We start from the raw sequence: 72,089 nt of genomic DNA, 5'->3' as shown, positions 1-72,089 counted from the left end.
TCAAAACCTCGACACATTCGAGTTTTCTAGGAAGAAAGCTTCAGAAACCTGAGAAAACATGATATTTCTTTCTGTAAACATGACATTGGATGCATTTGCCGAACAGTAAGATTGTGCTTTTCGCCAAAACCACTTTCACGGTGATTTTTTGGTTAAATTTCACCTGAAATCCACAACAATTTGTCAAGATACTACTGGATGAAAACAAAACTATCTGGTGATTTTTAGCTATCTCAATCCCAGATCTTGCTACAGCCTCTGTGTGTGTTTGTGTTTTCTGGACATTCTCTATGGACTTTACAGTTTTGAATGCATTTTAGCCTGTAAGTTTTTGTTTTCAGCTGGCAAACGCTAATTGATTCCACCTGGAGTCAAATCCTCCACACATTTGAGTTTTCTAGGAAGAAAACTTCAGAAACCTGAGAAAACATGGTATTTCTTTCTGTAAACATGACATTGGATGCATTTGCCAAACAGGAAGATTGTGCTTTTCTCCAAAACCACTTTCACGGTGATTTTTGGTTAAATTTCATGCAAAATGGACAACAGTTTGTCCAGATACTCCTGGATGAAAACAAAACTATCTGGTATGTTGTGGCTATCTCAGTCCCAGATCTAGCTACAGCCTCTGTGTGTGTTTGTGTTCTGGACATTCTCTATGGACTTTACGGTTTTGCATGCATTATAGCATGTAAGTTTTAGTTTTCAGCTGGCAAACGCTAATTGGTTCCACCTGGAGTCAAAACCTCCACACATTCGAGTTTTCTAGGAAGAAAGCTTCAGAAACCTGAGAAAACATGATATTTGTATCTGTAAACATGACATTGGATGCATTTTCCGAACAGGAAGATTGTGCTTTTCTCCAAAACCACTTTCACGGTGATTTTTTGGTTAAATTTCACTTCAAAACTACAACAATTGTCCAGATACTCCTGGATGAAAACAAAACTATCTGGTGATCTTTAGCTCTCTCAATCCCAGATCTTGCTACAGCCTCTGTGTGTGTTTGTGTTTTCTGGACATTCTCTATGGACTTTACGGTTTTGAATGCATTTTAGCATGTAAGTTTTTGTTTTCAGCTGGCAAACGCTAATTGGTTCCACCTGGAGTCAAATCCTCCACACATTCGAGTTTTCTAGGAAGAAAACTCCATAAACCTGAGAAAACATGATATTTGTATTTGTAAACATGACATTGGATTCATTTTCTGAGCAGGAATATTGTGCTTTTCTCCAAAACTACTTTCACGGTGATTTTTCGGTTAAATTTCCCCCGGATACTACAACAATTGTCCAGATACTCCTGGATGAAAACAAAACTATCTGGTGATTTTTAGCTATCTCAATCCCAGATCTTGCTACAGCCTCTGTGTGTGTTTGTGTTTTCTGGACATTCTCTATGGACTTTACGGTTTTGAATGCATTTTAGTATGTACATTTTTGTATTCAGCTGGCAAACGCTAATTGGTTCCACCTGGAGTCAAATCCTCCACACATTCGAGTTTTCTAGGAAGAAATCTCCAGAAACCTGAGAAACCATGATATTTCTTTCTGTAAACATGACATTGGATACATTTCCCAAACAGGAAGATTGTGCTTTTCTCCAAAACCACTTTCACGGTGATTTTTTGGTTAAATTTTACCTGAATACTACAACATTTTGTCCAGATACTCCTGGATGAAAACAAAACTATCTGGTGATTTTTAGCTATCTGAATCCCAGATCTTGCTACAGCCTCTGTGTGTGTTTGTGTTTTCTGGACATTCTTAATGGACTTTAAGGTTTTGAATGCATTTTAGCAGGACACTTTTTGTTTTCTGCTGGCAAACGCTAATTGGTTCCACCTGGAGTCAAATACTCCACACATTCGAGTTTTCTAGGAATAAAGCTCCAGAAACCTGAGAAAACATGATATTTGTATTTGTAAACATGACATTCGATTCACTTGTTGAAAAGAAAGATTGTGCTTTTCTCCAAAACCACTTTCACGGTGATTTTTCGGTTAAATTTCACTTCAAAACTACAACGATTTGTCCAGATAATCCTGGTTGAAAACAAAACTATCTGGTGATTTTTAGCTATCTCAATTCCAGATCTTGCTACAGCCTCTGTGTGTGTTTGTGTTTTCTGGACATTCTCTATGGACTTTAAGGTTTTGAATGCATTTTAGCAGGACCCTTTTTGTTTTCTGCTGGCTAACGCTAACTGGTTCCCCCTGGATTCAAATCCTCCACACATTCGAGTTTTCTAGGAAGAAAGCTTCAGAAACCTGAGAAAACATGGTATTTCTTTCTGAAAACATGACATTGGATGCATTTGCCAAACAGGAATATTGTGCTTTTCTCCAAAACCACTTTCACGGTGATTTTTGGTTAAATTTAACGCAAAATCGACAACAATTTGTCCAGATACTCCTGGATGAAAACAAAACTATCTGGTGTGTTGTGGCTATCTCAATCCCAGATCTTGCTACAGCCTCTGTGTGTGTTTCTGTTTTCTGGACATTCTCAATGGACTTTAAGGTTTTGAATGCATTTTAGCAGGACACTTTTTTGTTTTCTGCTGGCAAACGCTAATTGGTTCCACCTGGAGTCAAATACTCCATACATTGGGGTTTTCTAGGAAGAAAGCTGCAGAAACCTGAGAAAACATGATATTTGTATTTGTAAACATGACATTGGATTCATTTTCTGAACAGGAAGATTGTGCTTTTCTCCAAAACCACTTTCATGGTGATTTTTTGGTTAAATTTCACTTCAAAACAACAACAATTGTCCAGGTACTACTGGATGAAAACAAAACTATCTGGTGATCTATAGCTATCTCAATCCCAGATCTTGCTACAGCCTCTGTGTGTGTTTGTGTTTTCTAGACATTCTCAATGGAATTTAAGGTTTTGAATGCATTTTAGCAGGACCCTTTTTGTTTTCTGCTGGCAAACGCTAATTGGTTCCACCTGGAGTCAAATCCTCCACACATTCGAGTTTTCTAGGAAGAAAGCTTCAGAAACCTGAGAAAACATGATATTTGTATTTGTAAACATGACATTGGATTCATTGGCTGAACAGAAAGATTGTGCTTTGCTCCAAAACCACTTTCATGGTGATTTTTTGGTTAAATTTCACCCGGATACTACAACATTTTGTCCAGATACTCTGGATGAAAACAAAACTATCTGGTGACTTTTAGCTATCTCAATCCTAGATAGTGTTATAACCTCTGTGTTGGTTTGTGTTTTCTGGACATTCTCTATGGACTTTACGGTTTTGAATGCATTTAACATGTAAGTTTTTATTATCACCTGCCAATCGCCAATTGGTTCCACCTGGAGTCAAATCCTCCACACATTCGAGTTTTCTAGGAAGGAAACTTCAGAAACCTGAGAAAACATCATATTTGTTTCTGTAAAGATGACATTGGATGCATATGCTGAACAGGAATATTGTGCTTTTCTCCAAAACCACTTTCACGGTGATTTTTTGGTTAAATTTCACTTCAAAACTACAACAATTTGTCCAGATACTCCTGGATGAAAACAATACTATCTGGTGATTTGTAGCTATATCAATCCCAGATCCTGCTACAGCCTCTGTGTGTGTTTGTGTTTTCTGGACATTCTCTATGGACTTTACGGTTTTGAATGCATTTTAGCATGTAAGTTTTTGTTTTCAGCTGTAAAACGCTAATTGGTTCCACCTGGAGTCAAATCCTCCACACATTCGAGTTTTCTAGGAAGAAAGCTTCAGAAACCTGAGAAAACATGGTATTTCTTTCTGTAAACATGACATTGGATGCATTTGCCAAACAGGAAGATTGTGCTTTTCTCCAAAACCACTTTCACGGTAATTTTTGGTTAAATTTCACGCAAAATCGACAACAATTTGTCCAGATACTCCTGGATGAAAACAAAACTATCTGGTATGTTGTGGCTATCTCAATCCCAGATCTTGCTACAGCCTCTGTGTGTGTTTCTGTTTTCTGGACATTCTCAATGGACTTTAAGGTTTTGAATGCATTTTAGCAGGACACTTTTTGTTTTCTGCTGGCAAACGCTAATTGGTTCCACCTGGAGTCAAATACTCCACACATTGGGGTTTTCTAGGAAGAAAGCTGCAGAAACCTGAGAAAACATGATATTTGTATTTGTAAACATGACATTGGATTCATTTTCTGAACAGGAAGATTGTGCTTTTCTCCAAAACCACTTTCACGGTGATTTTTCGGTTAAATTTCACCCTGATACTACAACATTTTGTCCAGATACTCTGGATGAAAACAAAACTATCTGGTGAATTTTAGGTATCTCAATCCCAGATTTTGCTATAGCCTCTGTGTTGGTTTGTGTTTTCTGGACATTCTCTATGGACTTTACGGTTTTGAATGCATTTTAGTATGTACCTTTTTGTTTTCAGCTGGCAAACGCTAATTGGTTCCACCTGGAGTCAAATCCTCCACACATTCGAGTTTTCTAGGAAGAAAGCTTCAGAAACCTGAGAAAACATGATATTTGTGTTTGTAAACATGACATTGGATGCATTTTCTGAACAGGAAGATTGTGCTTTTCTCCAAAACCACTTTCACGGTGATTTTTGGTTAAATTTCACCCGAAATCCACAAGAATTTGTCCAGATACTCCTGGATGAAAACAAAACTATCTGGTGTGTTGTGGCTATCTCAATCCCAGATCTTGCTACAGCCTCTGTGTGTGTTTGTGTTTTCTGGACATTCTCTATGGACTTTACGGTTTTGAATGCATTTTAGCATGTAAGTTTTAGTTTTCTGCTGGAAAACGTAAGTGGTTCCACCTGGAGTCAAATGCTCCACACATTCGAGTTTTCTAGGAAGAAAGCTCCATAAACCTGAGAAAACATGATATTTGTATTTGTAAACATGACATTGGATGCATTTGCCAAACAGGAAAATTGTGCTTTTCTCTACAACCACTTTCACGGTGATTTTTGCTTAAATTTCACTTCAAAACTACAACAATTTGTCCAGATACTCTTGGATAAAAACAAAACTATCCGGTGATTTGTAGCTATCTCAATCCCAGATCTTGCTACAGCCTCTGTGTGTGTTTGTGTTTTCTGGACATTCTCAATGGACTTTAAGGTTTTGAATGCATTTTAGCAGGACACTTTTTGTTTTCTGCTGGCAAACGCTAATTGGTTCCACCTGGAGTCAAATACTCCACACATTCGAGTTTTCAAGGAAGAAAGCTTCATTAACCTGAGAAAACATGATATTTCATTCTGTAAACATGACATTGGATGCATTTGCCAAACAGGAAGATTGTGCTTTTCTCCAAAACCACTTTCACGGTGATTTTTGGTTAAATTTCACTCAAAATCCACAACAATTTATCCAGATACTCCTGGATGAAAACAAAACTATCTGGTGTGTTGTGGCTATCTCAATCCCAGATCTTGCTACAGCCTCTGTGTGTGTTTGTGTTTTCTGGACATTCTCTATGGACTTTACAGTTTTGAATGCATTTTAGCATGTATGTTTTAGTTTTCTGCTGGCAAACGCTAATTGGTTCCACCTGGAATCAAATCCTCCACACATTCGAGTTTTCTAGGAAGAAAGCTCCAGAAACCTGAGAAAACATGATATTTGTATTTGTAAACATGACATTCGATTCACTTGTTGAAAAGAAAGATTGTGCTTTTCTCCAAAACCACTTTCACGGTGATGTTTCGGTTAAATTTCACTTCAAAACTACAACAATTTGTCCAGATACTCCTGGATGAAAACAATACTATCTGGTGATTTGTAGCTATATCAATCCCAGATCCTGCTACAGCCTCTGTGTGTGTTTGTGTTTTCTGGACATTCTCTATGGACTTTACGGTTTTACATGCATTTTAGCAGGACCCTTTTTGTTTTCTGCTGGCTAACGCTAACTGGTTCCACCTGGATTCAAATCCTCCACACATTCGAGTTTTCTAGGAAGAAAGCTGCAGAAACCTGAGAAAACATGGTATTTCTTTCTGAAAACATGACATTGGATGCACTTGCCAAACAGGAATATTGTGCTTTTCTCCAAAACCACTTTCACGGCGATTTTTGGTTAAATTTCACGCAAAATCCACAACAGTTTATCGAGATACTCCTGGATGAAAACAAAACTATCTGGTGATTTGTAGCTATCTCAATCCCAGATCTTGCTACAGCCTCTGTGTGTGTTTGTGTTTTCTGGACATTCTCTATGGACTTTACGGTTTTGAATGCATTTTAGCATGTAAGTTTTTGTTTTCAGCTGTAAAACGCTAATTGGTTCCACCTGGAGTCAAATCCTCCACACATTCGAGTTTTCTAGGAAGAAAGCTTCAGAAACCTGAGAAAACATGGTATTTCTTTCTGTAAACATGACATTGGATGCATTTGCCAAACAGGAAGATTGTGCTTTTCTCCAAAACCACTTTCACGGTAATTTTTGGTTAAATTTCACGCAAAATCGACAACAATTTGTCCAGATACTCCTGGATGAAAACAAAACTATCTGGTATGTTGTGGCTATCTCAATCCCAGATCTTGCTACAGCCTCTGTGTGTGTTTGTGTTTTCTGGACATTCTCAATGGACTTTAAGGTTTTGAATGCATTTTAGCAGGACCCTTTTTGTTTTCTGCTGGCAAACGCTAATTGGTTCCACCTGGAGTCAAATACTCCACACATTGGGGTTTTCTAGGAAGAAAGCTGCAGAAACCTGAGAAAACATGATATTTGTATTTGTAAACATGACATTGGATGCATTTTCTGAACAGGAAGATTGTGCTTTTCTCCAAAACCACTTTCATGGTGATTTTTTGGTTAAATTTAACTTCAAAACAACAACAATTGTCCAGGTACTACTGGATGAAAACAAAACTATCTGGTGATCTATAGCTATCTCAATCCCAGATCTTGCTACAGCCTCTGTGTGTGTTTGTGTTTTCTGGACATTCTCTATGGACTTTACGGTTTTGAATGCATTTTAGCATGTAAGTTTTTGTTTTCAGCTGTAAAACGCTAATTGGTTCCACCTGGAGTCAAATCCTCCACACATTCGAGTTTTCTAGGAAGAAAGCTTCAGAAACCTGAGAAAACATGATATTTGTATTTGTAAACATGACATTGGATTCATTTGCTGAACAGAAAGATTGTGCTTTTCTACAAAACCACTTTCACGGTGATTTTTCGGTTAAATTTCACCCTGACACTACAACATTTTGTCCAGATACTCTGGATGAAAACAAAACTATCTGGTGACTTTTAGGTATCTCAATCCCAGATTTTGCTATAGCCTCTGTGTTGGTTTGTGTTTTCTGGACATTCTCTATGGACTTTACGGTTTTGAATGCATTTTAGTATGTACCTTTTTGTTTTCAGCTGGCAAACGCTAATTGGTTCCACCTGGAGTCAAATCCTCCACACATTCGAGTTTTCTAGGAAGAAAGCTTCAGAAACCTGAGAAAACATGATATTTGTGTTTGTAAACATGACATTGGATGCATTTTCTGAACAGGAAGATTGTGCTTTTCTCCAAAACCACTTTCACGGTGATTTTTGGTTAAATTTCACCCGAAATCCACAAGAATTTGTCCAGATACTCCTGGATGAAAACAAAACTATCTGGTGTGTTGTGGCTATCTCAATCCCAGATCTTGCTACAGCCTCTGTGTGTGTTTGTGTTTTCTGGACATTCTCTATGGACTTTACGGTTTTGAATGCATTTTAGCATGTAAGTTTTAGTTTTCTGCTGGAAAACGTAAGTGGTTCCACCTGGAGTCAAATGCTCCACACATTCGAGTTTTCTAGGAAGAAAGCTCCATAAACCTGAGAAAACATGATATTTGTATTTGTAAACATGACATTGGATGCATTTGCCAAACAGGAAAATTGTGCTTTTCTCTACAACCACTTTCACGGTGATTTTTGCTTAAATTTCACTTCAAAACTACAACAATTTGTCCAGATACTCTTGGATAAAAACAAAACTATCCGGTGATTTGTAGCTATCTCAATCCCAGATCTTGCTACAGCCTCTGTGTGTGTTTGTGTTTTCTGGACATTCTCAATGGACTTTAAGGTTTTGAATGCATTTTAGCAGGACACTTTTTGTTTTCTGCTGGCAAACGCTAATTGGTTCCACCTGGAGTCAAATACTCCACACATTCGAGTTTTCAAGGAAGAAAGCTTCATTAACCTGAGAAAACATGATATTTCATTCTGTAAACATGACATTGGATGCATTTGCCAAACAGGAAGATTGTGCTTTTCTCCAAAACCACTTTCACGGTGATTTTTGGTTAAATTTCACTCAAAATCCACAACAATTTATCCAGATACTCCTGGATGAAAACAAAACTATCTGGTGTGTTGTGGCTATCTCAATCCCAGATCTTGCTACAGCCTCTGTGTGTGTTTGTGTTTTCTGGACATTCTCTATGGACTTTACAGTTTTGAATGCATTTTAGCATGTATGTTTTAGTTTTCTGCTGGCAAACGCTAATTGGTTCCACCTGGAATCAAATCCTCCACACATTCGAGTTTTCTAGGAAGAAAGCTCCAGAAACCTGAGAAAACATGATATTTGTATTTGTAAACATGACATTCGATTCACTTGTTGAAAAGAAAGATTGTGCTTTTCTCCAAAACCACTTTCACGGTGATTTTTCGGTTAAATTTCACTTCAAAACTACAACAATTTGTCCAGATACTCCTGGATGAAAACAATACTATCTGGTGATTTGTAGCTATATCAATCCCAGATCCTGCTACAGCCTCTGTGTGTGTTTGTGTTTTCTGGACATTCTCTATGGACTTTACGGTTTTACATGCATTTTAGCAGGACCCTTTTTGTTTTCTGCTGGCTAACGCTAACTGGTTCCACCTGGATTCAAATCCTCCACACATTCGAGTTTTCTAGGAAGAAAGCTGCAGAAACCTGAGAAAACATGGTATTTCTTTCTGAAAACATGACATTGGATGCACTTGCCAAACAGGAATATTGTGCTTTTCTCCAAAACCACTTTCACGGCGATTTTTGGTTAAATTTCACGCAAAATCCACAACAGTTTATCGAGATACTCCTGGATGAAAACAAAACTATCTGGTGATTTTTAGCTATCTCAATCCCAGATCTTGCTACAGCCTCTGTGTGTGTTTGTGTTTTCTGGACATTCTCTATGGACTTTACGGTTTTGAATGCATTTTAGCATGTAAGTTTTTGTTTTCAGCTGTAAAACGCTAATTGGTTCCACCTGGAGTCAAATCCTCCACACATTCGAGTTTTCTAGGAAGAAAGCTTCAGAAACCTGAGAAAACATGGTATTTCTTTCTGTAAACATGACATTGGATGCATTTGCCAAACAGGAAGATTGTGCTTTTCTCCAAAACCACTTTCACGGTAATTTTTGGTTAAATTTCACGCAAAATCGACAACAATTTGTCCAGATACTCCTGGATGAAAACAAAACTATCTGGTATGTTGTGGCTATCTCAATCCCAGATCTTGCTACAGCCTCTGTGTGTGTTTCTGTTTTCTGGACATTCTCAATGGACTTTAAGGTTTTGAATGCATTTTAGCAGGACCCTTTTTGTTTTCTGCTGGCAAACGCTAATTGGTTCCACCTGGAGTCAAATACTCCACACATTGGGGTTTTCTAGGAAGAAAGCTGCAGAAACCTGAGAAAACATGATATTTCATTCTGTAAACATGACATTGGATGCATTTGCCGAACAGGAAGATTGTGCTTTTCTCCAAAACCACTTTCACGGTGATTTTTCGGTTAAATTTCACCCTGACACTACAACATTTTGTCCAGATACTCTGGATGAAAACAAAACTATCTGGTGACTTTTAGGTATCTCAATCCCAGATTTTGCTATAGCCTCTGTGTTGGTTTGTGTTTTCTGGACATTCTCTATGGACTTTACGGTTTTGAATGCATTTTAGTATGTACCTTTTTGTTTTCAGCTGGCAAACGCTAATTGGTTCCACCTGGAGTCAAATCCTCCACACATTCGAGTTTTCTAGGAAGAAAGCTTCAGAAACCTGAGAAAACATGATATTTGTGTTTGTAAACATGACATTGGATGCATTTTCTGAACAGGAAGATTGTGCTTTTCTCCAAAACCACTTTCACGGTGATTTTTGGTTAAATTTCACCCGAAATCCACAAGAATTTGTCCAGATACTCCTGGATGAAAACAAAACTATCTGGTGTGTTGTGGCTATCTCAATCCCAGATCTTGCTACAGCCTCTGTGTGTGTTTGTGTTTTCTGGACATTCTCTATGGACTTTACGGTTTTGAATGCATTTTAGCATGTAAGTTTTAGTTTTCTGCTGGAAAACGTAAGTGGTTCCACCTGGAGTCAAATGCTCCACACATTCGAGTTTTCTAGGAAGAAAGCTCCATAAACCTGAGAAAACATGATATTTGTATTTGTAAACATGACATTGGATGCATTTGCCAAACAGGAAAATTGTGCTTTTCTCTACAACCACTTTCACGGTGATTTTTGGTTAAATTTCACCCGAAATCCACAAGAATTTGTCCAGATATTCCTGGATGAAAACAAAACTATCTGGTGTGTTGTAGCTATCTCAATCCCAGATCTTGCTACAGCCTCTGTGTGTGTTTGTGTTTTCTGGACATTCTCTATGGACTTTACAGTTTTGAATGCATTTTAGCATGTAAGATTTTGTTTTCTGCTGGCAAACGCTAATTGGTTCCACCTGGAGTCAAAACCTCCACACATTCGAGTTTTCTAGGAAGAAATCTCCAGAAACCTGAGAAAAGATGATATTTGTATTTGTAAACATGACATTCGATTCACTTGTTGAAAAGAAAGATTGTGCTTTTCTCCAAAACCGCTTTCACGGTGATTTTTTGGTTAAATTTCACTTCAAAACTTAAACGATTTGTCCAGATACTCCTGGATGAAAACAAAACTATCTGGTGATTTTTGGCTATCTCAATTCCAGATCTTGCTACAGCCTCTGTGTGTGTTTGTGTTTTCTGGACATTCTCTATGGACTTTACCGTTTTGCAAGGATTTTAGCAGAACCCTTTTTGTTTTCTGCTGGCTAACGCTAACTGGTTCCACCTGGAGTCAAATCCTCCACACATTCGAGTTTTCTAGGAAGAAAGCTTCAGAAACCTGAGAAAACATGGTTTTTCTTTCTGTAAACATGACATTGGATGCACTTGCCAAACAGGAATATTGTGCTTTTCTCCAAAACCACTTTCACGGTGATTTTTGGTTAAATTTCACGCAAAATCGACAACAATTTGTCCAGATACTCCTGGATGAAAACAAAACTATCTGGTATGTTGTGGCTATCTCAATCCCAGATCTTGCTACAGCCTCTGTGTGTGTTTGTGTTTTCTGGACATTCTCAATGGACTTTAAGGTTTTGAATGCATTTTAGCAGGACACATTTTGTTTTCCGCTGGCAAACGCTAATTGGTTCCACCTGGAGTCAAATACTCCACACATTGGGTTTTTCTAGGAAGAAAGCTGCAGAAACCTGAGAAAACATGATATTTGTATTTGTGAATATGACTTTGGATGCATTTGCCGAACAGGAAGATTGTGCTTTTCTCCAAAACCACTTTCACAGTGATTTTTGGTTAAATTTCACCCGAAATCCACAACAATTTGTCCAGATACTCCTGGATGAAAACAAAACTATCTGGTGTATTGTGGCTATCTCAATCCCAGATCTTGCTACAGCCTCTGTGTGTGTTTGTGTTTTCTGGACATTCTCTATGGACTTTACGTTTTTGAATGCATTTTAGAATGTAAGTTTTAGTTTTCTGCTGGCAAACGCTAATTGGTTCCACCTGGAGTCAAAAGCTCCACACATTGGGGTTTTCTAGGAAGAAAGCTGCAGAAACCTGAGAAAACATGATATTTGTATTTGTAAACATGACATTGGATACATTTCTGAACAGAAAGAATGTGCTTTTCTTGAAAACCACTTTCACGGTGATTTTTTGGTTAAATTTCACTTCAAAACTACAACAATTTGTCCAGATACTCTTGGATAAAAACAAAACTATCCGGTGATTTGTAGCTATCTCAATCCCAGATCTTGCTACAGCCTCTGTGTGTGTTTGTGTTTTCTGGACATTCTCAATGGACTTTAAGGTTTTGAATGCATTTTAGCAGGACACTTTTTGTTTTCTGCTGGCAAACGCTAATTGGTTCCACCTGGAGTCAAATACTCCACACATTCGAGTTTTCAAGGAAGAAAGCTTCATTAACCTGAGAAAACATGGTATTTCTTTCTGTAAACATGACATTGGATGCATTTGCCAAACAGGAAGATTGTGCTTTTCTCCAAAACCACTTTTACGGTGATTTTTGGTTAAATTTCACCCGAAATCCACAACAATTTATCCAGATACTCCTGGATGAAAACAAAACTATCTGGTGTGTTGTGGCTATCTCAATCCCAGATCTTGCTACAGCCTCTGTGTGTGTTTGTGTTTTCTGGACATTCTCTATGGACTTTACAGTTTTGAATGCATTTTAGCATGTATGTTTTAGTTTTCTGCTGGCAAATGCTGATTGGTTCCACCTGGAGTCAAATCCTCCACACATTCGAGTTTTCTAGGAAGAAAGCTCCAGAAACCTGAGAAAACATGATATTTGTATTTGTAAACATGACATTGGATGCATTTCCCGAACAGAAAGATTGTGCTTTTCTCCAAAACCACTTTCACAGTGATTTTTTGGTTAAATTTCACTTCAAAGCTACAACAATTTGTCCAAATACTCCTGGTTGAAAACAAAACTATCTGGTGATTTTTAGCTATCTCAATTCCAGATCTTGCTACAGCCTCTGTGTGTGTTTGTGTTTTCTGGACATTCTCTATGGACTTTACGGTTTTGCATGCATTTTAGCAGGACCCTTTTTGTTTTCTGCTGACAAACGCTAACTGGTTCCACCTGGATTCAAATCCTCCACACATTCGAGTTTTCTAGGAAGAAAGCTTCAGAAACCTGAGAAAACATGGTATTTCTTTCTGTAAACATGACATTGGATGCATTTGCCAAACAGGAATATTGTGCTTTTCTCCAAAACCACTTTCACGGTGATTTTTGATTAAATTTCACTCAAAATCCACAACAGTTTATCCAGATACTCCTGGATGAAAACAAAACTATCTGGTGATTTGTAGCTATCTCAATTCCAGATCTTGCTACAGCCTCTGTGTGTGTTTGTGTTTTCTGGACATTCTCTATGGACTTTACGGTTTTGCATGCATTTTAGCAGGACCCTTTTTGTTTTCTGCTGGCAAGCGCTAATTGGTTCCACCTGGAGTCAAAACCTCCACACATTCGAATTTTCTAGGAAGAAAGCTCCAGAAACCTGAGAAAACATGATATTTGTATTTGTAAACATGACATTGGAATCATTTCCTGAACAGAAAGATTGTGCTTTTCTCGAAAACCACTTTCACGGTGATTTTTTGGTTAAATTTCACTTCAAAACTACAACAATTTGTCCAGATACTCTTGGATAAAAACAAAACTATCCGGTGATTTGTAGCTATCTCAATCCCAGATCTTGCTACAGCCTCTGTGTGTGTTTGTGTTTTCTGGACATTCTCAATGGACTTTAAGGTTTTGAATGCATTTTAGCAGGACACTTTTTGTTTTCTGCTGGCAAACGCTAATTGGTTCCCCCTGGAGTCAAATACTCCACACATTCGAGTTTTCAAGGAAGAAAGCTTCATTAACCTGAGAAAACATGATATTTCATTCTGTAAACATGACATTGGATGCATTTGCCAAACAGGAAGATTGTGCTTTTCTCCAAAACCACTTTTACGGTGATTTTTGGTTAAATTTCACCCGAAATCCACAACAATTTTTCCAGATACTCCTGGATGAAAACAAAACTATCTGGTGTGTTGTGGCTATCTCAATCCCAGATCTTGCTACAGCCTCTGTGTGTGTTTGTGTTTTCTGGACATTCTCTATGGACTTTACAGTTTTGAATGCATTTTAGCATGTATGTTTTAGTTTTCTGCTGGCAAATGCTGATTGGTTCCACCTGGAGTCAAATCCTCCACACATTCGAGTTTTCTAGGAAGAAAGCTCCAGAAACCTGAGAAAAGATGATATTTGTATTTGTAAACATGACATTCGATTCACTTGTTGAAAAGAAAGATTGTGCTTTTCTCCAAAATCACTTTCACGGTGATGTTTTGGTTAAATTTCACTTCAAAACTACAACGATTTCTCCAGATACTCCTGGTTGAAAACAAAACTATCTGGTGATTTTTAGCTATCTCAATTCCAGATCTTGCTACAGCCTCTGTGTGTGTTTGTGTTTTCTGGACATTCTCTATGGACTTTACGGTTTTGCATGCATTTTAGCAGGACCCTTTTTGTTTTCTGCTGACAAACGCTAACTGGTTCCACCTGGATTCAAATCCTCCACACATTCGAGTTTTCTAGGAAGAAAGCTTCAGAAACCTGAGAAAACATGGTATTTCTTTCTGAAAACATGACATTGGATGCACTTGCCAAACAGGAATATTGTGCTTTTCTCCAAAACCACTTTCACGGTGATTTTTGGTTAAATTTCACGCAAAATCCACAACAGTTTATCCAGATACTCCTGGATGAAAACAAAACTATCTGGTGATTTGTAGCTATCTCAATCCCAGATCTTGCTACAGCCTCTGTGTGTGTTTGTGTTTTCTGGACATTCTCTATGGACTTTACGGTTTTGAGCATTTTAGCAGGACACTTTTGTTTTCTGCTGGCAAACGCTAATTGGTTCCACCTGGAGTCAAATACTCCACACATTGGGCTTTTCTAGGAAGAAAGCTGCAGAAACCTGAGAAAACATGATATTTGTATTTGTGAATATGACATTGGATGCATTTTCTGAACAGGAAGATTGTGCTTTTCTCCAAAACCACTTTCATGGTGATTTTTGGTTAAATTTCACCCGAAATCCACAAGAATTTGTCCAGATATTCCTGGATGAAAACAAAACTATCTGGTGTGTTGTAGCTATCTCAATCCCAGATCTTGCTACAGCCTCTGTGTGTGTTTGTGTTTTCTGGACATTCTCTATGGACTTTACAGTTTTGAATGCATTTTAGCATGTAAGTTTTAGTTTTCTGCTGGCAAACGCTAATTGGTTCCACCTGGAGTCAAAACCTCCACACATTCGAGTTTTCTAGGAAGAAAGCTCCAGAAACCTGAGAAAACATGATATTTGTATTTGTAAACATGACATTCGATTCACTTGTTGAAAAGAAAGATTGTGCTTTTCTCCAAAACCGCTTTCACGGTGATTTTTTGGTTAAATTTCACTTCAAAACTACAACGATTTGTCCAAATACTCCTGGATGAAAACAAAATTATCTGGTGATTTTTAGATATCTCAATCCCAGATCTTGCTACAGCCTCTGTGTGTGTTTGTGTTTTCTGGACATTCTCTATGGACTTTACGGTTTTGCATGCATTTTAGCAGGACCCTTTTTGTTTTCTGCTGGCAAACGCTAATTGGTTCCACCTGGAGTCAAATCCTCCACACATTCGAGTTTTCTAGGAAGAAAGCTCCAGAAACCTGAGTAAACATGATATTTGTATTTGTAAACATGACATTGGATGCATTTCCCGAACAGAAAGATTGTGCTTTTCTCCAAAACCACTTTCACAGTGATTTTTTGGTTAAATTTCACTTCAAAGCTACAACAATTTGTCCAAATACTCCTGGTTGAAAACAAAACTATCTGGTGATTTTTAGCTATCTCAATTCCAGATCTTGCTACAGCCTCTGTGTGTGTTTGTGTTTTCTGGACATTCTCTATGGACTTTACGGTTTTGCATGCATTTTAGCAGGACCCTTTTTGTTTTCTGCTGACAAACGCTAACTGGTTCCACCTGGATTCAAATCATCCACACATCCGAGTTTTCTAGGAAGAAAGCTTCAGAAACCTGAGAAAACATGGTATTTCTTTCTGAAAACATGACGTTGGATGCACTTGCCAAACAGGAATATTGTGCTTTTCTCCAAAACCACTTTCACGGAGATTTTTGGTTAAATTTCACTCAAAATCCACAACAGTTTATCCAGATACTCCTGGATGAAAACAAAACTATCTGGTGATTTGTAGCTATATCAATCCCAGATCTTGCTACAGCCTCTGTGTGTGTTTGTGTTTTCTGGACATTCTCTATGGACTTTACGGTTTTGAGCATTTTAGCAGGACACTTTTGTTTTCTGCTGGCAAACGCTAATTGGTTCCACCTGGAGTCAAATACTCCACACATTGGGCTTTTCTAGGAAGAAAGCTGCAGAAACCTGAGAAAACATGATATTTGTATTTGTGAATATGACATTGGATGCATTTTCTGAACAGGAAGATTGTGCTTTTCTCCAAAACCACTTTCACGGTGATTTTTGGTTAAATTTCACCCGCAATCCACAACAATTTGTCCAGATACTCCTGGATGAAAACAAAACTATCTGGTGTGTTGTGGCTATCTCAATCCCAGATCTTGCTACAGCCTCTGTGTGTGTTTGTGTTTTCTGGACATTCTCTATGGACTTTACAGTTTTGAATGCATTTTAGCATGTAAGTTTTAGTTTTCTGCTGGCAAACGCTAATTGGTTCCACCTGGAGTCAAAACCTCCACACATTCGAGTTTTCTAGGAAGAAAGCTCCAGAAACCTGAGAAAACATGATATTTGTATTTGTAAACATGACATTCGATTCACTTGTTGAAAAGAAAGATTGTGCTTTTCTCCAAAACCGCTTTCACGGTGATTTTTTGGTTAAATTTCACTTCAAAACTACAACGATTTGTCCAAATACTCCTGGATGAAAACAAAACTATCTGGTGATTTTTAGATATCTCAATCCCAGATCTTGCTACAGCCTCTGTGTGTGTTTGTGTTTTCTGGACATTCTCTATGGACTTTACGGTTTTGCATGCATTTTAGTAGGACCCTTATTGTTTTCTGCTGGCAAACGCTAATTGGTTCCACCTGGAGTCAAAACCTCCACACATTCGAATTTTCTAGGAAGAAATCTCCAGAAACCTGAGAAACCATGATATTTCTTTCTGTAAACATGACATTGGATACATTTCCCAAACAGGAAGATTGTGCTTTTCTCCAAAACCACTTTCACGGTGATTTTTGGTTAAATTTCACCCGAAATCCACAACAATTTGTCCAGTTACTCCTGGATGAAAACAAAACTATCTGGTGATTTTTAGCTATCTCAATCCCAGATCTTGCTACAGCCACTGTGTGTGTCTGTGTTTTCTGGACATTCTCTATGGACTTTAAGGTTTTGAATGCATTTTAGCAGGACCCTTTTTGTTTTCAGCTGGCAAACGCTAATTGGTTCCACCTGGAGTCAAATCCTCCACACAGTGCCGTTCTAGGAAGTAAGCTCCAGAAATCTGAGATAAGATGATATTTGTATTTGTAAACATGACATTGGATTCATTCGCTGAACAGAAAGATTGTGCTTTTCTCCAAAACCACTTTCACGGTTATTTTTGGTTAAATTATACTTCAAAATACAACAATTTGTCCAGATACTCCTGGATGAAAACAAAACTATCTGGTGATTTGTAGCTATCTCAATCCCAGATCTTGCTACAGCCTCTGTGTGTGTTTGTGTTTTCTGGACATTCTCTATGGACTTTACGGTTTTGAATGCATTTTAGCAGGACCCTTTTTGTTTTCTGCTGGCAAACGCTAATTGGTTCCACCTGGAGTCAAATCCTCCACACATTCGAGTTTTCTAGGAAGAAATCTCCAGAAACCTGAGAAACCATGATATTTCTTTCTGTAAACATGACATTGGATACATTTCCCAAACAGGAAGATTGTGCTTTTCTCCAAAACCACTTTCACGGTGATTTTTGGTTAAATTTCACCCGAAATCCACAACAATTTCTCCAGATACTCCTGGATGAAAACAAAACTATCTGGTGTGTGGTGGATATCTCAATCCCAGATCTTGCTACAGCCTCTGTGTGTGTTTGTGTTTTCTGGACATTCTCTATGGACTTTACGGTTTTGAATGCATTTTAGCAGGACCCTTTTTGTTTTCTGCTGGCAAACGCTAATTGGTTCCACCTGGAGTCCCATCCTCCACACATTCGAGTTTTCTAGGAAGAAAGCTCCAGAAACCTGAGAAAACATGATATTTGTATTTGTAAACATGACATTGGATTCATTTGCTGAACAGAAAGATTGTGCTTTTCTCCAAAACCACTTTCACGGTGATGTTTTGGTTAAATTTCACTTCAAAGCTACAACAATTTGTCCAGATACTCCTGGATGAAAACAAAACTATCTGGAGATTTTTAGCTATCTCAATCCCAGATCTTGCTACAGCCTCTGTGTGTGTCTGTGTTTTCTGGACATTCTCTATGGACTTTAAGGTTTTGAAATGCATTTTAGCAGGACCCTTTTTGTTTTCTGCTGGCAAACGCTAATTGGTTCCACCTGGAGTCAAATCCTCCACACATTCGAGTTTTCTAGGAAGAACGCTCCAGAAACCTGAGAAAACATGATATTTGTATTTGTAAACATGACATTGGATTCATTCGCTGAACAGAAAGATTGTGCTTTTCTCCAAACCACTTTCACAGTAATTTTTGGTTAAATTTCACTTCAAAGCGACAACAATTTGTCCAGATACTCCTGGATGAAAACAAAACTATCTGGTGATTTTTAGCTATCTCAATCTCAGATCTTGCTACAGCCTCTGTGTGTGTTTGTGTTTTCTGGACATTCTCTATGGACTTTACGATTTTGAATGCATTTTAGCAGGACCCTTTTTGTTTTCTGCTGGCAAACGCTAATTGGTTCCACCTTGAGTCAAATTGTCCACACATCCGAGTTTTCCAGGAAGAAAGCTCCAGAAACCTGAGAAAACATGATATTTGTATTTGTAAACATGACATTGGATTCATTTGCTGAACAGAAAGATTGTGCTTTTCTCCAAAACCACTTTCACGGTGATGTTTTGGTTAAATTTCACTTCAAAGCTACAACAATTTGTCCAGATACTCCTGGATGAAAACAAAACTATCTGGTGATTTTTAGCTATCTCAATCCCAGATCTTGCTACAGCCTCTGTGTGTGTCTGTGTTTTCTGGACATTCTCTATGGACTTTAAGGTTTTGAATGCATTTTAGCAGGACCCTTTTTGTTTTCAGCTGGCAAACGCTAATTGGTTCCACCTGGAGTCAAATCCTCCACACAGTGCAGTTCTAGGAAGTAAGCTCCATAAATCTGAGATAAGATGATATTTGTATTTGTAAACATGACATTGGATTCATTCGCTGAACAGAAAGATTGTGCTTTTCTCCAAAACCACTTTCACGGTGATTTTTTGATTAAATTATACTTCAAAAATACAACAATTTGTCCAGATACTCCTGGATGAAAACAAAACTATCTGGTGATTTGTAGCTATCTCAATCCCAGATCTTGCTACAGCCTCTGTGTGTGTTTGTGTTTTCTGGACATTCTCTATGGACTTTACGGTTTTGAATGCATTTTAGCAGGACCCTTTTTGTTTTCTGCTGGCAAACGCTAATTGGTTCCACCTGGAGTCAAATCCTCCACACATTCGAGTTTTCTAGGAAGAAATCTCCAGAAACCTGAGAAACCATGATATTTCTTTCTGTAAACATGACATTGGATACATTTCCCAAACAGGAAGATTGTGCTTTTCTCCAAAACCACTTTCACGGTGATTTTTGGTTAAATTTCACCCGAAATCCACAACAATTTCTCCAGATACTCCTGGATGAAAACAAAACTATCTGGTGTGTGGTGGATATCTCAATCCCAGATCTTGCTACAGCCTCTGTGTGTGTTTGTGTTTTCTGGACATTCTCTATGGACTTTACGGTTTTGAATGCATTTTAGCAGGACCCTTTTTGTTTTCTGCTGGCAAACGCTAATTGGTTCCACCTGGAGTCCCATCCTCCACACATTCGAGTTTTCTAGGAAGAAAGCTCCAGAAACCTGAGAAAACATGATATTTGTATTTGTAAACATGACATTGGATTCATTTGCTGAACAGAAAGATTGTGCTTTTCTCCAAAACCACTTTCACGGTGATGTTTTGGTTAAATTTCACTTCAAAGCTACAACAATTTGTCCAGATACTCCTGGATGAAAACAAAACTATCTGGAGATTTTTAGCTATCTCAATCCCAGATCTTGCTACAGCCTCTGTGTGTGTCTGTGTTTTCTGGACATTCTCTATGGACTTTAAGGTTTTGAAATGCATTTTAGCAGGACCCTTTTTGTTTTCTGCTGGCAAACGCTAATTGGTTCCACCTGGAGTCAAATCCTCCACACATTCGAGTTTTCTAGGAAGAACGCTCCAGAAACCTGAGAAAACATGATATTTGTATTTGTAAACATGACATTGGATTCATTCGCTGAACAGAAAGATTGTGCTTTTCTCCAAACCACTTTCACAGTAATTTTTGGTTAAATTTCACTTCAAAGCGACAACAATTTGTCCAGATACTCCTGGATGAAAACAAAACTATCTGGTGATTTTTAGCTATCTGAATCCCAGATCTTGCTACAGCCTCTGTGTGTGTTTGTGTTTTCTGGACATTCTTAATGGACTTTAAGGTTTTGAATGCATTTTAGCAGGACACTTTTTGTTTTCTGCTGGCAAACGCTAATTGGTTCCACCTTGAGTCAAATCCTCCACACATCGGAGTTTTCCAGGAAGAAAGCTCCAGAAACCTGAGAAAACATGATATTTGTATTTGTAAACATGACATTGGATTCATTTGCTGAACAGAAAGATTGTGCTTTTCTCCAAAACCACTTTCACGGTGATGTTTTGGTTAAATTTCACTTCAAAGCTACAACAATTTGTCCAGATACTCCTGGATGAAAACAAAACTATCTGGTGATTTTTAGCTATCTCAATCCCAGATCTTGCTACAGCCTCTGTGTGTGTCTGTGTTTTCTGGACATTCTCTATGGACTTTACGGTTTTGAATGCATTTTAGCAGGACCCTTTTTGTTTTCTGCTGGCAAACGCTAATTGGTTCCACCTGGAGTCAAATCCTCCACACGGTGCAGTTCTAGGAAGTAAGCTCCATAAATCTGAGATAAGATGATATTTGTATTTGTAAACATGACATTGGATTCATTCGCTGAACAGAAAGATTGTGCTTTTCTCCAAAACCACTTTCACGGTGATTTTTTGATTAAATTATACTTCAAAAATACAACAATTTGTCCAGATACTCCTGGATGAAAACAAAACTATCTGGTGATTTGTAGCTATCTCAATCCCAGATCTTGCTACAGCCTCTGTGTGTGTCTGTGTTTTCTGGACATTCTCTATGGACTTTACGGTTTTGAATGCATTTTAGCAGGACCCTTTTTGTTTTCTGCTGGCAAACGCTAATTGGTTCCACCTGGAGTCAAATCCTCCACACATTCGAGTTTTCTAGGAAGAAATCTCCAGAAACCTGAGAAACCATGATATTTCTTTCTGTAAACATGACATTGGATACATTTCCCAAACAGGAAGATTGTGCTTTTCTCCAAAACCACTTTCACGGAGATTTTTGGTTAAATTTCACCCGAAATCCACAACAATTTCTTCAGATACTCATGGATGAAAACAAAACTATCTGGTGTGTGGTGGATATCTCAATCCCAGATCTTGCTACAGCCTCTGTGTGTGTTTGTGTTTTCTGGACATTCTCTATGGACTTTACGATTTTGAATGCATTTTAGCATGTAAGTTTTTGTTTTCTGCTGGCAAACGCTAATTGGTTCCACCCGGAGTCAAATACACCACACATTCGAGTTTTCTAGGAAGAAAGCTCCAGAAACCTGAGAAAACATGATATTTGTATTTGTAAACATGACATTGGATGCATTTGCAGAACAAGAAGATTGTGCTTTTCTCCAAAACCACTTTCACGGTGATTTTTGGTGAAATTTCACCCAAAATCCACAATTTCTCCAGAAACTCCTGGATGAAAACAAAACTATCTGGTGTGTGGTGGATATCTAAATCCCAGATCTTGCTACAGCCTCTGTGTGTGTCTGTGTTTTCTGGACATTCTCTATGGACTTTACGATTTGGAATGCATTTTAGCAGGACCCTTTTTGTTTTCTGCTGGCAAACGCTAATTGGTTCCACCTGGAGTCAAATCCTCCACACATTCGAGTTTTCTAGGAAGAAAGCTCCAGAAACCTGAGAAAACATGATATTTGTATTTGTAAACATGACATTGGATTCATTCGCTGAAGAGAAAGATTGTGCTTTTCTCCAAACCACTTTCACAGTGATTTTTTGGTTAAATTTCACTTCAAAGCGACAACAATTTGTCCAGATACTCCTGGATGAAAACAAAACTATCTGGTGATTTTTAGCTATCTCAATCCCAGATCTTGCTACAGCCTCTGTGTGTGTTTGTGTTTTCTGGACATTCTCTATGGACTTTACGATTTTGAATGCATTTTAGCAGGACCCTTTTTGTTTTCTGCTGGCAAACGCTAATTGGTTCCACCTGGAGTCAAATTCTCCACACATCGGAGTTTTCCAGGAAGAAAGCTCCAGAAACCTGAGAAAACATGATATTTGTATTTGTAAACATGACATTGGATTCATTTGCTGAACAGAAAGATTGCGCTTTTCTCCAAAACCACTTTCACGGTGATGTTTTGGTTAAATTTCACTTCAAAGCTACAACAATTTGTCCAGATACTCCTGGATGAAAACAAAACTATCTGTTGATTTTTAGCTATCTCAATCCCAGATCTTGCTACAGCCTCTGTGTGTGTCTGTGTTTTCTGGACATTCTCTATGGACTTTAAGGTTTTGAATGCATTTTAGCAGGACCCTTTTTGTTTTCTGCTGGCAAACGCTAATTGGTTCCACCTGGAGTCAAATCCTCCACACATTCGAGTTTTCTAGGAAGAAAGCTCCAGAAACCTGAGAAAAGATGATATTTGTATTTGTAAACATGACATTGGATTCATTCGCTGAAGAGAAAGATTGTGCTTTTCTCCAAAACCACTTTCACGGTGATTTTTTGATTAAATTATACTTCAAAAATACAACAATTTGTCCAGATACTCCTGGATGAAAACAAAACTATCTGGTGATTTGTAGCTATCTCAATCCCAGATCTTGCTACAGCCTCTGTGTGTGTTTGTGTTTTCTGGACATTCTCTATGGACTTTACGGTTTTGAATGCATTTTAGCAGGACCCTTTTTGTTTTCTGCTGGCAAACGCTAATTGGTTCCACCTGGAGTCCCATCCTCCACACATTCGAGTTTTCTAGGAAGAAATCTCCAGAAACCTGAGAAACCATGATATTTCTTTCTGTAAACATGACATTGGATACATTTCCCAAAAAGGAAGATTGTGCTTTTCTCCAAAAGCACTTTCACAGTGATTTTTTGGTTAAATTTCACTTCAAAGCTACAACAATTTGTCCAGATACTCCTGGATGAAAACAAAACTATCTGGTGATTTTTAGCTATCTCAATCCCAGATCTTGCTACAGCCTCTGTGTGTGTCTGTGTTTTCTGGACATTCTCTATGGACTTTAATGTTTTGAATGCATTTTAGCAGGACCCTTTTTGTTTTCTGCTGGCAAACGCTAATTGGTTCCACCTGGAGTCAAATCCTCCACACATTCGAGTTTTCTAGGAAGAAAGCTCCAGAAACCTGAGAAAAGATGATATTTGTATTTGTAAACATGACATTCGATTCATTCGCTGAACAGAAAGATTGTGCTTTTCTCCAAAACCGCTTTCACGGTGATTTTTTGGTTAAATTTCACTTCAAAACTACAACGATTTGTCCAGATACTCCTGGATGAAAACAAAACTATCTGGTGATTATTAGATATCTCAATTCCAGATCTTGCTACAGCCTCTGTGTGTGTTTGTGTTTTCTGGACATTCTCTATGGACTTTACGGTTTTGCATGCATTTTAGCAGGACCCTTTTTGTTTTCTGCTGGCTAACGCTAACTGGTTCCACCTGGAGTCAAATCCTCCACACATTCGAGTTTTCTAGGAAGAAAGCTTCAGAAACCTGAGAAAACATGGTATTTCTTTCTGTAAACATGACATTGGATGCACTTGCCAAACAGGAATATTGTGCTTTTCTCCAAAACCACTTTCACGGTGATGTTTTGGTTAAATTTCACTTCAAAGCTACAACAATTTGTCCAGATACTCCTGGATGAAAACAAAACTATCTGGTGTTTTTTAGCTATCTCAATCCCAGATCTTGCTACAGCCTCTGTGTGTGTTTGTGTTTTCTGGACATTCTCAATGGACTTTAAGGTTTTGAATGCATTTTAGCAGGACACATTTTGTTTTCTGCTGGCAAACGCTAATTGGTTCCACCTGGAGTCAAATACTCCACACATTGGGTTTTTCTAGGAAGAAAGGTGCAGAAACCTGAGAAAACATGATATTTGTATTTGTAAATATGACATTGGATTCATTTTCTGAACAGGATTGTGCTTTTCTCCAAAACCACTTTCACGGTGATTTTTGGTTAAATTTCACCCGAAATCCACAACAATTTGTCCAGATACTCCAAGATGAAAACAAAACTATCTGGTGTATTGTGGCTATCTCATTCCCAGATCTTGCTACAGCCTCTGTGTGTGTTTGTGTTTTCTGGACATTCTATATGGACTTTAAGGTTTTGAATGCATTTTAGAATGTAAGTTTTAGTTTTCTGCTGGGAAACGCTAATTGGTTCCACCTGGAGTCAAATCCTCCACACATTCGAGTTTTCTAGGAAGAAATTCCATAAACCTGAGAAAACATGGTATTTGTATTTGTAAACATGACATTGGAATCATTTGCTAAACAGAAAGATGGTGCTTTTCTCCAAAACCACTTTCACGGTGATTTTTTGGTTAAATTTCACTTCAAAGCTACAACAATTTGTCCAGATACTCCTGGATAAAAACAAAACTATCCGGTGATTTGTAGCTATCTCAATCCCAGATCTTGCTACAGCCTCTGTGTGTGTTTGTGTTTTCTGGACATTCTCAATGGACTTTAAGGTTTTGAATGCATTTTAGCAGGACACTGTTTGTTTTCTGCTGGCAAACGCTAATTGGTTCCACCTGGAGTCAAATACTCCACACATTCGAGTTTTCAAGGAAGAAAGCTTCATTAACCTGAGAAAACATGATATTTCATTCTGTAAACATGACATTGGATGCATTTGCCAAACAGGAAGATTGTGCTTTTCTCCAAAACCACTTTCACGGTGATTTTTGGTTAAATTTCACCCGAAATCCACAACAATTTATCCAGATACTCCTGGATGAAAACAAAACTATCTGGTGTGTTGTGGCTATCTCAATCCCAGATCTTGCTACAGCCTCTGTGTGTGTTTGTGTTTTCTGGACATTCCCTATGGACTTTACGGTTTTGAATGCATTTTAGCATGTAAGATTTAGTTTTCTGCTGGCAAACGCTAATTGGTTCCACCTGGAGTCAAATCCTCCACACATCGGAGTTTTCCAGGAAGAAAGCTGCAGAAACCTGAGAAAACATGATATTTGTATTTGTAAACATGACATTGGATTCATTTGCTGAACAGAAAGATTGTGCTTTTCTCCAAAACCACTTTCACGGTGATGTTTTGGTTAAATTTCACTTCAAAGCTACAACAATTTGTCCAGATACTCCTGGATGAAAACAAAACTATCTGGTGATTTTTAGCTATCTCAATCCCAGATCTTGCTACAGCCTCTGTGTGTGTCTGTGTTTTCTGGACATTCTCTATAGACTTTAAGGTTTTGAATGCATTTTAGCAGGACCCTTTTTGTTTTCTGCTGGCAAACGCTAATTGGTTCCACCTGGAGTCAAATCCTCCACACAGTGCAGACTAGGAAGTAAGCTCCAGAAATCTGAGATAAGATGATATTTGTATTTGTAAACATGACATTGGATTCATTCGCTGAAGAGAAAGATTGTGCTTTTCTCCAAAACCACTTTCACGGTGACTTTTTGATTAAATTATACTTCAAAAATACAACAATTTGTCCAGATACTCCTGGATGAAAACAAAACTATCTGGTGATTTGTAGCTATCTCAATCCCAGATCTTGCTACAGCCTCTGTGTGTGTCTGTGTTTTCTGGACATTCTCTATGGACTTTAAGGTTTTGAATGCATTTTAGCAGGACCCTTTTTGTTTTCTGCTGGCAAACGCTAATTGGTTCCACCTGGAGTCAAATCCTCCACACATTCGAGTTTTCTAGGAAGAAAGCTCCAGAAACCTGAGAAAAGATGATATTTGTATTTGTAAACATGACATTCGATTCATTCGCTGAACAGAAAGATTGTGCTTTTCTCCAAAACCGCTTTCACGGTGATTTTTTGGTTAAATTTCACTTCAAAACTACAACGATTTTTCCAGATACTCCTGTATGAAAACAAAACTATCTGGTGATTTTTAGATATCTCAATTCCAGATCTTGCTACAGCCTCTGTGTGTGTTTGTGTTTTCTGGACATTCTCTATGGACTTTACGGTTTTGCATGCATTTTAGCAGGACCCTTTTTGTTTTCTGCTGGCTAACGCTAACTGGTTCCACCTGGAGTCAAATCCTCCACACATTCGAGTTTTCTAGGAAGAAAGCTTCAGAAACCTGAGAAAACATGGTATTTCTTTCTGTAAACATGACATTGGATGCACTTGCCAAACAGGAATATTGTGCTTTTCTCCAAAACCACTTTCACGGTGATGTTTTGGTTAAATTTCACTTCAAAGCTACAACAATTTGTCCAGATACTCCTGGATGAAAACAAAACTATCTGGTGATTTTTAGCTATCTCAATCCCAGATCTTGCTACAGCCTCTGTGTGTGATTGTGTTTTCTGGACATTCTCAATGGACTTTAAGGTTTTGAATGCATTTTAGCAGGACACATTTTGTTTTCTGCTGGCAAACGCTAATTGGTTCCACCTGGAGTCAAATACTCCACACATTGGGTTTTTCTAGGAAGAAAGGTGCAGAAACCTGAGAAAACATGATATTTGTATTTGTAAATATGACATTGGATTCATTTTCTGAACAGGATTGTGCTTTTCTCCAAAACCACTTTCACGGTGATTTTTGGTTAAATTTCACCCGAAATCCACAACAATTTGTCCAGATACTCCAAGATGAAAACAAAACTATCTGGTGTATTGTGGATATCTCATTCCCAGATCTTGCTACAGCCTCTGTGTGTGTTTGTGTTTTCTGGACATTCTCTATGGACTTTACGTTTTTGAATGCATTTTAGAATGTAAGTTTTAGTTTTCTGCTGGCAAACGCTAATTGGTTCCACCTGGAGTCAAAGCTCCACACATTCGAGTTTTCTAGGAAGAAAGCTCCAGAAACCTGAGAAAACATGATATTTGTATTTGTAAACATGACATTGGATTCATTTCTGAACAGAAAGAATGTGCTTTTCTTCAAAACCTCTTTCACGGTGATTTTTTGGTTAAATTTCTCTTCAAAACTACAACAATTTGTCCAGATACTCCTGGATGAAAACAAAACTATCTGGTGATTTGTAGCTATCTCAATCCCAGATCTTGCTACAGCCTCTGTGTGTGTTTGTGTTTTCTGGACATTCTCTATGGACTTTACGGTTTTGCATGCATTTTAGCAGGACCCTTTTTGTTTTCAGCTGGGAAACGCTAATTGGTTCCACCTGGAGTCAAATACTCCACACATTCGAGTTTTCAAGGAAGAAAGCTTCATTAACCTGAGAAAACATGATATTTCATTCTGTAAACATGACATTGGATGCATTTGCCAAACAGGAAGATTGTGCTTTTCTCCAAAACCACTTTCACGGTGATTTTTGGTTAAATTTCACCCGAAATCCACAACAATTTATCCAGATACTCCTGGATGAAAACAAAACTATCTGGTGTGTTGTGGCTATCTCAATCCCAGATCTTGCTACAGCCTCTGTGTGTGTTTGTGTTTTCTGGACATTCCCTATGGACTTTACGGTTTTGAATGCATTTTAGCATGTAAGATTTAGTTTTCTGCTGGCAAACGCTAATTGGTTCCACCTGGAGTCAAATCCTCCACACATCGGAGTTTTCCAGGAAGAAAGCTGCAGAAACCTGAGAAAACATGATATTTGTATTTGTAAACATGACATTGGATTCATTTGCTGAACAGAAAGATTGTGCTTTTCTCCAAAACCACTTTCACGGTGATGTTTTGGTTAAATTTCACTTCAAAGCTACAACAATTTCTCCAGATACTCCTGGATGAAAACAAAACTATCTGGTGATTTTTAGCTATCTCAATCCCAGATCTTGCTACAGCCTCTGTGTGTGTCTGTGTTTTCTGGACATTCTCTATAGACTTTAAGGTTTTGAATGCATTTTAGCAGGACCCTTTTTGTTTTCTGCTGGCAAACGCTAATTGGTTCCACCTGGAGTCAAATCCTCCACACAGTGCAGTTCTAGGAAGTAAGCTCCAGAAATCTGAGATAAGATGATATTTGTATTTGTAAACATGACATTGGATTCATTCGCTGAAGAGAAAGATTGTGCTTTTCTCCAAAACCACTTTCACGGTGACTTTTTGATTAAATTATACTTCAAAAATACAACAATTTGTCCAGATACTCCTGGATGAAAACAAAACTATCTGGTGATTTGTAGCTATCTCAATCCCAGATCTTGCTACAGCCTCTGTGTGTGTCTGTGTTTTCTGGACATTCTCTATGGACTTTAAGGTTTTGAATGCATTTTAGCAGGACCCTTTTTGTTTTCTGCTGGCAAACGCTAATTGGTTCCACCTGGAGTCAAATCCTCCACACATTCGAGTTTTCTAGGAAGAAAGCTCCAGAAACCTGAGAAAAGATGATATTTGTATTTGTAAACATGACATTCGATTCATTCGCTGAACAGAAAGATTGTGCTTTTCTCCAAAACCGCTTTCACGGTGATTTTTTGGTTAAATTTCACTTCAAAACTACAACGATTTTTCCAGATACTCCTGTATGAAAACAAAACTATCTGGTGATTTTTAGATATCTCAATTCCAGATCTTGCTACAGCCTCTGTGTGTGTTTGTGTTTTCTGGACATTCTCTATGGACTTTACGGTTTTGCATGCATTTTAGCAGGACCCTTTTTGTTTTCTGCTGGCTAACGCTAACTAGTTCCACCTGGAGTCAAATCCTCCACACATTCGAGTTTTCTAGGAAGAAAGCTTCAGAAACCTGAGAAAACATGGTATTTCTTTCTGTAAACATGACATTGGATGCACTTGCCAAACAGGAATATTGTGCTTTTCTCCAAAACCACTTTCACGGTGATGTTTTGGTTAAATTTCACTTCAAAGCTACAACAATTTGTCCAGATACTCCTGGATGAAAACAAAATTATCTGGTGATTTTTAGCTATCTCAATCCCAGATCTTGCTACAGCCTCTGTGTGTGATTGTGTTTTCTGGACATTCTCAATGGACTTTAAGGTTTTGAATGCATTTTAGCAGGACACATTTTGTTTTCTGCTGGCAAACGCTAATTGGTTCCACCTGGAGTCAAATACTCCACACATTGGGTTTTTCTAGGAAGAAAGGTGCAGAAACCTGAGAAAACATGATATTTGTATTTGTAAATATGACATTGGATTCATTTTCTGAACAGGATTGTGCTTTTCTCCAAAACCACTTTCACGGTGATTTTTGGTTAAATTTCACCCGAAATCCACAACAATTTGTCCAGATACTCCAAGATGAAAACAAAACTATCTGGTGTATTGTGGCTATCTCATTCCCAGATCTTGCTACAGCCTCTGTGTGTGTTTGTGTTTTCTGGACATTCTCTATGGACTTTACGTTTTTGAATGCATTTTAGAATGTAAGTTTTAGTTTTCTGCTGGCAAACGCTAATTGGTTCCACCTGGAGTCAAAGCTCCACACATTCGAGTTTTCTAGGAAGAAAGCTCCAGAAACCTGAGAAAACATGATATTTGTATTTGTAAACATGACATTGGATTCATTTCTGAACAGAAAGAATGTGCTTTTCTTCAAAACCTCTTTCACGGTGATTTTTTGGTTAAATTTCTCTTCAAAACTACAACAATTTGTCCAGATACTCCTGGATGAAAACAAAACTATCTGGTGATTTGTAGCTATCTCAATCCCAGATCTTGCTACAGCCTCTGTGTGTGTTTGTGTTTTCTGGACATTCTCTATGGACTTTACGGTTTTGCATGCATTTTAGCAGGACCCTTTTTGTTTTCAGCTGGGAAACGCTAATTGGTTCCACCTGGAGTCAAATACTCCACACATTCGAGTTTTCAAGGAAGAAAGCTTCATTAACCTGAGAAAACATGATATTTCATTCTGTAAACATGACATTGGATGCATTTGCCAAACAGGAAGATTGTGCTTTTCTCCAAAACCACTTTCACGGTGATTTTTGGTTAAATTTCACCCGAAATCCACAACAATTTATCCAGATACTCCTGGATGAAAACAAAACTATCTGGTGTGTTGTGGCTATCTCAATCCCAGATCTTGCTACAGCCTCTGTGTGTGTTTGTGTTTTCTGGACATTCCCTATGGACTTTACGGTTTTGAATGCATTTTAGCATGTAAGATTTAGTTTTCTGCTGGCAAACGCTAATTGGTTCCACCTGGAGTCAAATCCTCCACACATCGGAGTTTTCCAGGAAGAAAGCTGCAGAAACCTGAGAAAACATGATATTTGTATTTGTAAACATGACATTGGATTCATTTGCTGAACAGAAAGATTGTGCTTTTCTCCAAAACCACTTTCACGGTGATGTTTTGGTTAAATTTCACTTCAAAGCTACAACAATTTGTCCAGATACTCCTGGATGAAAACAAAACTATCTGGTGATTTTTAGCTATCTCAATCCCAGATCTTGCTACAGCCTCTGTGTGTGTCTGTGTTTTCTGGACATTCTCTATAGACTTTAAGGTTTTGAATGCATTTTAGCAGGACCCTTTTTGTTTTCTGCTGGCAAACGCTAATAGGTTCCACCTGGAGTCAAATCCTCCACACAGTGCAGTTCTAGGAAGTAAGCTCCAGAAATCTGAGATAAGATGATATTTGTATTTGTAAACATGACATTGGATTCATTCGCTGAAGAGAAAGATTGTGCTTTTCTCCAAAACCACTTTCACGGTGACTTTTTGATTAAATTATACTTCAAAAATACAACAATTTGTCCAGATACTCCTGGATGAAAACAAAACTATCTGGTGATTTGTAGCTATCTCAATCCCAGATCTTGCTACAGCCTCTGTGTGTGTCTGTGTTTTCTGGACATTCTCTATGGACTTTAAGGTTTTGAATGCATTTTAGCAGGACCCTTTTTGTTTTCTGCTGGCAAACGCTAATTGGTTCCACCTGGAGTCAAATCCTCCACACATTCGAGTTTTCTAGGAAGAAAGCTCCAGAAACCTGAGAAAAGATGATATTTGTATTTGTAAACATGACATTCGATTCATTCGCTGAACAGAAAGATTGTGCTTTTCTCCAAAACCGCTTTCACGGTGATTTTTTGGTTAAATTTCACTTCAAAACTACAACGATTTGTCCAGATACTCCTGGATGAAAACAAAACTATCTGGTGATTTTTAGATATCTCAATTCCAGATCTTGCTACAGCCTCTGTGTGTGTTTGTGTTTTCTGGACATTCTCTATGGACTTTACGGTTTTGCATGCATTTTAGCAGGACCCTTTTTGTTTTCTGCTGGCTAACGCTAACTGGTTCCACCTGGAGTCAAATCCTCCACACATTCGAGTTTTCTAGGAAGAAAGCTTCAGAAACCTGAGAAAACATGGTATTTCTTTCTGTAAACATGACATTGGATGCACTTGCCAAACAGGAATATTGTGCTTTTCTCCAAAACCACTTTCACGGTGATGTTTTGGTTAAATTTCACTTCAAAGCTACAACAATTTGTCCAGATACTCCTGGATGAAAACAAAATTATCTGGTGATTTTTAGCTATCTCAATCCCAGATCTTGCTACAGCCTCTGTGTGTGATTGTGTTTTCTGGACATTCTCAATGGACTTTAAGGTTTTGAATGCATTTTAGCAGGACACATTTTGTTTTCTGCTGGCAAACGCTAATTGGTTCCACCTGGAGTCAAATACTCCACACATTGGGTTTTTCTAGGAAGAAAGGTGCAGAAACCTGAGAAAACATGATATTTGTATTTGTAAATATGACATTGGATTCATTTTCTGAACAGGATTGTGCTTTTCTCCAAAACCACTTTCACGGTGATTTTTGGTTAAATTTCACCCGAAATCCACAACAATTTGTCCAGATACTCCAAGATGAAAACAAAACTATCTGGTGTATTGTGGCTATCTCATTCCCAGATCTTGCTACAGCCTCTGTGTGTGTTTGTGTTTTCTGGACATTCTCTATGGACTTTACGTTTTTGAATGCATTTTAGAATGTAAGTTTTAGTTTTCTGCTGGCAAACGCTAATTGGTTCCACCTGGAGTCAAAGCTCCACACATTCGAGTTTTCTAGGAAGAAAGCTCCAGAAACCTGAGAAAACATGATATTTGTATTTGTAAACATGACATTGGATTCATTTCTGAACAGAAAGAATGTGCTTTTCTTCAAAACCTCTTTCACGGTGATTTTTTGGTTAAATTTCTCTTCAAAACTACAACAATTTGTCCAGATACTCCTGGATGAAAACAAAACTATCTGGTGATTTGTAGCTATCTCAATCCCAGATCTTGCTACAGCCTCTGTGTGTGTTTGTGTTTTCTGGACATTCTCTATGGACTTTACGGTTTTGCATGCATTTTAGCAGGACCCTTTTTGTTTTCAGCTGGGAAACGCTAATTGGTTCCACCTGGAGTCAAATACTCCACACATTCGAGTTTTCAAGGAAGAAAGCTTCATTAACCTGAGAAAACATGATATTTCATTCTGTAAACATGACATTGGATGCATTTGCCAAACAGGAAGATTGTGCTTTTCTCCAAAACCACTTTCACGGTGATTTTTGGTTAAATTTCACCCGAAATCCACAACAATTTATCCAGATACTCCTGGATGAAAACAAAACTATCTGGTGTGTTGTGGCTATCTCAATCCCAGATCTTGCTACAGCCTCTGTGTGTGTTTGTGTTTTCTGGACATTCCCTATGGACTTTACGGTTTTGAATGCATTTTAGCATGTAAGATTTAGTTTTCTGCTGGCAAACGCTAATTGGTTCCACCTGGAGTCAAATCCTCCACACATCGGAGTTTTCCAGGAAGAAAGCTGCAGAAACCTGAGAAAACATGATATTTGTATTTGTAAACATGACATTGGATTCATTTGCTGAACAGAAAGATTGTGCTTTTCTCCAAAACCACTTTCACGGTGATGTTTTGGTTAAATTTCACTTCAAAGCTACAACAATTTGTCCAGATACTCCTGGATGAAAACAAAACTATCTGGTGATTTTTAGCTATCTCAATCCCAGATCTTGCTACAGCCTCTGTGTGTGTCTGTGTTTTCTGGACATTCTCTATAGACTTTAAGGTTTTGAATGCATTTTAGCAGGACCCTTTTTGTTTTCTGCTGGCAAACGCTAATAGGTTCCACCTGGAGTCAAATCCTCCACACAGTGCAGTTCTAGGAAGTAAGCTCCAGAAATCTGAGATAAGATGATATTTGTATTTGTAAACATGACATTGGATTCATTCGCTGAAGAGAAAGATTGTGCTTTTCTCCAAAACCACTTTCACGGTGACTTTTTGATTAAATTATACTTCAAAAATACAACAATTTGTCCAGATACTCCTGGATGAAAACAAAACTATCTGGTGATTTGTAGCTATCTCAATCCCAGATCTTGCTACAGCCTCTGTGTGTGTCTGTGTTTTCTGGACATTCTCTATGGACTTTAAGGTTTTGAATGCATTTTAGCAGGACCCTTTTTGTTTTCTGCTGGCAAACGCTAATTGGTTCCACCTGGAGTCAAATCCTCCACACATTCGAGTTTTCTAGGAAGAAAGCTCCAGAAACCTGAGAAAAGATGATATTTGTATTTGTAAACATGACATTCGATTCATTCGCTGAACAGAAAGATTGTGCTTTTCTCCAAAACCGCTTTCACGGTGATTTTTTGGTTAAATTTCACTTCAAAACTACAACGATTTGTCCAGATACTCCTGGATGAAAACAAAACTATCTGGTGATTTTTAGATATCTCAATTCCAGATCTTGCTACAGCCTCTGTGTGTGTTTGTGTTTTCTGGACATTCTCTATGGACTTTACGGTTTTGCATGCATTTTAGCAGGACCCTTTTTGTTTTCTGCTGGCTAACGCTAACTGGTTCCACCTGGAGTCAAATCCTCCACACATTCGAGTTTTCTAGGAAGAAAGCTTCAGAAACCTGAGAAAACATGGTATTTCTTTCTGTAAACATGACATTGGATGCACTTGCCAAACAGGAATATTGTGCTTTTCTCCAAAACCACTTTCACGGTGATGTTTTGGTTAAATTTCACTTCAAAGCTACAACAATTTGTCCAGATACTCCTGGATGAAAACAAAACTATCTGGTAATTTTTAGCTATCTCAATCCCAGATCTTGCTACAGCCTCTGTGTGTGATTGTGTTTTCTGGACATTCTCAATGGACTTTAAGGTTTTGAATGCATTTTAGCAGGACACATTTTGTTTTCTGCTGGCAAACGCTAATTGGTTCCTCCTGGAGTCAAATACTCCACACATTGGGTTTTTCTAGGAAGAAAGGTGCAGAAACCTGAGAAAACATGATATTTGTATTTGTAAATATGACATTGGATTCATTTTCTGAACAGGATTGTGCTTTTCTCCAAAACCACTTTCACGGTGATTTTTGGTTAAATTTCACCTGAAATCCACAACAATTTGTCCAGATACTCCAAGATGAAAACAAAACTATCTGGTGTATTGTGGTTATCTCATTCCCAGATCTTGCTACAGCCTCTGTGTGTGTTTGTGTTTTCTGGACATTCTCTATGGACTTTACGTTTTTGAATGCATTTTAGAATGTAAGTTTTAGTTTTCTGCTGGCAAACGCTAATTGGTTCCACCTGGAGTCAAAGCTCCACACATTCGAGTTTTCTAGGAAGAAAGCTCCAGAAACCTGAGAAAACATGATATTTGTATTTGTAAACATGACATTGGATTCATTTCTGAACAGAAAGCATGTGCTTTTCTTCAAAACCTCTTTCACGGTGATTTTTTGGTTAAATTTCACTTCAAAACTACAACAATTTGTCCAGATACTCCTGGATGAAAACAAAACTATCTGGTGATTTGTAGCTATCTCAATCCCAGATCTTGCTACAGCCTCTGTGTGTGTTTGTGTTTTCTGGACATTCTCTATGGACTTTACGGTTTTGCATGCATTTTAGCAGGACCCTTTTTGTTTTCAGCTGGGAAACGCTAATTGGTTCCACCTGGAGTCAAATACTCCACACATTCGAGTTTTCAAGGAAGAAAGCTTCATTAACCTGAGAAAACATGATATTTCATTCTGTAAACATGACATTGGATGCATTTGCCAAACAGGAAGATTGTGCTTTTCTCCAAAACCACTTTCACGGTGATTTTTGGTTAAATTTCACCCGAAATCCACAACAATTTATCCAGATACTCCTGGATGAAAACAAAACTATCTGGTGTGTTGTGGCTATCTCAATCCCAGATCTTGCTACAGCCTCTGTGTGTGTTTGTGTTTTCTGGACATTCCCTATGGACTTTACGGTTTTGAATGCATTTTAGCATGTAAGTTTTAGTTTTCTGCTGGCAAACGCTAATTGGTTCCACCTGGAGTCAAATCCTCCACACATTCGAGTTTTCTAGGAAGAAAGCTCCAGTAACCTGAGAAAACATGATATTTGTATTTGTAAACATGACATTCGATTCACTTGTTGAAAAGAAAGATTGTGCTTTTCTCCAAAACCACTTTCACGGTGATTTTTGGTTAAATTTCACTTCAAAACTGCAACGATTTGTCCAGATACTCCTGGATGAAAACAAAAATATCTGGTGATTTTTAGCTATCTCAATCCCAGATCTTGCTACAGGCTCTGTGTGTGTTTGTGTTTTCTGGGCATTCTCAATGGACTTTAAGGTTTTGAATGCATTTTAGCAGGACCCTTTTTGTTTTCAGCTGGGAAACGCTAATTGGTTCCACCTGGAGTCAAATACTCCACACATTGGGCTTTTCTAGGAAGAAAGCTGCAGAAATCTGAGAAAACATGATATTTGTATTTGTAAATATGACATTGGATTCATTTTCTGAACAGGATTGTGCTTTTCTCCAAAACCACTTTCACGGTGATGTTTTGGTTAAATTTCACTTCAAAGCTACAACAATTTGTCCAGATACTCCTGGATGAAAACAAAACTATCTGGAGATTTTTAGCTATTTCAATCCCAGATCTTGCTACAGCCTCTGTGTGTGTTTGTGTTTTCTGGACATTCTCTATGGACTTTACGGTTTTGAATGCATTTTAGCATGTAAGTTTTAATTTTCTGCTGGCAAACACTAATTGGTTCCACCTGTAGTCAAAACCTCCACACATTCGAGTTTTCTAGGAAGAAAGCTCCAGAAACCTGAGAAAACATGATATTTGTATTTGTAAACATGACATTCGATTCACTTGTTGAAAAGAAAGATTGTGCTTTTCTCCAAAACCACTTTCACGGTGATTTTTGGTTAAATTTCACTTCAAAACTGCAACGATTTGTCCAGATACTCCTGGATGAAAACAAAAATATCTGGTGATTTTTAGCTATCTCAATCCCAGATCTTGCTACAGGCTCTGTGTGTGTTTGTGTTTTCTGGGCATTCTCAATGGACTTTAAGGTTTTGAATGCATTTTAGCAGGACCCTTTTTGTTTTCAGCTGGGAAACGCTAATTGGTTCCACCTGGAGTCAAATACTCCACACATTGGGCTTTTCTAGGAAGAAAGCTGCAGAAATCTGAGAAAACATGATATTTGTATTTGTAAATATGACATTGGATTCATTTTCTGAACAGGATTGTGCTTTTCTCCAAAACCACTTTCACGGTGATGTTTTGGTTAAATTTCACTTCAAAGCTACAACAATTTGTCCAGATACTCCTGGATGAAAACAAAACTATCTGGAGATTTTTAGCTATTTCAATCCCAGATCTTGCTACAGCCTCTGTGTGTGTTTGTGTTTTCTGGACATTCTCTATGGACTTTACGGTTTTGAATGCATTTTAGCATGTAAGTTTTAATTTTCTGCTGGCAAACACTAATTGGTTCCACCTGTAGTCAAAACCTCCACACATTCGAGTTTTCTAGGAAGAAAGCTCCAGAAACCTGAGAAAACATGATATTTGTATTTGTAAACATGACATTCGATTCACTTGTTGAAAAGAAAGATTCTGCTTATCTCCAAAACCACTTTCACGGTGATTTTTTGGTTAAATTTCACTTCAAAACTACAACGATTTGTCCAGATACTCCTAGTTGAAAACCAAACTATCTGGTGATTTTTAGCTATCTCAATCCCAAATCTTCCTACAGCCTCTGTGTGTGTTTGTGTTTTCTGGACATTCTCTATGGACTTTATGGTTTTGAATGCATTTTAGCAGGACCCTTTTTGTTTTAAGCTAGCAAACGCCAATAGGTTCCACCTGGAGTCAAATACTCCACACATTTGAGTTTTCTAGGAAGAAAGCTCCAGAAACCTGAGAAAACATGGTATTTCTTTCTGTAAACATGACATTGGATGCATTTGCCAAACAGGAAGATGTGCTTTTCTCCAAAACCACTTTCACGGTGATTTTTTGGTTAAATTTCACCCGAAATCCACAATTTGTCCAGATACTCCTGGATGAAAACAAAACTAACTGGTGATTTGTAGCTATCTCAGTCCCAGATCTTGCTACAGCCTCTGTGTGTGTTTGTGTTTTCTGGACATTCTCTATGGACTTTAAGGTTTTGAATGCATTTTAGCATGTTAGTTTTTGTTTTCAGCTCGCAAACACTAATTGGTTCCACCTGGAGTCAAATACTCCACACATTTGAGTTTTCAAGGAAAAAAGCTTCATTAACCTGAGAAAACATGATATTTCTTTCTGTAAACATGACATTGGATGCATTTGCCAAACAGGAAGATTGTGCTTTTCTCCAAAACCACTTTCACGGTGATTTTTGGTTAAATTTCACCCAAAATCCACAATAATTTGTCCAGATACCCCTGGATGAAAACAAAACTATCTGGTGATTTGTAGCTATCTCAATCCCAGATCTTGCTACAGCCTCTGTGTGTGTTTGTGTTTTCTGGACATTCTCTATGGACTTTACGGTTTTGAATGCATTTTAGCATGTAAGTTTTTGTTTTCAGCTGGCAAACACTAATTGGTTTCACCTGGAGTCAAATCCTCCACACATTCGAGTTTTCTAGGAAGAAAGCTTCAGAAACCTGAGAAAACATGATATTTCTTTCTGTAAACATGACATTGGATACATTTGCCAAACAGGAAGATTGTGCTTTTCTCCAAAACCACTTTCACGGTGATTTTTTGGTTAAATTTCACTTCAAAACTGCACGATTTGTCCAGATACTCCTAGTTGAAAACAAAACTATCTGGTGATTTTTAGCTATCTCAATCCCAGATCTTGCTACAGCCTCTGTGTGTGTCTGTGTTTTCTGGACATTCTCTATGGACTTTACGTTTTTGCATGCATTTTAGCAGGACCCTTTTTGTTTCCTGCTGGCAAGCGCTAATTGGTTCCACCTGGAGTCAAAACCTCCACACATTCGAGTTTTCTAGGAAGAAAGCTCCAGAAACCTGAGAAAACATGATATTTCTTTCTGTGAATATGACATTGGATGCATTTGCCAAACAGGAAGATTGTGCTTTTCTCCAAAACCACTTTCACCGTGATTTTTGGTTAAATTTCACCCAAAATGGACAATAATTTGTCCTGATACTCCTGGATGAAAACAAAACTATCTGGTGATTTTTAGATCTCAATCCCAGATCTTGCTACAGCCTCTGTGTGTGTTTGTGTTTTCTGGACATTCTCTATGGACTTTACGGTTTTGAATGCATTTTAGCATGTAAGTTTTTGTTTTCAGCTGGAAAACGCTAATTGGTTCCACCTGGAGTCAAATCCTCCACACATTCGAGTTTTCTAGGAAGAAAGCTCCAGAAACCTGAGAAAACATGATATTTGTATTTGTAAACATGACATTGGAATCATTTGCTGAACAGAAAGATTGTGCTTTTCTCCAAAACCACTTTCACGTTGACTTTTTCATTAAATTTCACTTCAAAACTACAACGATTTGTCCAGATACTCCTAGCTGAAAACAAAACTATCTGGTGATTTTTAGCTATCTCAGTCCCAGATCTTCCTACAGCCTCTGTGTGTGTTTGTGTTTTCTGGACATTCTCTATGGACTTTTCGTTTTTGAATGCATTTTAGTAGGACCCTTTTTGTTTTCTGCTGGCAAACGCTAATTTGTTCCACCTGGTGTGAAATCCTCCACACATTAGAGTTTTCTAGGAAGAAAGCTTCAGAAACCTGAGAAAACATGATATTTCTTTCTGTAAACATGACATTGGATGCATTTGCCAAACAGGAAGATTGTGCTTTTCTCCAAAACCACTTTCACGGTGATTTTTGGTTAAATTTCACCCGAAATCGACAACAATTTGTCCAGATACTCCTGGATGAAAACAAAACTATCTGGTGATTTGTAGCTATCTCAGTCCCAGATCTAGCTACAGCCTCTGTGTGTTTTTGTGTTTTCTGGACATTCTCTATGGACTTTACGGATTTGAATGCATTTTAGCAGGACACTTTTTGTTTTCAGCTGGCAAACGCTAATTGGTTCCACCTGGAGTCAAATCCTCCACACATTCGAGTTTTCTAGGAAGAAAGCTTCATTAACCTGAGAAAACATGATACTTCTTTCTGTAAACATGACATTGGATGCATTTGATGAACAGGAAGATTGTGCTTTTCTCCAAAACCACTTTCACGGTGATTTCTGGTTAAATTTCATCCGCAATCCACAATAATTTGTCCAGATACTCCTGGATGAAAACAAAACTATCTGGTGTGTTGTGGCTATCTCAATCCCAGATCTTGCTACAGCCTCTGTGTGTGTTTGCATTTTCTGGACGTTCTCTATGGACTTTAAGGTTTTGAATGCATTGTAGCATGTAAGTTTTTGTTTTCAGCTGGCAAACGCTAATTGGTTCCACCTGGAGTCAAATCCTCCACACATTCGAGTTTTCTAGGAAGAAAGCTTCATTAACCTGAGAAAACATGATATTTCATTCTGTAAACATGACATTGGATGCATTTGCCGAACAGGAAGATTGTGCTTTTCTCCAAAACCACTTTCACGGTGATTTTTTGGTTAAATTTCACTTCAAAAGTACAACAATTTGTCCAGATACTCCTGGATGAAAACAAAACTATCTGGTGATTTGTAGCTATCTCAATCCCAGATCTTGCTACAGGCTCTGTGTGTGTTTGTGTTTTCTGGACATTCTCTATGGACTTTACGGTTTTGCATGCATTTTAGCAGGACCCTTTTTGTTTCCTGCTGGCAAGCGCTAATTGGTTCCACCTGGAGTCAAAACCTCCACACATTCGAGTTTTCTAGGAAGAAAGCTCCAGAAACCTGAGAAAACATGATATTTGTATTTGTAAACATGACATTCGATTCACTTGTTGAAAAGAAAGATTGTGGCGGAGCCAAGATGGCAGAATAGTGAGGGCGCGCACCGATAGTCCGGGAAAATTTAGTTTAATAAAAGGGGAGTTACGGTAGCCTCAGAAAAAAGAACCAGGAAAATATTGCAGACAAAACTCTTCTGGATCCAGTGGGCGTGAATCGGAGGACCTACTGGGAGAACCAGGTCGCCCACTGCGCGCGAAAGCCGAACTGCAGGACCGAGCCGCGGGACTGAGCCGCGGAAGCCGAGCCGCGGGACTGAGCTGCGCAAGCTGCAGGGTCTGCGCGCAAGTTGTCGAAGGGGAGTGCAACAGCGGGGAGACTTGGGAAGTCCAGGGCTCCGAGTCCACACATCGGCGCTGGAAGGAGAGCAGACCTGCGTGCAGAGCGTGGGAGCCCACAGTTCGGGACATCAGCGGCAGACTCAACACACCAGCGCTGGAACACGAGGTGAGCCGAACCTCAATAACCCGAGACACTGGCAGGCAAGCGGAGAGAGGAGACTAGAGGGAACGACCCCCGGGGCGGGGGGGACTTCACCAAGCTAACTGGAAGAGAGAGAGAGGGAAAAAAAAAAAAGGTGACTGGTACGGACACGGGTTTCTCTCTCTCCGCTCACCTCTCAAGGGCGAGCAAGACAAAGAGCAGGCGCCATCTTGGACATACGTCATAAGCAGAGCGACCTCAGGTCTGCACCGGCCCTGAGCCTAGCAGTAAAACCTGACTCTGGGTGGGGCGAATTAACAGGAGATTAGGACTTAGTAAATTTATGGTGCTACTGAACTGAGACTGTGAAAAAAGAGACGGTGGGGGAGAGAACTCACGGAATTCACGTGAGCACTCGCCAGAGACGCTACAATTCCGTAACTTTGGCAACCCAGTGGGAGACTGAAGGAGAATTTGAGCCCACTCTAAGGGCCGAACAGATTCCCTGTGTGGTCCTTGGGAAAGAGCTTCTGATCTCTGGCTCCTGTGGGTATATCATTTGCCTGCTAACTACCTCCAACTTTGTTCAGCTGTGCAGAATAACTTCCCTGTTGAATCAAAAAAAAAGAGAGAGAGAGAGAGAGAGAGGTTTACCACGCCTAACCTGGGAGTGTCACCTTTGGCACACCAAACAGAGCTCTCAGGCCACACCCATCTCAAGCCCTAAGGCTCCATCAAAAACAGATAGTCCACTTAATCTAGAGTCATAGTATAACAAGAAAAAGCACCACAGTGAAGAAACCAAATATCTCCAATATGACAAATAACAAACGCAAAAACCAAGGTAATAAAAACAAGGAAGTCACCATGAAGCCCTCAAATGAAAAAGACACCCCAATTCAAGATTATGAGGATGATGACATAGAAGAAATGCAAGAAGCAGATCTCAAAAAATTGATAAGAACATTAAGAAGTTCTCAAAAACAAATTCTTGAACTACAGAAATCCTTAATGGACAAGATAGAAAATCTCTCTCGTGAAAATGAAATATTAAGGAGGAATCAAAATGAAACGAAACAACTAGTACAACAGGAAACTGGGATAGTGACTGAAGTGAAGAATTCAATAGATCAAATGAAAAACACAATAGAGAGCCTTACAAACAGAATGGGAGAAGCAGAAGAGAGAATATCGGACTTAGAAGACAGAGAACAGGAAAGGATACAGTCAGACCAAAGAAAAGAAGAGGAAATTAGGAATCTAAAACATATTGTCGGGAATCTTCAGGATACTATTAAAAAACCCAACATTCGGGTTCTAGGAGTTCCTGAAGGCATGGAGAGGGAGAAAGGATTAGAAGGCCTTTTTAGTGAGATATTAGCAGAAAATTTCCCAGGTTTGGAGAAGGACAGAGAAATCCTAGTACAGGAAGCTCACAGAACCCCTAATAAACACGACCAAAAGAGACCCTCACCACGGCACGTTGTAATTAAACTCTCCACAGTGAAACATAAAGAAAAGATCCTAAAATGTGCAAGAGAGAAATGTCAGATTACTCTCAGAGGATCTCCAATCAGACTCACAGCTGACTTCTCATCAGAAACTCTACAAGCTAGGAGGGAATGGCAAGATATAGCCCAGGTACTAAGAGAGAACAACTGCCAGCCCAGAATATTATATCCTGCTAAGCTATCATTTGTGAATGAAGGTGAAATAAAGACTTTTCATAACAAACAGAAATTGAAAGAATTTGTTGCCACTCGTCCAGCCCTGCAAAAGATGCTTAAAGATGTGTTACACACAGAAACAAAGAAACACGGTCATCAATATGAAAGAAGGTAAAGGAAGGAAACCAAGGAAGGAACGCTCACAGCAAAAGATCACAGGGAATTCAAAGCATATATTAGAACTTATCTTTGGCAAATGGCAGAGCAAAGTTACCACTTATCATTAGTCACATTGAACGTGAATGGCCTGAACTGTCCAGTTAAAAGACACCGTTTGGCTGATTGGGTTAAAAAACAAAACCCATCTATTTGCTGCTTACAAGAAACACATCTTTCCAACAAAGATCCATACAGACTGAAAGTGAAAGGCTGGAAAAAGATATACCATGCCAACAGAAATGAAAAAAGAGCAGGCGTAGCCATCTTAATATCAGACACCATAAACTTTAACACAAAAACCATTAAGAGAGACAAAGAGGGACACTACATAATAAATTAAGGGATCAATTCAACAGGAAGATATAACAATTATCAATGTATATGCACCTAACTACAGGGCATCGGTTTATCTAAAAGATTTGTTAACGGACTTAAAGGGAGACTTAGATCCCAATACAATAGTACTGGGGGACTTCAATACTCCACTCTCAGAAATAGACAGATCAATAGGACAGAAGATCAACAAGGATACAGTAGATTTAAACGACACTATAGCCCAAATGGATCTAACAGATATATACAGAACGTTCAATCCTACAGCTAAAGATTATACATTCTTCTCAGCAGTACATGGAACCTTCTCTAGGATTGACCACATACTAGGCCATAAAGCAAGTCTCAGCAAATTCAAAAGAATTAGAATCATACCATGCAGCTTCTCAGACCATAAAGGAATGAAGTTGGAAATGGACAACTCAGGAATCCCTAGAGCATACGCAAACACATGGAGATTGAACAACATGCTCCTGAATGAACAATGGGTCATAGAAGAAATCAAAAGAGAAATCAAAAACTTTCTGGAAGTAAATGAGGATAACAGCACAACATACCAAAACTTATGGGACGCAGCAAAAGCAGTGTTAAGAGGAAAGTTTATATCAATAGGTGCCTACATCAAGAAATTGGAAAGGCACCAAATAGATGAGCTTTCTATTCACCTCAAGGATCTAGAAAACCTACAGCAAACCAGACCCAAATCTAGTAGGAGAAGAGAAATAATTAAAATCAGAGAAGAAATCAACAGGATTGAATCAAGAAAAACATTACAAAAAATCAGCCAAACGAGGAGCTGGTTTTTTGAAAAAATAAACAAAATTGACACCCCATTGGCCCAACTAACTAAAAAAAGAAGAGAAAAGACCCAAATCAATAAAATCAGAGATGAAAAAGGAAACGTAACAACAGACACCACAGAAATAAAAAGAATCATCAGAAATTACTACAAGGACTTGTATGCCAGCAAACAGGGAAACCTATCAGAAATGGATAGATTCCTGGACACATGCAACCTACCTAAATTGAACCAGGAAGACATCGAAAACCTAAACAGACCCATAACTGAGACAGAAATTGAAACAGTAATAAAGGCCCTCCCAACAAAGAAAAGCCCAGGACCAGATGGATTCACTGCTGAATTCTACCAGACATTTAAAGAAGAACTAACTCCAATTCTTCTCAAACTATTCAGAACAATTGAAGAAGAGGGAATCCTCCCAAATTCTTTCTATGAAGCCAGCATCACCTTAATTCCTAAGCCGGGAAAAGATGCAGCACTGAAAGAGAATTACAGACCAATATCCCTGATGAACATAGATGCAAAAATCCTCAATAAAATTCTCGCCAATAGAATGCAACAACACATCAGAAAGATCATCCACCCAGACCAAGTGGGATTTATCCCTGGTATGCAGGGATGGTTTAATGTGCGCAAGACAATCAATGTGATACACCACATTAACAGACTGCAGAAGAAAAACCATATGATTCTCTCAATAGATGCCGAGAAAGCATTTGATAAAATACAACACCCGTTCATGATGAAAACTCTAAGCAAACTGGGTTTGGAAGGAACATTCCTCAATACAATCAAAGCAATCTATGAAAAACCCACAGCCAACATCCTATTGAATGGGGAAAAGTTGGAAGCATTTCCACTGAGATCTGGGACCAGACAGGGATGTCCACTCTCACCACTGCTATTCAATATAGTTCTGGAGGTTCTAGCCAGAGCTATTAGGCAAGAAAAAGAAATTAAAGGGATACAAATTGGGAAGGAAGAACTCAAACTATCCCTCTTTGCAGATGACATGATTCTTTATTTAGGGGACCCAAAGAACTCTACCAAGAGACTATTGGAACTCATAGAAGAGTTTGGCAAAGTAGCAGGATATAAAATCAATGCACAAAAATCAACAGCCTTTGTATACACAGACAATGCCATGGCTGAGGAAGAACTTCTAAGATCAATCCCATTCACAATAGCTACAAAAACAATCAAATACCTTGGAACAAACTTAACCAAGGACGTTAAAGATCTCTACGATGAAAATTACAAAACCTTAAAGAAAGAAATAGAAGAGGATACCAAGAAATGGAAAAATCTTCCATGCTCATGGATTGGAAGAATCAATATCATCAAAATGTCCATTCTCCCAAAAGCAATTTATAGATTCAATGCAATACCAATCAAGATACCAAAGACCTTCTTCTCAGATCTGGAAAAATTGGTGCTGAAATTTATATGGAGGCACAAGAGACCTCGAATAGCTAAAGCAATCTTGTACAACAAAAACAAAGCCGGAGGCATCACAATACCAGATTTCAGGACATACTACAGGGCAGTTGTAATCAAAACAGCATGGTACTGATACAGAAACAGATGGATAGACCAATGGAACAGAATTGAAATACCAGAAATCAACCCAAACATCTACAGCCAACTTATATTTGATCAAGGATCTAAAACTAATTCCTTGAGCAAGGACAGTCTATTCAATAAATGGTGCTGGGAAAATTGGATTTCCACGTGCAGAATCATGAAGCAAGACCCCTACCTTACACCTTACACAAAAATCCACTCAACATGGATTAAAGACCTAAATCTACGACCTGACACCATCAAGTTACTAGAGAACATTGGAGAAACCCTTCAAGATATTGGCACAGGCAAAGAGTTTCTGGAAAAGACCCGGGAGGCACAGGCAGTCAAAGCCAAAATTAACTATTGGGATTGCATCAAATTGAGAAGTTTCTGTACTGCAAAAGAAACAGTCAGGAGAGTGAAGAGACAACCGTCAGAATGGGAAAAAATATTTGCAAACTATGCAACAGATAAAGGGTTAATAACCAGAATCTACAAAGAGATCAAGAAACTCCACAAAAACAAAACCAACAACCCAATTAAGAGATGGGCCAAGGACCTCAATAGACATTTTTCAAAAGAGGAAATCCAAATGGCCAACAGGCACATGAAAAAATGTTCAAGGTCATTAGCAATCAGAGAAATGCAAATCAAAACCACAATGAGGTTCCACCTCACCCCGGTTAGAATGGCTCACATTCAGAAATCTACCAACAACAGATGCTGGCGAGGATGTGGGGAAAAAGGGACACTAACCCACTGTTGGTGGGAATGCAAACTGGTCAAGCCACTATGGAAATCAGTCTGGAGATTCCTCAGAAACCTGAAGATAACCCTACCGTTCGACCCAGCCATCCCACTCCTTATAATTTACCCAAAGGAATTTAAATTGGCAAACAAAAAAGCGGTCTGCAGCCTAATGTTTATTGCAGCACAATTCACAATAGCTAAGACCTGGAACCAACCTAAATGCCCATCAACGGTAGACTGGATAAAGAAATTATGGGATATGTACTCTTTAGAATACTATACTGCAGTAAGAAACAACGAAATCCAGTCATTTGCAACAAAATGGAGGAATCTGGAACACATCATGCTGAGTGAAATAAGCCAGTCCCAAAGGGACAAATACCATATGTTCTCCCTGATCGGTGACAACTGACTGAACACCAAAAAGGAAACTTGTTGAAGTGAAAGGGACACTATGGGAAACGGTGACTTGATCAGCATAGCCCTGACTGTTAATGAACAACTTAATACATTATCCCTCTTAGTAGTTTTTTTGTCTGTTCTACTTAATATGACTGATTTAATTCTGTAATTAATACACAGTTATTCTTAAGTGTTGAAATTTAACTGAAATGTGATCCCTGTTAAACATAAGAGTAGGAATAAGGGAGGGAAGAGATATATAATTTGGGACATGCTCAAGCTGACTTGCCCCAAATGGTAGAGTTAGAAACATACCAGGGGACTCCAATTTAATCCCATCAAGGTGGCATGTACCAATGCCATCTCACTATTCCAAGTGATCAATTTCAGTTCACAATTGATCATAATGAAAGGACTAAGAGTCAAAGGGAGCACATAAGCAAGTCTAGTACCTGCTAACACTAACCGATAGAATAAATAAAGGGGAGAGTGATCCAACATGGGAAGTGAGATACTCAGCAGACTCATAGAATGGCAGATGCCCTAAATAGCACTCTGGCCTCAGAATCAGCCCTAAAGGCATTCAGATCTGGCTGAAAAGCCCATGAGAGTATTTCAGGCATGGAAAGCCAAGACACTCTGGCAAAAGATCTCTGTGAGTGAGATCTCAGTGGAAAGAACAGGTCTTCAAAGAAGGAGGTACCTTTCTCTGAAGGGAGGAGAGAACCTCCACTTTGACTATGACCTTGTCTAAACAAGATAAGAGTCGGAGAACTCAAAGGGCTTCCATAGCCTTGGAAACTCATGACTGGAGCATAGGGAGATTACTGATGCCATAGACAGGAGTGTCAATTGGTAAAGTCAACAACAGGAGTCACTGTGCACTTACTCCTCATGTAGGATCTCTGTCCTTAATGTGCTGTGCATTGAGATTTAATGCTATAACGAGTACTCAAATAATATATTTCACTTTGTGTTTCTATGGGGGTGCAAACTGTTGAAATCTTTACTTAATGCATACTAAACTGATCCTCTGTAAAAAAAAAAAAAAAGAAAAGAAAAGAAACTATCAACTCCCAACTTGACTCTCACTGGGATTAAACATGACAATAGGTCTGATCTGATTTCATCATCATTAAAAAAAATCATCTATTATTTTTCACTTTATGTTTCTGTGTGGGAGCAAACTGTTGAAATCCTTACTTAATGTATACTAAGCTGATCTTCTGTATATTAAGATAATCGGAAATGAATCTTGATGTGAATGGAAGGGGAGAGGGAGTGGGAAATGGGAGGGTTGTGGGTGGGAGGGACGGTATGGGGGGGAAGCCATAGTAATCCATTATTCGTACTTTGGAAACGTATATTCATTAAATAAAAGTTAAAAAAAAAAGAAAAGAAAAGAAAGATTGTGCCTTTCTCCAAAACCACTTTCACGGTGATTTTTGGTTAAATTTCACTTCAAAACTACAACAATTTTTCCAGATACTCTTGGATAAAAACAAAACTATCCGGTGATTTGTAGCTATCTCAATCCCAGATCTTGCTACAGCCTCTGTGTGTGTTTGTGTTTTCTGGACATTCTCAATGGACTTTACGGTTTTGAATGCATTTTAGCAGGACACTTTTTGTTTTCTGCTGGCAAACGCTAATTGGTTCCACCTGGAGTCAAATACTCCACACATTGGGCTTTTCTAGGAAGAAAGCTGCAGAAACCTGAGAAAACATGATATTTGTATTTGTAAATATGACATTGGATTCATTTCCTGAACAGGAAGATTGTGCTTTTCTCCAAAACCACTTTCACAGTGATTTTTGCTTAAATTTCACCCGAAATCCACAACAATTTGTCCAGATACTGCTGGATGAAAACAAAACTATCTGGTGATTTTTAGCTATTTCAATCCCAGATCTTGCTACAGCCTCTGTGTGTGTTTGTGTTTTCTGGACATTCTCTATGGACTTTACGGTTTTGAATGCATTTTAGCATGTAAGTTTTAGTTTTCTGCTGGCAAACACTAATTGGTTCCACCTGGAGTCTAAACCTCCACACATTCGAGTTTTCTAGGAAGAAAGCTCCAGAAACCTGAGAAAACATGATATTTGTATTTGTAAACATGACATTCGATTCACTTGTTGAAAAGAAAGATTGTGCTTTTCTCCAAAACCACTTTCACGGTGATTTTTTGGTTAAATTTCACTTCAAAACTACAACGATTTGTCCAGATACTCCTAGTTGAAAACGAAACTATCTGGTGATTTTTAGCTATCTCAATCCCAAATCTTCCTACAGCCTCTGTGTGTGTTTGTGTTTTCTGGACATTCTCTATGGACTTTATGGTTTTGAATGCATTTTAGCAGGACCCTTTTTGTTTTAAGCTGGCAAACGCCAATAGGTTCCACCTGGAGTCAAATACTCCACACATTTGAGTTTTCAAGGAAGAAAGCTCCAGAAACCTGAGAAAACATGGTATTTCTTTCTGTAAACATGACATTGGATGCATTTGATGAACAGGAAGATTGTGCTTTTCTCCAAAACCACTTTCACGGTGATTTTTGGTTAAATTTCACCCGAAATCCACAACAATTTGTCCAGATACTCCTGGATGAAAACAAAACTATCTGGTGTTTTGTGGCTATCTCAATCCCAGATCTTGCTGCAGCCTCTGTGTGTGTTTGTGTTTTCTGGACATTCTCTATGGACTTTACGGTTTTGAATGCATTTTAGCATGTAAGTTTTAGCTTTCAGCTGGCAAAAACTAATTGGTTCCACCTGGAGTCAAAACTTCCTCACATTCGAGTTTTCTAGGAAGAAAGCTCCATAAACCTGAGAAAACATGATATTTCTTTCTGTACACATGACATTGGATGCATTTGCCAAACAGGAAGATTGTGCTTTTCTCCAAAACCACTTTCACGGTATTTTTTTGGTTAAATTTCATTTCAAAACTACAACTATTTGTCCAGATACTCCTGGATGAAAACAAAACTATCTGGTGATTTTTAGCTATCTCAGTCCCAGATCTTGCTAGAGCCTCTGTGTGTGTTTGTGTTTTCTGGACATTCTCTATGTACTTTATGGTTTTGAATGCATTTTAGCAGGACCTTTTTGTTTCCTGCAGGCAAACGCTAATTGGTTCCACCTGGAGTCAAAACCTCCACACATTCGAGTTTTCTTGGAAGAAAGCTTCAGAAACCTGAGAAAACATGATATTTCTTTCTGTAAACATGACATTGGATGCATTTGCCAAACAGGAAGATTGTGCTTTTCTCCAAAACCACTTTCACGGTGATTTTTGGTTAAATTTCACCCGCAATCCACAACAATTTGTCCAGATACTCCTGGATAAAAACAAAACTATCGTGATTTGTAGCTATCTCAATCCCAGATCTTGCTACAGCCTCTGTGTGTGTTCGTGTTTTCTGGACATTCTCTATGGACTTTACGGTTTTGAATGCATTTTAGCATGTTAGTTTTTGTTTTCAGCTCGCAAACGCTAATTGGTTCCACCTGGAGTCAAAACGTCCACACATTCGAGTTTTCTAGGAATAAAGCTCCAGAAACCTGAGAAAACATGATATTTGTATTTGTAAACATGACATTGGATGCATTTGCTGAACAGGAAGATTGTGCTTTTCTCCAAAACCACTTTCACCGTGATTTTTTGGTTAAATTTCACTTCAAAACTACAACAATTTTTCCAGATACTCCTGGATGAAAACAAAACTATCTGGTGATTTGTAGCTATCTCAATCCCAGATCTTGCTACAGCCTCTGTGTGTGTTTGTGTTTTCTGGACATTCTCTATGGACTTTACGGTTTTGCATGCATTTTAGCAGGACCCTTTTTTTTTTTCTGCTGGCAAACGCTAATTGGTTCCACCTGGAATCAAATCCTCCACACATTCGAGTTTTCTAGGAAGAAAGCTTCAGAAACCTGAGAAAACATGATATTTGTATTTGTAAACATGACATTGGATGCATTTGCCAAACAGGAAGATTGTGCTTTTCTCCAAAACCACTGTCACAGTGATTTTTTGGTTAAATTTAACCGGGATACTACAACATTTTGTCAAGATACTCTGGATGAAAACAAAACTCTCTGGTGTGTTGTGGCTATCTCAATCCCAGATCTTGCTACAGCCTCTGTGTGTGTTTGTGTATTCTGGACATTCTCTATGGACTTTACGGATTTGAATGCACTTTAGCATGTAAGTTTTTGTTTTCAGCTGGCAAACGCTAATTGGTTCCACCTGGAGTCAAATCCTCCAAACATTCGAGTTTTCTAGGAAGAAAGCTTCAGAAACCTGAGAAAACACGATATTTCCTTCTGTAAACATGACATTGGATACATTTGCCTAACAGGAATATTGGGCTTTTCTCCAAAAGCACTTTCACGGTGATTTTTTGGTTAAATTTCACCCGCATACTACAACATTTTGTCCAGATACTTCTGGATGAAAACAAAACTATCTGATGTGTTGTGGCTATCTCAATCCCAGATCTTGCTACAGCCTCTGTGTGTGTTTGTGTTTTCTGGACATTCTCTATGGACTTTACGGTTTTGAATGCACTTTAGCATGTAAGTTTTTGTTTTCAGCTGGCAAACGCTAATTGGTTCCACCTGGAGTCAAATCCTCCACACATTCGAGTTTTCTAGGAAGAAAGCTTCAGAAACCTGAGATAACACGATATTTCCTTCTGTAAACATGACATTGGATCCATTTGCCGAACAGGAAGATTGTGCTTTTCTCCAAAACCACTTTCACGGTGATTTTTTGGTTAAATTTCACTGGGATACTACAACATTTTGTCCAGATACTCCTGGATGAAAACAAAACTATCTGGTGTGTTGTGGCTATCTCAATCCCAGATCTTGCTACAGCCTCTGTGTGTGTTTGTGTTTTCTGGACATTCTCTATGGACTTTAAGGTTTTGAATGCATTTTAGCAGGACCCTTTTTGTTTTCTGCTGGCAAACGCTAATTGGTTCCGCCTGGAGTCAAATCCTCCACACATTCGAGTTTTCGAGGAAGAAAGCTTCAGAAACCTGAGAAAACATGATATTTGTATTTGTAAACATGACATTGGATGCATTTTCCGAACAGGAAGATTGTGCTTTTCTCCAAAACCACTTTCACGGTGATTTTTGGTTAAATTCCACCCGAAATCCTCAACAATTTGTCCAGATACACCTGGATGGAAACAAAACTATCTAGTGTTTTGTCTATCTCAATCCCAGATCTTGCTACAGCCTCTGTGTGTATTTGTGTTTTCTGGACATTATCTATTGACTTTACTGGTTTGAGTGCATTTTAGCATGTAAGTGTTTGTTTTCTGCTGGCAAACGCTAATTGGTTCCTCGGGAGTCAAATCCTCCACACATTCAAGTTTTCTAGGAATAAAGTTTCAGAACCCTGAGAAAACATGGTATTTCTTTCTGTAAACATGACATTGGATGCATTTGCCGAACAGGAAGATTGTGCTTTTCTCCAAAACCACTTTCACGGTGATTTTTGGTTAAATTTCACCCGAAATACTCAACAATTTGTCCAGATACTCCTGGATGAAAACAAAACTACCTGGTGTGTTGTGGCTATCTCAATCCCAGATCTTGCTACAGCCTCTGTGGGTGTTTGTGTTTTCTGGACATTCTCTATGGACTTTACGGTTTTGAATGCACTTTAGCATGCAAGTTTTTGTTTTCAGCTAGCAAACGCTAATTGGTTCCACCTGGAGTCAAATCCTCCACACATTCGAGTTTTCGAGGAAGAAAGCTTCAGAAACCTGAGAAAACATGATATTTGTATTTGTAAACATGACATTGGATGCATTTTCCGAACAGGAAGATTGTGCTTTTCTCCAAAACCACTTGCACAGTGATTATTTGGTTACATTTCACCGGGATACTACAACATTTTGTCCAGATACTCTGGATGAAAACAAAACTCTCTGGTGTGTTGTGGCTATCTCAATCCCAGATCTTGCTACAGCCTCTGTGTGTGTTTGTGTTTTCTGGACATTCTCTATGGACTTTACGGTTTTGAATGCACTTTAGCATGTAAGTTTTTGTTTTCAGCTGGCAAACGCTAATTGGTTCCACCTGGAGTCAAATCCTCCACACATTCGAGTTTTCTAGGAAGAAAGCTTCAGAAACCTGAGATAACACGATATTTCCTTCTGTAAACATGACATTGGATACATTTGCCTAACAGGAATATTGGGCTTTTCTCCAAAAGCACTTTCACAGTGATTTTTTGGTTAAATTTCACCCGCATACTACAACATTTTCTCCAGATACTTCTGGATGAAAACAAAACTATCTGATGTGTTGTGGCTATCTCAATCCCAGATCTTGCTACAGCCTCTGTGTGTGTTTGTGTTTTCTGGACATTCTCTATGGACTTTACGGTTTTGAATGCACTTTAGCATGCAAGTTTTTGTTTTCAGCTAGCAAACGCTAATTGGTTCCACCTGGAGTCAAATCCTCCACACATTCGAGTTTTCGAGGAAGAAAGCTTCAGAAACCTGAGAAAACATGATATTTGTATTTGTAAACATGACATTGGATGCATTTTCCGAACAGGAAGATTGTGCTTTTCTCCAAAACCACTTGCACAGTGATTATTTGGTTACATTTCACCGGGATACTACAACATTTTGTCCAGATACTCTGGATGAAAACAAAACTCTCTGGTGTGTTGTGGCTATCTCAATCCCAGATCTGGCTACAGCCTCTGTGTGTGTTTGTGTTTTCTGGACATTCTCTATGGACTTTACGGTTTTGAATGCACTTTAGCATGTAAGTTTTTGTTTTCAGCTGGCAAACGCTAATTGGTTCCACCTGGAGTCAAATCCTCCACACATTCGAGTTTTCTAGGAAGAAAGCTTCAGAAACCTGAGATAACACGATATTTCCTTCTGTAAACATGACATTGGATACATTTGCCTAACAGGAATATTGGGCTTTTCTCCAAAAGCACTTTCACAGTGATTTTTTGGTTAAATTTCACCCGCATACTACAACATTTTCTCCAGATACTTCTGGATGAAAACAAAACTATCTGATGTGTTGTGGCTATCTCAATCCCAGATCTTGCTACAGCCTCTGTGTGTGTTTGTGTTTTCTGGACATTCTCTATGGACTTTACGGTTTTGAATGCACTTTAGCATGTAAGTTTTTGTTTTCAGCTGGCAAACGCTAATTGGTTCCACCTGGAGTCAAATCCTCCACACATTCGAGTTTTCTAGGAAGAAAGCTTCAGAAACCTGAGATAACACGATATTTCCTTCTGTAAACATGACATTGGATCCATTTGCCGAACAGGAAGATTGTGCTTTTCTCCAAAACCACTTTCACGGTGATTTTTTGGTTAAATTTCACTGGGATACTACAACATTTTGTCCAGATACTCCTGGATGAAAACAAAACTATCTGGTGTGTTGTGGCTATCTCAATCCCAGATCTTGCTACAGCCTCTGTGTGTGTTTGTGTTTTCTGGACATTCTCTATGGACTTTACGGTTTTGAATGCATTTTAGCATGTAAGTTTTTGTTTTCAGCTGGCAAACGCTAATTGGTTCCACCTGGAGTCAAATCCTCCACACATTCGAGTTTTCGAGGAAGAAAGCTTCAGGAACCTGAGAAAACATGATATTTGTATTTGTAAACATGACATTGGATGCATTTGCCAAACAGGAAGATTGTGCTTTTCTCCAAAACCACTGTCACGGTGATTTTTTTGTTAAATTTCACTGGTATACTACAACATTTTGTCCAGATACTCTGGATGAAAACAAAACTCTCTGGTGTGTTGTGGCTATCTCAATCCCAGATCTGGCTACAGCCTCTGTGTGTGTTTGTGTTTTCTGGACATTCTCTATGGACTTTACGGTTTTGAATGCACTTTAGCATGTAAGTTTTTGTTTTCACCTGGCAAACGCTAATTGGTTCCACCTGGAGTCAAATTCTCCACACATTCGAGTTTTCTAGGAAGAAAGCTTCAGAAACCTGAGAAAACATGATATTTCTTTCTGTAAACATGACATTGGATACATTTGCCAAACAGGAAGATTGTGCTTTTCTCCAAAACCACTTTCACGGTGATTTTTGGTTAAATTTCACCCGAAATCCTCAACAATTTGTCCAGATACTCCTGGATGAAAACAAAACTATCTGGTGTGTTGTGGCTATCTCAATCCCAGATCTTGCTACAGCCTCTGTGTGTATTTGTGTTTTCTGGACATTATCTTTTGACTTTACTGGTTTGAGTGCATTTTAGCATGTAAGTGTTTGTTTTCTGCTGGCAAACGCTAATTGATTCCACCGGGAGTCAAATCCTCCACACATTCAAGTTTTCTAGGAAGAAAGTTTCAGAAACCTGAGAAAACATGATATTTCTTTCTGTAAACATGACATTTGATGCAGTTGCCGAACAGGAAGATTGTGCTTTTCTCCAAAACCACTTTCACGGTGATTTTTTGGTTAAATTTTACCCGCATACTACAACAATTTTTCCAGATACTCCTGGATGAAAACAAAACTATCTGGTGTGTTGTGGCTATCTCAATCCCAGATCTTGCTACAGCCTCTGTGTGTGTTTGTGTTTTCTGGACATTCTCTATGGACTTTATGGTTTTGAATGCATTTTAGCATGTAAGTTTTAGTTTTCAGCTGGCAAACGCTAATTGGTTCCACCTGGAGTCAAATTCTCCACACATTCGAGTTTTCTAGGAAGAAAGCTTCAGAAACCTGAGAACACATGATATTTGCATTTGTAAACATGACATTGGATGCATTTGCCGAACAGGAAGATTGTGCTTTTCTCCAAAACCACTTTCACGGTGATTTTTTGGTTAAATTTCACCCGGATACTACAACATTTTCTCCAGATACTCCTGGATGAAAACAAAACTATCTGGTGATTTTTAGCTATCTCAATCCCAGATCTTGCTACAGCCTCTGTTTCTGTCTGTGTTTTCTGGACATTCTCTATGGACTTTACGGTTTTGAATGCATTTTAGCATGTCAGTTTTTGTTTTCAGCTGGCAAACGCTAATTGGTTTCACCTGGAGTCAAATTCTCCACACATTCGAGTTTTCTAGGAAGTAAGCTTCAGAAACCTGAGAAACCATGATATTTCTTTCTGAAAACATGACATTGGATTCATTTGCCGAACAGGAAGATTGTGCTTTTCTCCAAAACCACTTTCACGGTGATTTTTTGGTTAAATTTCACTGGGATACTACAACATTTTGTCCAGATACTCTGGATGAAAACAAAACTATCTGGTGTGTTGTGGCTATCTCAATCCCTGATCTTGCTACAGCCTCTGTGTGTGTTTGTGTTTTCTGGACATTCTCTATGGACTTTACGGTTTTGAATGCATTTTAGCATGTAAGTTTTTTTTTCAGCTGGCAAACGCTAATTGGTTCCACCTGGAGTCAAATGCTGCACACATTCGTGTTTTCTAGGAAGAAAGCTTCAGAAACCTGACAACACATGATATTTGTATTTGTAAACATGACACTGGATGCATTTGCCGAACAGGAAGATTGTGCTTTTCTCCAAAACCATTTTCACGGAGATTTTTTGGTTAAATTTCAGCCGGATACTACAACATTTTGTCCAGATACTCTGGATGAAAACAAAATTATCTGGTGTGTTGTGGCTATCTCAATCCCAGATCTTGCTACAGCCTCTGTGTGTGTTTGTGTTTTCTGGACATTCTCTATGGACTTTACGGTTTTGAATGCATTTTAGCATGTAAGTTTTTGTTTTCTGCTGGCAAACGCTAATTGGTTCCACCTGGAGTCAAATTCTCCACACATTCGAGTTTTCTAGGAAGAAAGCTTCAGAAACCTGAGAAAACATGATATTTCTTTCTGTAAACATGACATTGGATGCATTTGCCGAACAGGAAGATTGTGCTTTTCTCCAAAACCACTTTCACGGTGATTTTTTGGTTAAATTTCACCCGCATACTACAACATTTTCTCCAGATACTTCTGGATGAAAACAAAACTATCTGGTGTGTTGTGGCTATCTCAGTCCCAGATCTTACTACAGCCTCTGTGTGTGTTTGTGTTTTCTGGACATTCTCTATGGACTTTACGGTTTTGAATGCACTTTTGCATGCAAGTTTTTGTTTTCAGCTGGCAAACGCTAATTGGTTCCACCTGGAGTCAAATCCTCCACACATTCGAGTTTTCTAGGAAGAAAGCTTCAGAAACCTGAGAAAACATGATATTTGTAATTGTAAACATGACATTGGATTCATTTGCCGAACAGGAAGATTGTGCTTTTCTCCAAAACCACTGTCACGGTGATTTTTTGGTTAAATTTCACCCGGATACTACAACATTTTCTCCAGATATTTCTGGATGAAAACAAAACTATCTGGTGTGTTGTGGCTATCTTATTCCCTGATCCTGCTACAGCCTTTGTGTGTGTTTGTGTTTTCTGGACATTCTCTATGGACTTTACGGTTTTGAATGCATTTTAGCATGTAAGTTTTAGTTTTCAGCTGGCAAACGCTAATTGGTTCCACCTGGAGTCAAATTCTCCACACATTCGAGTTTTCTAGGAAGAAAGCTTCAGAAACCTGAGAAAACATGATATTTCTTTCTGAAAAAATGACATTGGATTCATTTCCCGAACAGGAAGATTGTGCTTTTCTCCAAAACCACTTTCACGGTGATTTTTTGGTTAAATTTCACCCGGATACGACAACATTTTCTCCAGATACTCTGGATGAAAACAAAACTATCTGGTGTGTTGTGGCTATCTCAATCCCAGATCTTGCTACAGCCTCTGTGTGTGTTTCTGTTTTCTGGACATTCTCTATGGACTTTACAGTTTTGAATGCATTTTAGCAGGACCCTTTTTCTTTTCTGCTGGCAAACGCTAATTTGTTCCACCTGGAATCAAATCCTCCACACATTCGAGTTTTCTACGAAGAAAGCTGCAGAAACCTGAGAACACATGATATTTCTTTCTGTAAACATGACATTGGATGCATTTGCCAAACATGAAGATTGTGCTTTTCTCCAAAGCTACTTTCACGGTGACTTTTTTTTTTAAATTTCACCCGGATACTACAACATTTTGTCCAGATACTCTGGATGAAAACAAAACTATCTGGTGTGTTGTGGCTATCTCAATCCCAGATCTTGCTACAGCCTCTGTGTGTGTTTGTGTTTTCTGGACATTCTCTATGGACTTTACGGTTTTGAATGCATTTTAGCATGTAAGTTTTTGTTTTCAGCTGGCAAACGCTAATTGGTTCCACATGGAGTCAAATGCTCCACACATTCGAGTTTTCTAGGAAGAAAGCTTCAGAAACCTGACAACACATGATATTTGTATTTGTAAACATGACTTTGGAAGCATTTGCCGAACAGGAAGATTGTGCTTTTCTCCAAAACCACTGTCACAGTGATTTTTTGGTTAAATTTCACCCAGATACTACAACATTTTGTCCAGATACTCTGGATGAAAACAAAACTATCTGGTGTGTTGTGGCTATCTCAATCCCAGATCTTGCTACAGCCTCTGTGTGTGTTTGTGTTTTCTGGACATTCTCTATGGACTTTACGGTTTTGAATGCATTTTAGCATGTAAGTTTTTGTTTTCAGCTGGCAAACGCTAATTGGTTCCACCTGGAGTCAAATACTCCACACATTCGAGTTTTCTAGGAAGAAAGCTTCAGAAACCTGACAACACATGATATTTGTATTTGTAAACATGACATTGGATGCATTTGCCGAACAGGAAGATTGTGCTTTTCTCCAAAACCACCTACACGGTGATATTTTGGTTAAATTTCACCAGGATACGAGAACATTTTGTCCAGATACTCTGGATGAAAACAAAACTATCTGGTGTGTTGTGGCTATCTCAATTCCAGATCTTGCTACAGCCTCTGTGTGTGTTTGTGTTTTCTGGACATTCTCTATGGACTTTACAGTTTTGAATGCATTTTAGCATGAAAGTTTTTGTTTTCAGCTGGCAAACGCTAATTGGTTCCACCTGGAGTCAAATCCTCCACACATTCGAGTTTTCTAGGAAGAAAGCTTCAGAAACCTGAGAACACATGATATTTCTTTCTGTAAACATGACATTGGATGCATTTGATGAACAGGAAGATTGTGCTTTTCTCCAAAACCACTTTCACGGTGATTTTTGGTTAAATTTCACCCGGATACTACAACATTTTGTCCAGATACTCTGGATGAAAACAAAACTATCTGGTGTGTTGTGGCTATCTCAATCCCAGATCTTGCTACAGCCTCTGTGTGTGTTTCTGTTTTCTGGGCTTTATCTATGGATTTTACTGTTTTGAATGCATTTTAGCATGTAAGTTTTTGTTTTCAGCTGGCAAACGCTAATTGGTTCCACATGGAGTCAAATCCTCCACACATTAGATTTTCCTGGCAGAAAGCTTCAGAAACCCGAGCAAACATGATATTTGCATTTATAAACATGACATTGGATCCATTTGCCAAAGAGGAAGATTGTGCTTTTCTCCAAAACCTCTTTGATGGTTATTTTTGGTTAAATTACACCGGAAATCCAGAGCACTTTGTCCGGATATGCCTGAAGGAAAGTAGAAATATCTTGTGTGTTGTGAGTATCTCAATCTGAGATATTGCTACAGCCTCTGTGTTTGCTGGACATTCTCTAATGACTTTAGGCATTTGAATGCATTTTAGCATGTAACTTTTTGTTTTCTTCCGGCATACGCTAATTAGTTCCACATGGAGTCAACTCCTATATACATTCGATTTTTCTTGACAGAAAGCTTCAGAAACCCGAGCAAACATGATATTTGTATTTGTAAACATGACATTGGATCCACTTGCCGAACAGAAAGATTGTGCTTTTCTCCAAAACCACTTTCACGGTGATTTTTTGGTTAAATTTTACCCAAATTCCACAACACTTTGTCTGGATATGCGTGGAGGAAAGCAGAAATATCTGGTGTGTTGTGGGTATCTCAATCTGAGATCTTGTTACAGCCTCTGTGTTTGTTCGTGTTTTCTGGACATTATCTACAGACTTTACGGTTTTGAATGCATCTTAGCATGTAACTTTTAGTTTTCTGCTGGCTAACGCTATTTGGTACCACATGGAGTCAAATCCTCCACACATTCGAGTTTTGCTTTCAGAAAGCTTAAGTAACCTGAGGAAACATGCTATTTCTGTTTGTAAACATGACATTAGATCCACTTGCTGAAGAGAAAGATTGTGCTTTTCTCCAAAACCACTTTGACAGTGATTTTTTGGAAAAATTTCACCCGAATTCCACACTACATTCTACAGATATGCCTGAATGAAAGCAGAAATATCTGGTGTGTTTTGGCCATCTCAATCCTGATCTTCCTACAGCCTTTGTGTTTGTTTGTGTTTTCTGGACTTTATCTACAAATTTTAGGTTTTGAATGAATTTTATAATCTAACATTTTGTTTTCTGCTACCAAACGCTAATTGGTTGCACATGGAGTCAAATCCTCCACACATTCGAGTTTTCTAGGCAGAAAGCTTCAGAAACCCAAGCAAACATGATATTTGTGTTCGTAAAAACATGACAATGTATCCACTTGCCAAAGAGAAAGATTTTGCTTTACTCCAAAACCACTTTGATGGTGACTTTTTGGTTAAATTTCACTCGAATTCCACTCCACTTTTCAGGATATGCCTGGATGAAAGCAGAAATATCTGGTGTTTTGTGGCTATCTCAAGCCCAGATCTTGCTACAGCCTCTGTGTTTTTTTGTGTTTTCTGGAGATTATCTACCGACTTTATGGTTATAAATGCACTTTAGAATGTAACATTTTTTTTCCACCGTAAATGCTATTTTGTTCCACATGGAGTCAAATCCTCCAAACATTCGAGTTTTCCTGTCCGTAAGCTTCAGAAACCTGAGCAATGATGACATTTCTGTGTGTAAACATGACATTCATTGCACATGGACTCAAATCCTCCACACATTCAAGTTTTCTAGGCAGAAAGTTTCAGAAATCAAAGCAAACATGATATTTTTTTTGTAAACATGACATTGGATCCACAAGCCAAAGAGAAAGTTTGTGCTTTTCCCAAAACAACTTTGATGATGATTTTTGGGTTAAATTTCACCCAAATTCCATATTTTGTGTGGATATGCCTGGAGGAAAGCAGAAATATCTGGTGAGTTGTGGCTTTGCCAATCTCAGATCTTGCTGTAGCCTCTGCGTTGTGTATTCTGGGCATTATCTAGTGACATTAGATTTTGATTGAATTTTACCATGTAACTTTTTGTTTTCTTCCTGCAAAAGCTAACTGTTTCCACATGGAGTCAAATCATCCACACATTCTGGTTTCCCAGGCAGAAAGCTTCAGCAATACGAGAAAACATAATATTTCTTTTTGCAAACATGACATTGGATCTACTTCCTGAAGAGAAAGATTGTGCTTTTCTCCAAAACAATTTTGATGGTGATTTTTTGGATAAATTTCACCCGAATTCGACACCAGTTTGTCTGGATATGCCTTGATGAAAGCAGAAATATCTGCTGTGTTTTGTCTATCTCAATCCCAGATCTTGCTACAGCCTCTGTGTTTGTTTGTGTTTTCTGGAAATTATCTATGGACTTTACGGTTTTGAGTGAATTTTATAATCTTTTAGTTTTCTGCTGGGAAATGCTAATTGGTTCCACATGGAGTCAAATATGCCCCACATTCGAGTTTTCCTGGCAGAAAGGTCCAGACACCTGAGCAAACATGCTATTTGTGTTTATAAACATGACCTTGGATCCATTTGCCGAACAGAAACATTGTGCTTTTCTCCAAAACCACTTTGATGGTGATTTTTGGGTTAAATTTCACCTGAATTCTACACCACCTTGTCCGGTTATGCCTGGATGAAAGCAGAAATATTTGGTGTGTTGTGGCTATCTCAATCCCAGATCTTGCTACAGTCTGTGATTCTTTTTTTTTTTTTTTTTCTGGACATTATCTTCCGACTTTACAGGTTTGACAGAATTTTAGCATGTAAGTTTTGGTTTTCTGCTGGCAAACTCTAATTGGTTCCACATGGAGTCAAATGCTCCACACATTTGAGTTTTCTAGGTAGAAAACTTCAGAGATCCGAGAAAACATGGTATATGTCTTTTTAAACATTGCATTGCATCCACTTACAAAATAGAAAAACTTGTAATTTCCGCCAAAACCATGTTGATGGTGATTTTTTGCTTAAATTTCACCCAAATTCCACACCTTGTCCGGATATGCACGGATGAATGCAGAAATATCTGGTCTGCTGTGGATACATCCCATATCTTGCTACAGCCTCTATGTTTGTTTGTGTTTTCTGGACATTATCTACGGACTTTATGGTTTTGAGAGAATATTAGCATGTAACCTTTGGTTTTCTGCTAGGAAAGGCTAATTGGTTCTACATGGATTCAAATCCTCCGTACATTCGAGTTTTCCTAGCAGAAAGCTTCAAAAACCTGAGTAAGCATGATATTTTGTTTGTACACATGACATTGGATCCACATGCCGAAGAGAAAAATTGTGCTTTTCCCAAAACCACTTTGATGATGATTTTTGGGTTAAATTTCACCTGAATTCCGCAACAGTTTTTCTGGATATGCCTGGAGGAAAGCAGAAATATCTGTTGAGTTGCAGCTATGTCAATCCTAGGTCTTGCTACAACCGTTGCGTTTGTATGTGTGTTCTAGACATTATATAGGGACATTAGGTTTTGAGTGAATTTTACCATGTAACTTTTTGTTTTCTGCCCGCAAACACTAATTGATTCCACATGGAGTCAAATCCTCCACACATTCAAGTTCTCCTGGCAGAAAGCTTCAGAAACCCGAGGAAACATGATATTTGTGTTTGTAAACATATCAGTGGTTCCACTTGCCTAAGAGAAAGATTGTGCTTTTCTCCAAAACAACTGTGATGGTGATTTTTTGGTTAAATTTCACCCAAATTCCACACCACTTTGTCCGGATATGCCTGGAGGAATGCAGAAATATCTGGTGTGTTGTGGCTATCTCAATCCAAGATCTGGTTACTGGTTACTGACTTAAAACCTATGTGAAACTGGTATCAATTATAAGCTAGTATCAATAATCTAGTATCAGTAAACTAGTATCAATTATAATATTGACAATACCAGTTACAATCTTAACAATTTCAATTATAATCTTGACATTAATCCAGGTATTGATTTTAATCATATGTAGAACATAGACAAATTACATTTTTGTCATTAATCTATGTGTACTCTATCTGCTTCCAAGCTTGATCGATCATGCTAGGGGGTTTCTGTGCTCTGCCAAGTGTGATGTAGTGGACTGCTATTATTCAACTGTTTTAGATCATAGTTTCAGAGCAGAATCTCATGGTGTGTGGGGGGGCACCTTTCCAGAATGGAGTCTCAAGTGCTCCAAACTGGAGTCCCTACTGTTAAGGTGTTACTTCAAGATATTAACCTTTTATCAGTTATATAGTTTGCAAATATTTTCTACCACTCTTCACTTTGCTTAGTGTTTCCTTTGCAGCACAAATCTTCTAAGCCTGATGTAATCCCTTTTGTCTCTTTCTGCTTTCATTGCCTGTGCTTCTGGGGTCTTTTCCAAGAAGTCTTTCCTATGCCAATATCTTGCAGAGTTTTCCCAATGTTTTCCTCTAGTAATATGTTGATATCAGGTCATAGATTTAGATTCATGAGCAGTTGTGAGTTGATTTTTGTATGGGTGTAAGTACAGGTTTTGTTTCATATGTCTGCATGTTGAGATCCAATTTTCCCAACACTATTTGTTGAAGAGACTGTCCTTTCTCCAGAGATTGATTTTAGCTGGTTTGTCAAAGATTAGTTGGTTGTAGCTGCATGGATTAATTTTTTTGGTTTATATTTTGTTTCATTGGTATACATGTCTTTTTTTCTTCCAGTCCCAGGCTATTTTGTTTGTAACTGCCCTGTAGTATGTCTTGAAATCTGGTCTTCTGATACTTCCAATTTTTTCTTGTTTAACATTGCTTTAGTTATTTGGGGGTCTCTTGTGTTTCTACACAAATTTTAGCATTCTTTTTTCTAGATCTGAGAAGAATGTTCTTGGAGTTTTGATTGGGATCTCATTGAATCTATAAATCACCTTGGGTAGTATAAAAATTTTGATGATATTAATTTTTCCAGTTCACAAACATGAAATATTTTTCCATTTTTTGTGTGTTCTTCTATTTTTTCCTTTAATGTTTTGTAATTTTCATTGTTAAAATCTTTCAAATTCTTAGTTACATTTATTCCAAGGTATTTAATTTTTTAGTAGGTATTATGGTTGGTATTGTGGTTACAAGTTCTCAGCCTGGACTCATCATATACAAATATATTTAGCTTATCCAATTCCCAAAGGATTCAAAGTTCACTTTTTTGGTACATTATAAAAATTGTAAAAGGTATTGTTAATAATCCATCCCAGATAATAATTCCTGTCAGATCATTCATAGAAAGATACAATTATAAATGTGGATGTTAATTATAAGTGTAGGTGCTAACCCACTGTTGGTGGGAATGCAAACTGGTCAAGCCACTATGGAAGTCAGTCTGGAGATTCCTCAGAAACCTGAATATAACCCTACCATTCAACCCAGCCATCCCACTCCTTGGAATTTACCCAAAGGAAATTAAATTGGCAAACAAAAAAGCAGTCTGCACCCTAATGTTTATTGCAGCACAATTCACAATAGCCAAGACCTGGAACCAACCTAAATGCCCATCAAAGGTAGACTGGATAAAGAAATTATGGGATATGTATTCTTTAGAATACTATACCACAGTAAGAAACAACGAAATCCAGTCATTTGCAACAAAATGGAGGAATCTGTAACACATCATGCTGAGTGAAGTAAGCCAGTCCCAAAGGGACAAATACCATATGTTCTCCCTGATCGGTGACAACTGACTGAACACCAAAAAGGAAACCTCCTGAAGTGAAATGGACACTATGAGAAATGGCGACTTGATCAGCATAGCCCTGATGCTTAATGAACAACTTAATACATTATCCCTCTTAGTATTTTTTTGTCTGTTCTACTTAATATGACTGGTTTAATTCTGTAATTATCACACAGTTATTCTTAAGTGTTGAAAATTAACTGAAATGTGATCCCTGTTAAACTTAAGAGTAGGAAGAAGAGAGGGAAGAGATGTATAAATTGTGACATGCTCAAGCTGACTTGCCCCAAATGGTAGAGTTAGAAACATACCAGGGGATTCCAATTCAATCCCATCAAAGTGTCATGTACCAATGCCATCTCACTATTCCAAGTGCTCAATTTCAATTCACAATTGATCATAATGAAAGGACTAAGAGTCAAAGGGAGCACATAAACAAGTCTAGTACCTGCTAACACTAACCGATAGAATAAATAAAGGGGAGAGTGATCCAACATGGGAAGTGAGATACTCAGCAGACGCATAGAATGGCAGATGTCCTAAACAGCACTCTGGCCTCAGAATCAGCCCTAAAGGCATTCAGATCTGGCTGAAAAGCCCATGAGAGTATTTCAGGCATGGAAAGCCAAGACACTCTGGCAAAAAGATCTCTTTGAGTGAGATCCCAGTGGAAAGAACAGGTCTTCAAAGAAGGAGGTACCTTTCTCTGAAGGGAGGAGAGAACCTCCACTTTGATTATGACCTTGTCTAAACAAGATAAGAGTCGGAGAACTCAAGGGGCTTCCATAGCCTTGGAAACTCATGACTGGTGCATAGGGAGATTACTGATGCCATAAACAGGAGTGTCAATTTGTAAAGTCAACAACAGGAGTCACGGTGCACTTATTCCTTATGTAGGATCTCTGTCCTTAATGTGCTGTACATTGAGGCTTAATGCTATAACGAGTACTCAAACAGTATATTTCACTTTGTGTTTCTATGGGGGTGCAAACTGTTGAAATATTTACTTAATGTACACTAAACTGATCTGTAAAAAAAAAAAAAAAGAAATTGTCAATTCCCAACTTGACTCTCACTGGGATTAAGCATGACAATAGGTCTGATCTGATTTCATCATCATTAAAAAAAATCATCTATTATTTTTCACTTTATGTTTCTGTGTGGGAGCAAACTGTTGAAATCCTTACTTAATGTATACTAAGCTGATCTTTTGTATATTAAGATAATCGAAAATGAATCCTCATGTGAATGGAAGGGGAGAGGGAGTGGGAAAGGGGAGGGTTGTGGGTGGGAGGGACGGTATGGGGGGGAAGCCATTGTAATCCATAAGTCGTACTTTGGAAATTTATATTCATTAAATAAAAGTTAAAAAAAATATATAAGTGTAGGAGTTGATGAATCTGCCAGAGTTTACTGTGGTATTTTTGGTTAAATTTTAAATCATTCCTGATTGCAAACTGATGAGTATCATAACATTTGTGGCAGTGAAGTGTGTTCATAACTTACATTCCTACTTTCTCTGACTTCTGAATGATTCAAGCTAGACATGGAAAGAAGTCAAAATGTAAGCTTTCTAGCCCACAGAGTTGTTGGTCTTGGTGCTTAGCAACAAAGATTCCCTTCCATTGCCCTAGTACATTACATTGCATACTTACCTAATCACAGAGTACAGGTTTTTTGCTAAATTTACAGTATAAAACAGGGCAGACAAAACTCATGTTCTCTCATAGGCATCCTAGAAAAGTGCTAAATAAAGAAAAGGGGGGGTGGTAGCTCATTGCCTCTTTCCAATATCTCCATTCATGCAAGTCATTCATAAATCCCACATAGAGGAACAAGTGAGCAGGGGTCAGGAGCAGTGCTCTAATGATAAGGAATTTTACTTTGTGGAGGGGGTTGTATCCTTGTCAGCCTACATTCAAAAAAGATACTCTGTCCCAGGAAAACAAGAAGACTAGGAAAGTCAGCATACCCAAATTATTTCTTTTAATTTTAAAGACTCTCTTGTGTCCAACTGTGGTCACTATGTTAAAAGGAATATTTAGAAGAACGTGAAAATTTTGAATGTTGAGCAAGGAGTTGCTCTCCTATGACACGGGTGAATCTATTGTAAGAACAATATGCATGAGTACATTCTTATAGAATATTTCTGCAGTGGTTTTTGATTTCTTACAGATTTGAGTTTTATAAAATGATGCCAAATCATAATATTTACTTGTTTACTCAAGAGACACAAATATTTTCCTTTAAAGTGAAGAAACAAATTGTAAATGTTGAGAAGCAATTAATTCTAGTATGTGGTGATTTGCAGTAACCAGTAAGGATGGCTAAAATACAAATTTAAAATGCAAACCAAGAAGTGAAAAATGTTTTTGTTACTTTAAAAATGAACATTACAAATTCTTTCCTTAAAATATATTTCACCAGTGACGTGGCTCACAAGGCTAATGCTCTGCCTACAGTGCTGGCACCCCAGGTTCTAGTCCCAGTTGGGATGCTGGTTCTGTCCTGGTTGTTCCTCTTCCAGTCCATCTCTCTGCTGTGGCCCAGGAGAGCAGTGGACGATGGCCCAAGTGCTTGGGCCCTGCACCCACATGGGATATCGGGAGGCCATGGTGGCCATTTGGGGGGTGAACCAATGGAAGGAAGACCTTTCTCTCTGTCTCTCTCTCTCTCACTGTCTAACTCTGCCTGGCAAAAAATAAATAAATAAATAAATAATGCTTTGTACACTCTCAGTTCTTATTCTGAAGATGTTAAAGTGTATCACATTTTTATTGAGAAGCAAAGAAAAATGTTTCATTTTAGAATATTAAAAACAAACAATTTTAAATTTTGCTGAACAGTTTGTAATAGTTGAATTTGTATTTTTAGGCATAAATATGTTTTATTCTTGATGTATTATGACAGATATATTATTTTAATGGTAGTGGAATGTATGAGGTAAATGATCCAACAGATTTGTTTTCATTAGATCAAACTTTCCATGGGGTACCTAAACTTAGAATGAGTTTGATATCACAACACTATTTACATTCTCTGTAAGAAAAATAAAGGATATTTGTCAATAGATTTCAAATCACAGAATGAGATAGTCCAATTTATTTTTGGTTCTCAGTGATGTATTGCTGTGTTTTATAACACCATGCATTCATGAAAAATAGATTTTTATTCAAAAGTTCACATTTGTACCAATTTTTTTCTGTAGGTCTAAAATTTTTCTAAAGGTCAATCTTTCTATAAAAAGTTCATATGTGTTGCCTGATGTAATCAATTTTTTTCTAGATTTATTTTTATTTATTTGAAAGACAGAGTTACATAGACAGGTAGAGACAGAGAGAAAAGTCTTCAATCTGCTGGTTCACTTCCCAATTGGCTGCAAAAGCCAGAGCTGAGCTGATCTGAAGCCCAGAGCTGGGTGCTTTTCTCAGGTCTCCCATATGGGTGCAGGGGCCCAAGGACTTGAGCCATCCTCTGATGCTTTCCCAGGTGCATTAGCAAGGAGCCAGGTCAGAAATGGAGCAACTGGGACTCAAACCAGCACCCATATGGGATGCTGGGACCATAGGCCAGGTTTTTAACATGCTGTACCACAGCACTGGCCCCTGAATTCAATTTCTAAAGTGTATACACTGACAAGATGAAGAATTACACAAAGTACACTCATCTAACAAGGCATATCTTTGCTAAATTTAAAGACAATGGCTTTACCTGCTACACCTAATGCTAGGCTTAAGTATTTGGTTTGGAGCAATACTCATCTTCAGTTTTCATAGGTTTTATCAGAAAGTATTTGATAGTAAATCCTTTTAGTGAATATATGAAATAGATCAAACATTGAATTTGTGAAAAAAAATGCTGCCATTCAGATCATGCCAAGTCTAAGGCTTTGCCACTTCATGATTATATATCCTTGGGCAAACCAGTTACTTACCTCTTCATGCCTCAGTTGCATTTTCTTTAAAGTTAAGATAACAGGAGCTACCTCCATTTTTCTGGAAACATAAAATTCTGGAAACATCTCCTGGTATAAAATAAATGTTAGCAATTATTATTATTATCTATTCACATTTTCCTAAATAAAGGTATTTAAATATCTGTGCCTTTATGCTTAATGTTGTAGTGTACACATTTAGATACAACTCAAAATTTATTTGAAATTATATACATTCAATTTTTGTAAAACTTCATATTTTGCTTGACATGGTAACTCAAACTGGATTCCATTCATTTTAATTTGATGAGTGAGCCATTTCTTATCTAATTCCCTAGATAATATAACTTATTCACTCATTTGTGCTTTGTGATGATACCTGCCTCTTTTTCAAAACAGTAACTAAACTGCATCATTTTAGGTCAAAAATAAATCAATAGAGTAAATTGGTATTTAAAGAAAGGGACTATTCTTTGGCAGTAATCTTAAACTAGCATATTGATGCACTTTGGTAAATGCATTGGAGACTTGCTAATTGTGTATGTGCATTTGTGAATGTATGTAGGGTACATGGGTGTGTGTGTGTGTGTGTGTGCTCAATTTAAAGCTACAATAAAATTGTAGCATTATACAAAGAAATAATTCTAGAAAATCATGGTTTGCAATAATTTTTGCTCTTTGGAGATTATGATGTTTAGATGATGCCTAAAAAGTTCCTGTGAATTTTTTTCAGAATTCTAGTAATATACAACACTGAAATTCATACAGAAGGGGAAAATAGTTGGGTTCCAAGATATCATTAGACTATAGAACCAATCAGCCATAATTCAGGCCCCCAAATTAAACTACTTGTATGAGAAAATTTAAGTAGTTGTATTGATGTCACATATTGTTTGCAAACAAACGTATCTTTTTAAATTATTTATTTATTTATTTGAAAGCCAGATTTACACACAGAGAGAAGAAGAGGCAGAAAGGAGAGAGAGAGGTCTTCCATCTGCTGGTTCCCTCCCCAACTGGCTGCAATGACTAGAGCTGCACTGACCCAAAGCCAGGAGCCAGGAGCTTCTTCTGGGTCCTCCATGTGAGTTCTGGGGCCCATGGACTTGGACCATCTTCCAGTGCTTTCCCAGGCCTTAGCAGAGAGCTGGCTCAGAAGTGGAGCAGCCGGGACTCAAACCAGCATCCATTTGGGATGCTAGCAGTGCCAGGCTGCAGCTTTACCCACTATGCCACAGTGCCAACCCCAAATGTATCTTAATATAACTGTATTTGATAAACACATAACATTAGTGTTGAAAGAATAAATACTTATAAACCTCAATGAAGGCAATTTGTCATTAGGTAACAAAACCATGAAATACTATTCAATTGATTTCTAGTCCAGATATTTTTTCATAAAGAAATTTTAAACAGAATTATATTGATGCCAAAATATTCACAATAGAATGATTCCCAAAAGTGCAAACATATGGTAATCATTTACATTGGATGATGCTTGATAAAATTCATCCATAAATTTAATGTAGTCTATCATTTAATAAATCCTTTAAATTAATTGAATTAGTTGAGGATATGCTTTGAATAGTGTCTATAAAAAGTGTAGGGCAATAATTTATACTGACAATCATTTAATGTGTAGAAATCAATGCCCATAATGTTAATTGTATGATAGAATTATAGATTTTCTTGAAACTTTCAATATTCTTGTTTTCCATGCTGCCTTGTTTTACAATGAGAAAAACATTTAAAAAATTACTTGACAGGGAGAGACTGTAGCAGAGCTCTCATCTGTTGGTTCACTTCTCAAACACCAACAATGTAGATCTGAGTCAGCCTAAAGCTAGGAGCTGGAACTGAATGCAAGGCTCCCACATGAGTGGGGAACCCTACTACCTGACCAGTCAGCACTGCCTCTCAGGGTCTGTGCTGGCAGGAGAGTGGAGTAAGCATCCGGAGCCAAGATGTGAAGCCAAGTTCTCCAACGTGGGACACTGTTCCCAAATGGCATCTTTTTAAAAAAGATTTATTCCTTTATTTAGGAGGCAGAGAGAGAGAGAGAGAGAGAGAGAGAGAGAGAGAGAGAGGTCTTCCATCCTCAGGGTTTTTCTCCAAATAGCTGCAATGGCCAGAACTGGGCCAATCAAATGCCAGGATCCAGGAGCTTCCTTCAGGTTTCCCATGTGGATACAGGGGCCCAAATCCTTGTGCCATCTTCAACTACTTTCCCAGGCCTTAAGCAGATAGCTGGATCAGAAGAGGAGCAATCAGGACATAAACTGACACCCATATGGGTTGTCAGGGCTGCAGGTGAAGGCTTAACCTACTAAACTGCAGCACCATCCCCCCAAAATGGCATCTTAACTGCTAAGCACAATGCCTTCCAATGTTATCTTCATTAGAAAAAAAGGTATACCTGCATCCTTTTTGTAAGTTTGACTGTGAGTCGAACTATACGAACTAGTTGTCTCCCTCCCTCAGGCTGGGCTGGTTGTCTAGAACACTCTGGGTCACCACTGACCCCAGGCCCTCATGCAGCACAGTCCCCTAGCCCATGGTGGGGCATGAGTGGAGAGGGGTGGTGAGGACCAGGGCAGCACTAAATCAGGTGACTGTGGAATTACTCTGGATCACACTGCTGCTGGTGATTGGGAGCACATACCACTGATGCAGATTCTCATGGTTGGGAAGCAGCAGCTCAGTGGCCAGTGCCTCACACACACATTCCACTGGTTGGCTGGCTGCAGGCTCTGCCTGTGCCCACAGCATAGAGCAGGTGGAGCAACTGCCTGAATGAGGAGAGGGCAGATGGCACGCAGCATAGCCATAAGTAATGGAGGAAACAATTTCTCAAAGGTCAGAAGAGTTTGAATTTCTGGAGCAAAACTGCAAAGTACTTTTAAGACACTCAAAGTCAGTGACTTGCAACTGGGTGTCTGATTTTACAAAATTCCTTGAAAACAGACCCATTGCATAAGTATCTAACACATCAGAGGGAGATAATCTGACTCTGAGGACATCCTATTTTCATTTCCACATTTTGTTGACTCTACCTTACAGCCACTCAGAATTTGAACCCTATTGTCAATCTGATTGCACCATCTACTTCAAGTAAAATACCTCAAGTCATTTTCCAATCCAGTGAAGCTGCACATTGCTGCACCATTCAGAGGAAGAAAACATCCCAATGTCTCTCCTCCAAGTTGCCCAAGGCTCATGCAGTCAGTGTGTTGCATCCTGCAGCTGATGCCCACCTT

Source organism: Oryctolagus cuniculus, chromosome 1, assembly GCF_964237555.1.
Source record: "Oryctolagus cuniculus chromosome 1, mOryCun1.1, whole genome shotgun sequence".
Taxonomy (NCBI): Eukaryota; Metazoa; Chordata; class Mammalia; order Lagomorpha; family Leporidae; genus Oryctolagus; species Oryctolagus cuniculus.
The sequence above is the reverse complement of the archived record's forward strand: the minus strand, read 5'-3'. Positions refer to the sequence as shown.